Source organism: Numida meleagris, chromosome 1, assembly GCF_002078875.1.
Source record: "Numida meleagris isolate 19003 breed g44 Domestic line chromosome 1, NumMel1.0, whole genome shotgun sequence".
Taxonomy (NCBI): Eukaryota; Metazoa; Chordata; class Aves; order Galliformes; family Numididae; genus Numida; species Numida meleagris.
In genome coordinates, this window is record NC_034409.1 from 150,571,334 (window position 1) to 150,643,404 (window position 72,071).

Here is a 72,071-nt window from a genome sequence, read left to right on the forward strand (position 1 = left end):
GGGATCAAAACTAAACACGGTACTCAAGGTGAGGCCTCACCAGTGCTGAGTACAGAGGGATGATCACTTCTCTGCTCCTACTGGCAACGCTATTTCTGATACAAGCCAGGATGCCACTGGCCGTCTTGGCCACCTGGGCACACTGCCGGCTCATGTTTAGCCAAGCATCGACCAGTACCCCCAGGTCTGTATCTTCCACACATTCTTCCAGCCAGTCTGCCCCAAGCCTGTAGCATTGCATGGGGTTGTTGTGGCCAAAGTTCAGGACCTGGCACTTGGTCTTGTTGAACTTCATCCCATTGGCCTCAGCCCGTTGATTGAGACCCCTCTGTACAGCCTTCCTACCCTCAGGTACACCAACACTTCTCCCCAACTTGGTGTCATCTGCAATCTTACTGAGGGTGCTCTCAATGCCCTCACCCAGGTCATCAATAAAGATACTGAACTGGGCAGGTCCCAGCACCGACCGCTGGGGAACACCATTTGTGACCAGTCACCAGTTGGATTCAACTCCATTCACCACCACTCTCTGGGCCCAGACCTCCAGCCAGTTTTTCACCCATCAAAGAGAGTACCTGTCCAAGCCACGGGCTGCCAGCTTCTCCAGGGGAGTACTGTGGGAGATAGGCTTTGCTAAAATCTAAGTAACTACATCAACAGCCTTTCCCTTATCCACCAGGCAAGTCACTTGATCACAGAAGGAAATCATGTTGGTCAGGCAGGATCTGACTTTCATGAACCCATGCTAGCTGGGCTTGATCCTCGTGTTGTCCCACACATGCTGTGTGACTGCACTCAAGATGACCTGTTCCATAACCTTCCCTGGCACTGAAGTCAGGCTGGCAGTTTCCCGAATCCTCCTTATGACCTTTCTTATACATGGGCATCACATTAGCATGTGTCCAGTCATCTAGGTCCTCTCCAGTTGATCAGAAACACTGACAGATGGTGGAAAGCAGCTCAGCAACTTGGCAGTCATGTCCATGAGCTACCTCAGCAGCCTCAGGTGTACTCCACCTGGCCTCACGGGCTTGCAACAGTCCAGGTGGTGTAGTATGTCTCTAACTGTTTCCACCTGAATTGTGGGGAGTTTACTCTGCTCCACACCCCAGACTTCCAGGTCAGGAGGCTGAACACCCCAAGGATAACATGTCTGACTATTAAAGACAAACGTAAAGAAGGCACTGAGAACCTCAGCCTTTTTCTTATCCTCAGTGGCCGTTTTCCCCACCACATCCAATAAAGGATGAAGATTCTCCTTTGCCTTCCTCTTACTGTTAATATATTTGTAAATAAATATTTTGTTCTTTTACTATAGCGGCCAGGTTGAGCTCATGCTGGGCTCTTGCCTTTCTAATTTTCTCCCTGCACATCCTAATTACTTCTATTATCCCTTCTCCCACAGGAGGTAGCCTCTCTTTTTCTGCTGGAGTTTCAGCAAAAGTTCCCTGTTCAGCCACACCAGTCTTCTTCCCTGCCAGCTCATCCTATGGCACACAAGGACAGCCCGCTCCTGTGCCTTTAAGACTTCCTTCTTGAGGAGCATCCAGACTTCCTGGATCCCTTTGCCTTTCAGGACTGACTCCCAAGGGATGCTACCTACCAGTATTCTGAACAATTCGAAGTCTGCCTTACAGAATTCCAAAGTAGCAGTTTTGTTGAGCCCTTCCTGACTTAACTGAAGATTGAGAACTGTACCATTTTGTGATCACTCTGCCCAAGACAGCTCCCAGTCACCACATCTCCCACCCCTCCTTCTCTGTTTGTGAACAGCAGGTCTAGTGGGGGAACTCCCCTGGTAGGCTCTCTTACCAGCTGTGTCAGGAAGTTATCTTCTACGCACTTCAGCAACCTCCCAGACTGCTTCTTCTGTGCTGTATTATATTTCCAGCATATATCAGGGAAACTGAAGCCCCCATGAGAACAAGGGCTGGATATTACATATGTATATACATATATGCATGACCAGTCACAGATCACCAACAGACATAATCAGCACTCATGTGGAGAGAAACAGCAACAAGAGCCTCAATCTTCCCTCACTGAAGAGGTTGGAGATCTGCTAAAGGAAAATATGTGTATATATACGCATATATAAACACACAGAAATGCATATGTATACATATATTCACACACACTTACACAGGTATACAAATACCATGTGGCTCCCTCCAGCAGTTGAACTCTGACTCAGTCTGCCCATTAGCTGTCCCTGGATCTCTGTCTGTCCAGGTTATGGCACCTAGACACAGGAGCCACAAATTCAGAGACCTACATCAGTGGTTGGTACAGTCCCACACAAACACTTATTCACACACACCAGGCTTAGACTCTCCTTGTCCTGAGTATCCAACCCTGCCATGACCTTGCCCTTTGAGACACACACACATCCCAGCTCCCAGGCCACTTTACCTACTCCATGACCGGTCTGTCTTGATCTTTGCTAGTGTTCATCCTCACTCACACAACCACACTCGCTCCAGGTGCTGGCAGCATATAGACATGGGTCCCCTGTAACCCATGATCCCACCCTAGTTTCTCACATTTGGTTTCATTAACTCCAGTCTCTCCAGTCTCTGTATCATGGACACTTGGGAAAATCAACTTGTGGTCAGGACAAGAGCTAGAAAGGGATTTAATAAGAACACAGGACACACAGCTTTGATCAGGCATAGGGAATAGCCAGAAAACTGTACTGAACAACTATTTACATAAGTTGCTTTGAAGTAATGTCTCGTTTATTTCCATGTAAACTACAACAGATACAAAGAACACAATAATGCTATTTGATAGAACACATTCTCAGCAACAAAACATTGTTTTTCAACATAGTCACCACCATTAGCTATGCATTTTTGCCAGCGATGAACAAGTCTAGAAGTGTAGCCTGCATGCTACACTTGTGAAAATCTACACCAGCTGGGGTGATGCAGTTTCACAGCAGCTATGACGGTGTTGCTGCTAAAAAGCTCCACCCGCTCTCTCACTGTGCTGGCATCCACTGTTTGGTCTCCACAAACATTCAGAAAACACTGATGAATGTCAATGGCTGCATTTTTTTTTCCACATGGAGGAATTCAATTACACACCTTTGCTTCATATGCTTTTCCATGTCAGATGCCATTTTGCCAGGCTGCCCTTCTGCCATCACCTGTCATACAGCAAGAAACGTAACAGAATATTGGTAGGAAAGTTCAACTTCTACTGCCATACCACCAGCATCCTCCTCTGATGTTACAGGTCAATATCTGCTCCTCCTCAAGTCATCTAAAACTACCCCTTTCCCCACCCTTTGTTCTTTCCTTAACCATGCCGAAGAAAGACCTATGTAATCCCAAAATGCTCTTCCTCTGTATGTCATTACAAGTTCCATACCATCAAGAAGCACCCTACTCAGTTCAAAATGTGCTCCACCACATGTGCTCTGATTCTGAAAGATGTTTTTTGCCTGCTTCTGTGCAAGAGGGCATTGCTTCAGACTTTCCCTTTTCAGCTCTGTATATAGCTCAATTAGATGTACAACTAAAAATGTTTTACTAATGTTTAGCCTTAGCTTCACTTAATTCTGTTTTACACTGCTGCTGTTCACACTGGACATGGTAAATTATTTATTCCTATCTACTATTTTTGTCCCTTTTAGTCTGCTGTCATAGCTCCCTTCCATCTTAACTCTAGACTAAACAAGACTAATTCCTTCATTTTTTCTTCAAAGATTATGTTTTCTAAACCTGTAATCATTCCTACTACTTTCTTTTGGACCAAATCCAATAGTTTCGTATCCTTCTTGGGCAAACAGAATTTAAGAGCTACTTCATATATAACTTAAACAATGCATACTATGTTTATGTTTCATTATAGTGTTTGTCTTGCCCGTATGTAATCTATGCAATAAACAAATTTTGTCGATTATGTTCAGTTTGTAATCTTTCACAACAGACAGGTCCTGTCTAGCAGCATGTCTGTACTTCCTGTTAACCTCTATTTATGCAATGAAATTACAAAATATTTGATAAAACATTTCCAAAAGGTTTCAAAGAAGAAATCATAAATTGCAATTATTATTTGATGTTTCACCTCATTCCTGTCATTGTCTTTAAAAATCTTACAAAATACTGTATTTATAAATATTAGATACAAAACAGTTTTCAAAATTATTTTTCTAAATTGTTGAGCTTTCCCCCTCTCCCCTTCCTTTTTCCTCTCATTAAAATGTGGCTTTGAAAAAGAAGAATAAAATCTATTTAAAAACTGTACACTGTATTGGATCTTTCATCTCTTGCAAGCTTTTAAAGTTTTACTGTCCTTGAGGGAATATCTACAGATTCTAATTTTTTGCATCTAATTCACGTAAAGAGACATTCACTTTCTTCCACTGTAAAGGAACCAAGACAGCATATCCAAAACAATGACTTTCACATAGAGGATTAATTTTCCAAGACTATCTTTGTAATGACTGGAGAGGAAGGGACTTCTACCACAACTTGAAACATCTAGATTTAGGTTCCAAATCAGGTTGTGAGGTTTGCATTTCTTTTAACCAACCAAATATATTACTGACGAGGATAGAGATGATGATAAAAATCATAATAAAACTAACACTTTTGAATAATTCTCTTGGAACTGCTTCTAGACAGATTGCTGCAATTAGTGTTCCTTTGCAAGACTAAACTTCTCCATTGCTCAGGCACCATTGTTTTACTTTAAGAAATTCAACATTCAGGGTTTATTTCCAAATCAGTTTGCTATAAAGAGGACTGTCATCAAATGATGTTACTCTTCGTAAAAATCTGGAGACTAGTGTTATAAAGGATTTTCCCTTTCCTAAGTGTGTTTATTACCTAAAGGGTAGCTAAATGTTGGTGCCAGCACATGGGAAAAATAAAACTATGAGTCATTATCTTTAAATACCTTCTTCAACTAAGAAACAATTTTTCCATCATTTAAGAAACAAATTTAGAGGCCAAAGAAGAAATGTCACCTCTAATAAATGCCATATTAGATACATTTCCTTCAATCTCTCTATGCATTTTTGAGTGCCCCAGTACCCAGTTTAGTGATGCTAAAAGACAATATGGCACCTTAAAGCATAACAAAACAACTGCAGAGTTTCTCTGGGAGCTTAGCTAACTTCAGTCAAAAAAGCGATTCTAGCCGCACTGTATACCCTATAAACAAATGCAGTAACTTTGCCAAGACAAGTAAGTTGGCCTAGTATTTCTTACAAGTAGAATCTCCATCACACAGAGATAATTTACAAAATAATTTCATTTTGGGCAATGTGTTTTATGCAATGGTTCAAAGGAATATGTTAGCATAACAGATTCAGTTTATTCTGTCATCCTCAAGTGAAATTGCTACATGGAGGTATTTTGCGTCCACCTAAAGTCTAATTCTAAAATATTGGTTTAGTAAATCTGACCTTATACTTTTGACTTGTCTTTTCAACATTTGCAAAGTCCTTAGAAGAATTTGCCATTTTCATCTGATAAAATATCACCTGGGAGAGCAATATGTATTCTCCATGTTTTCTTAACTCAGGAAAAGATTTATTTAATCAAAAAAGCTCTTTCGTTATTATAGCATCCTATTTCAAATCAACAGGATGATCATTGAAGCGACTCGACTTTGAAGAGCATAGATGAAGAGCTGAGTACATTTTAATCCACCTTTCAACAGGATTTGCCTGTACCAGTCTGAAATTTTGAATCAATTTACAAAAAAAAATAAAAAATAAAAATAAACATTATGATTAGCTATGCAGATATCATTTAAGTTTAATTTATTTGTTTATCCTCTAGTTTTGAAGCATTTAAGGTATAGGTCGTCAAACTTGTGCAACTGTAAGAGATATGTTATGCATTATAAAGGAAGTAAGAGATAGAAACCACAAAAACAAGGTTATACGAAGGCAGGGAGGGAGGATGAGGCAGAAGGAAAGAGGGAGGTTAAGAGTTTACATGGAATTTTACTCTTGGAAGAAGATCTGTAGGTAAAAAAGAGTACATATCACAAGACCTATGAAAAAGTCAATGAATTCAGAAGTACTGTAGCTGGACGATGATTCTAAAGGAACTAGCCATTGGCTTTGAGCTGGTTTGTGTAGCAAAATAGGATTATTTTAGATATTATGAGGAAAATAAAATTAATTTCCTCCAGAAATAAACTTTCTCTCTGAAATTAATAAAATTACAATAAAGAGGTTAAATATAATGGATAGTAGGGCCTTTAGAACTTAAAAAAGTATATGTTTAAAAATAAGTAGTTCAGAAGATTAGCTGTTAATACTTCTATATACAAGGTATAAATTCTGTATTTGAAAATTTAAAGAGTTCTCCAACTTCCTGCAGTAAATATTCCATACACTATTTACCAAAACTCATAGTCTACCTTTACAAAAATAATCCTTTAAGCTCTTAAATTGATAGATCAATTTCTGCATCACTTTCTGAATTCAAATCACATCACGTCATGCAGAACTTCATACTTCATTTATTCTTATAACTTTGCTTAGTAAGAGCATTCCTTCATTTCTAACAATGTCAACCATACATAAAAAAATATAAAAAAAAATACAGACATCTCCTTTCTCCTTGTTTATGTGCTCTTCTTTCCTTCCAGGAAATACACCCCCAAAAACAATATGCATTCAGATTAATTCTAATTGTTTATGAAACAGAAAATGATCACCTACAGCTTTTGCAGGATAAAATCTCAAACACCACAGTTATTTTTTATCCTAAGTAATGAAAACTGTGGTATCACAAAGACACCATAATATTTAACTATTTCCAAGCACTAAATATCCTTTCAGAATGACAATACACCTGATAATCAGACTGTGTTAGAATATGGGGGAGATCAGAAATAGAAACTAAGCTTTCAAAAAAGCTATTTCTACACCTTCATAGTATCTATCTTCAGTTTTAACATAGGATTCCCTGATATTAAAATATTTTATAATGTTATTCTGATGGAATCACAGAAATGTTGGTTGAAAAAGATCCCTGAAAGTCATTGAGTACAACATACATTGAGTGAAATTAGATAATGCCAAAAATATATCAGGCTGGCCATAGATTTTATTTTTACTAAGGAACTGAAATTAATTATCAATTCAAACTTTTAAAAATTTCATCATATTTGATAGGAGCATAACTTGACACCTAATGTTTGCAAATATCACTGTATTTGCATATTTAAAATAATTTTCTCAAGTTTTCAGTGAAATTTTTTTTTCCTCCAATGACTCAGTGGATTTCTTTTAAAAAAACATGTTATTTCCAGTTAATCTAATTTTAAACTGAGGTTGTAATTTTCTTTATCACTATAACTTTACTTGCAGCTTCTCCTAACTGTATATATAAAGTGTTTGGTAGCTGGATTATATTACTTTTTAATTAAAATCCAGCAGACAAGTTTGTGTGGGAAATTTTGTGAATCTAAAGAGAATTAATTCTGCGCAAAAATGGAAATTTACACTGCACACTTCAAGACAGCGTAACAGAAACCTTATTCTAATGGCAAAATGTTTCAGCCTGTCTTTCATTGGAATAACTTTGCAATACTTTTTAGGTAATAACAGACAATATAAAATGCTTGTAACCAGGAAGATCTTTGAAACTCAAAGTTCATCTTTGCACTACAGCAATAGAGTAATTCTGCTGATGTGTTTCTTTAAGAACACACATCACGTTACAATGTAGAGAACTAAAGTGAATTTGAATGTTTGCTAAAATTGCTACAATATATATGAAATATACCATATAATAGAGTTTAGTTCCCAATTGAATCCCATTTCATTCTATCTCCAGAGCCAGCAGAGCATGGTTGCATTTCTTGGATCCTCCCTCCCAAAAACATCTTGTATTTGGCTTGATTTTCAGAATGATACAGACAGCAGTTGGGCTGTTCATATTCAAAAAGCTGAGAGTATTATTATGGAAGGAATGAATAATCTTTCCGGATGTTATAGTCATGAAAGATCAGAAAAGAGTGTTTCTTTAGAGAAGAATTCAAATGCCAAAGGAAAATAGATCTTAAAGTAAGACTGTGCCAACACTTCTAATTTATTATCTTGTGTTTAAAAACAGCAAGTAGTGTGATATGTTATAGCTATATTCCTAAGAATCCTCAAAAACACAAAGGGAAAAATAAAGAAGAATGGCTGTATAAATACCAAATTCATTATCTTTGTCTGCTTGTTAGATTAACATTAGTTTAACCTCACTTTTCCTTCTATGTAGGGTGATATAAGTGATGGTTTTTCATTTATAGAGTACATTTTCTTGTCATCAGTTTCTACTCGTAACAACAGAACACTCCCCTCTAGCATACAGATTAAATCATTTTAAGTTGCAGCATAAATAAATGCTTAGAAGTTGTCAGCTGAAAATCTTAGTTATTTCCTAAAGCTGCAGGTGCTAGAAGTGGTGTAATGAAGTAGAGACAGCTGCAGCCAGAGGCTCCAGCCAACTGGAATATGTCTTCAGAGTGACACCAAGCATAACAAAACCTCACTATGTTTACTTCCAAGAATGTTATCACTGTACTTTTAAAAACAGAATAAATCAAGAGACATGTTCACAAAAGATAGCCGAAGTCATATTACCGTTATTGTAACAATATATATTTTCCTCATTACAACCTGAAATATGTTGACATAACCATTCATATTCATCTATAATGTAACCAATAATTACACTGTCAGAAAGAAAAATGAGAAAAAAAGGTATTGGAAGGCTGGAATTAATCAAACAACTGACCCATCAAATTATGACCAAATAGAGTATTTAAAAGTCAAAGTGTTCAAGTACAGCTGAATCCTGAAGAAACAGCAAAGAATAACAGACGAGACACTCTCATCTAAAAACCTTTTCCTTAAAAAAAATGCATATTAAACTATGTTTAATATTGTAATATTAAACTTTTGTTTTATATTTATGACAGCATCCTTTGTTAAGGAGAAGGAAAATAAATAACTTCGAATTACAGGTATTGAGTACTCAAGGTTTTGTTCTCTCTACCAGAGGTTTCATGAGATATATGATTTTATTTTTATTATAATGAATTAAAACAACTGATGATATATGTGATCACTTCGGCAAATGACAATTAGCTGTAAGACAGCAACTGTTTTGAAGAGAACAAATCTTCACAAAAACTTGACTGTTTTTGTTTGTTTTTGTGTCCTTACCAATACCCATTAAGAAATAATTCTGCAGTCAAAATTTTCAATTCAGTCATCTCACAAAGGACCTGATCCTGTGAACTGCTGAGCATTCACCCTTTCACTGCTGGTCGATCTGAGTGATCATAGCCACAAATGATCAGTGAAGGACTTCTAAAGCATTTACTATTACTCTGGTATTCACTAAATCCTATCTATCAAGGAACAAATGGTGATTTATCCCTTAACTTTTTCTCAATTTGTAAAAGATAATACTTTCTGTTTCTTCTGCTAGATAAGAGATTCCAAAATTTATAAGATCCTTACTTTAGCTAGAAAAATGCAGTCAGTGTACCTAAACTCATCTTTACATCATTTCAGCCAATGGAAGCCACCACTTTTATTCTACACAGTTCCATCTTGATGCTTAAGTCTGTGTGATGGAGCAAGTGAACGAATGTGTGGCTATTTTATTCTCACCTGCTACAGACAATTTTTGTGGATTTTGTTCCTACGGAATATTCCACAGGAGGGGATTATATTCTGTGGTCCTGGCAATGCTGATGCATTCAGAATTTTGACCTCAGCATGGAATGGAGGGGAAAGGAAGGAAAGAGCTCCTATAAACTACATGCGGTTTCTAAATTAGAAAGGGAAATAGTGCAGAATCAAAGTAAAACTCTCAAAACTTCAGTTTCAGGGTAGAGCGCAGTGCTGTGTAAACATTCTTGAATCCAAACAGAAATCTCCTGTGATTTCGCACAAGAACAAATTCTTAAGAAATAGCATTTTTCAGCAAAGTTTGTAGAAACTTGTGCATAGTCAAAAATAAACTTCATTCAAGAATAAAAGAATGAAATGTGTAAAGACACATGAGGATTTTCTTCCTCTTACCAATACTAAGAGTTTAGGCACAGCCAATACTGACATTATATAAATACTAAAAGTAAATGACAAGTCTTGGGCAAACAACAGTGACTAACAATAAAAAATGGTTACATAAAGAGTTATAACTGTCATTTTGGCCAGATGGGAATTGGGAAGATAAGATATAAAAGGAAGACTTCATAATGATGGCCATCTAAAGTTTCACAGCTGTCCCTTTTCAGCCATTCAGAACATCACAAGGCACCATCCCAAATTTCACAGTACTAACAGGGATAAATATTTCCAACAAATACTTTGGTAAGATAAACAGTAATTAATGTTTCCATAGGTTTTTAGTTGCATAGTTCTGGTCTCATACATTAAGTAATAGAAGTTATTTTTGGAGCAACCTATGCATTTCCTACAATCACAGGCCTCAGCACTATGAGTAGAAGAAGCTCTACATGCTATTAGATATTTCAATTGAAGGTGTGTTGCCAAAACATGCACACATACATATAGACACACAGGTTACATACAAATCAGGAAAAATCTGTGTATTTGCCTATCCGAGCATCAGAATAGTATCAGTAGATTTGGGTTTTCTTCCTTGGAGGAACAAGAAATACATACTTCAATGCACATAGTGTGTCTTGAAATAATTATTACTCCAGACGTGGAGAGACAACATCTGGTTTTGGTAGTAGGTGCAGTAGCAGATGTTAATACTGAAATTTTTGTTAAGTCCCTGCATATCTAGATATTTTTGAATGCTCACTAGGCAGCGCTTGGTAGAAAGACTTGGTTGGCTGGTGGCAGTTTCTTTGAATTTTTTTTACTTTATATTTTACCAAGTATGAGAGAGGAATCCTGCCAGTTATAAAAAACACTCACAAGCACACTATTTAAGCATAAATCTGACTCATAAACCCTCCTGTGACTTGCTTCTAAGCCTACAGATGTCAGGGTCTCTGGGTCAAAAGACAGCAGTGACTGCCCCATGCAGTGGGTCATATGCTTCCTAAAGCCAACGGAGGACCGCCAAGGCCCATCCCAGCCATTCCACAGCCCCCTGCCAAGCCATCAGGCTGTTGATCCTATAGCTTGAAAAATAACTTGAGACATTTCTTGCAGTGGACACGTCCCAGGAAATCACAATTCCCTGCAGCTAAACACTCATCAGCCTGTCTCAGCTGGTCCCAGTGCCTCATTTTCATGGGAGAGGGGATGAGAAGTAATTTTTATATCAAGCTTTCTGGGGAAATAAAATGTTATTTTATGTCCAATAGCCCATAGATGTTTTATTGCGCATTTTAAGCAAACACATGAAAAACTGTCAAAATACTATCAACTGAGAATTGAGAATACTCAATTTTACAAATGAGTACATGCTTTTTTTTATTATTATTTTTTGTATCTGTAATGTCTGTAACCATACCTGTAGAATATACTACACTCAATCTATCTTTTAAACCTGATAAATACAGGACTTCAGATAAACAACCTCCATTTAAAAGTGTATATCTATTGCCTTGTTATTATGTTCACCTACACCGTGTCATTTCATACACTTCTTGCTATGCACTTGGCTAGTTTTACTCTGCTCTTCACTGAATTTCCATACGGAAACCCCCTTTTAGGAAACCAAAACTCGAAACAGTCCTGAAGGAAGCAGTGTGGGAGAGCAATCTGCCCTTGAGCTACACAGGGTTATAATATTACTGCTGCTTGGAAAAAACTCATTTCCTCTTCTGATTGCCACTTTATCCAGCTATTTTATTCATGTTCTTGTATGGTAGGCTCTGTTACATGTATTTGAATTGCTGTTAAAAATTAAAAGAGTTTTTAAAAAGCTATTATCATTCACAGTAGAAAAGCTGGTCAAATTTCTTTCTGTATGTATACACGTATTTTTATCAGAGCTCTTCCTTTGATGAGCACTTAAGTGTGTATGCATGACCACATGCATGTAACAACTGGAAGGTTTTTCATCATTAATTACACCTCTAAACAATTCAGAGATGCCTGGAGGATAACAGGAATTAGATGAAATAGATGAAAAGAGAAAAGAAAAACAGCAGCGAGAAAGAAACCTTTGTAATCCTCTCTCACTCATTTTTTATGTATTATAGCTCTAATTACTTCCCCTTATGATAAAAATTAGAAATGGGGGGGGGGGGGGAAATATGCACACAATAGGAGAGGATGGTCATGAGGTACATACAAACAGTCATAATGAGTGTATTTATGGAACAGTATAACAATCAGTCCTGTGATAGCTGGAGCAATGCAGGTGCCCATCTTTGAACAAGAGGGTACACATTAGGCTGATGGCTACGTCAGGTCCGCTAAGAACTGCCCCTTCCACATTGCGAGGCACAATCTGCCAGAGCTGGTCAGTTCAACCTGGGTGATGGATCATGGCTTAGAGGGGTTGTCTCTGATCCAGGGAAACTCAAAGATAGTAGAGCGCCCCACCAGGAGCCAGCAGCTTCTACAAGAGAGACTGACAAGTCTTAGTCAGCCAAATCCAACTGTACAAATGGCAACATTAGGCAGGGCTAATAATAAGAGTGCAAAAGCAGTAGTTTGTGTCAGGTTTGAATGAGAAGCACTACACACTCTGCTAATTGACCCTACAAGCTCTAGTAATAGTTGGCTAGACACACTGTCCAGATGGGCACTCAGAGTAAAAGCTGTCTCTCCATCTGGGGTGTATCTTTCACCTAACTCAGAGCTGTCTAACATTTCTAGCCAAACATAGCTGCTGAAGGGGGAAGCTGCACTGTAGACCTCAAATTGTCTATGAGACTATTAACCTAAGTAAGACACAGTGGGACAAACTGCATGCCTGGAATGTCATGGCAGATGGTTACACACATTCCAAGACAGGTAGACAGGGAAGGAGAGGAGGCAGGGTAGCCCTATGTATTAGGGAATGCCTTAAATGTATGGAACTGGACAACGTTGATGAAAGGGTTGAGAGTCTCTGAGTAAGACAGGGAAAGGATAACAAGGTTGATATTATGATAGGAATCTGTTATAGACCACCCAACAAGAAAGAAGAGAGAGATGAAATGTTCTGTAGACATCTAGAAGTCTCATAATTGCTAGCCCTTGTTCTCATGGAGGACTCCAATTTTCCATATATCTACTGGAAATACAAAGTGGCAGAGATGAAACATGCCAGGAAAAACCTGCATTACATGGAGGACAACTTTCTAACACAGGTGGTGAGGGAGCTAACAGGGGCCAGTGCCACACCTGTTGTTTGCAAACAAGAAGAACTTATGGGTGATGTGTTGGCTGGAGGTTGTCTCAGGCAGAGCAATCACAAAACGATACTTTTTGATCTTTGGTGAAGGAGTCAAGGAAGGCTGGAACTTCTTCAAGAGTGAAACCTTCAGTGTTCAGTAGCAGGCCATCCCAATGTGCCAAAAGTTGAGCTGGCAGGGTAGAAGACCTTGCTCTGCAACACGGTTATAGAATTCACAGTTCAAACTGTTGCTAGTCATAACAGACCTCCCTCCAACCCTGATGGAGTAGCAGTATTAAGCATCAGCAAGCCAGGCTGGTAGCAAAGTCTTACAGCATTTTTTTTTTAATTGGTTCGAAACAGAAAAATTGAGATAAAAACAGGCTGAATCCTGTTCTTAACCCTGACATCAGAATGGTTCCAAAGAATGTTTATCAATAAGGTGATGAGTGCCTTATATATAAAAATATAAATACAAATATATATAAAAAACTGTGTGCCACCTGTTGTTTACAAACAGGAAAGAATTTGTGGGTGATGTGATAGTTAGAGATAGCTTCTTAGGCAGAGCAATCAAAACATGACTTTTTTTTTTTTTTTTTTTTTAATCTTTGGCAAAGGAGTTAAAGAAGGCTGGAACTTCTTCAAGAAGTCTGATCAGCTTGGCTGACCAGAGAGCTTCACCTGGAATAGAGTTATTAGCTCAGGAAGAATGATGAGGCAACATATAAGAGCTATGGATATGTTGACAAACTGTGCCGGAAGAAAATTATAAAGGCTAAAGTCCAACTGGAACTCAGTTTGTCTAGTGCAGTAAAGGACAATAAATATGCTTTTATGAATACATCAAAAGAAAAAGGAGGATTAAAGAGAATCTGCACCTTTTATTGGATGTGAGGGAAAATGTAGTGATGGAAAAAGAGGATAAGGCTGAGTTACCTAATTCTTTTTATTCCTTCTGTCTTCATTAGTAAGGCCAGTTGTTTCCACGGTGCCTAGGCCCCTGAGTTGGAAGACAGTGTCAGAGAGCAAGATGAAGCACCTATAATGCAACAGGGAACTGTAGGTGACCTGCTACATCATCTGAATGTTCGTAAGTCTATGGGGCCAGACAGGATTCATCCAAAGGCTGCTATGAGTGCTCACCAAGCCACTCTGAACAATTTGCTACTGGCCCTGGCTAACAGTGGATGTCCCAGCTGACTGGCCACTAGTGAATGTGACTCCAATCCATAAATTGGAATGAGGATCCAGAGAATTATAAGCCTGTCCATCTGTCTTCAGTCCTGGGGAAAGTTACTGAATGTCATCACACAGCACACATGGGGCTACTAAGTAATCAGAAGAGGCATGGGTATACGAATATCAGAACCTACTCATAGCCTGGATAGTTGAGTAGTTTGCTGGGTAAAGAACTAGCTGGATGGCTTGCTTCAAAGGGTCATCACAAATGGAGTCTAACTACCTGCTGATCAATCACTGGGGAGGCCAGCTTTGTTTAACATTTATGTCAGTAAGCTAGGTGAAGGGCTCAAGTATATCCTCAGTAAGTTCAAAGACAAATCCATGTTAAGTGGGACTGTTGATCTGCCAAAGGTAGGAAGACTTTTCAGAGATATCTGAATGAGCCAGATCAATGGGCTGAGTCCAATCACATGACATACAACAAGACTAAGCGTACATGGGTCACAGCAGTCACAGAATCATAGAATCGCTCAGGTTGGAAAAGACCTTCAAGATCATCAAGTCCAACCACTACCCTAACAACCCACCGCTAAATCACGTCCCTGAGCACCGCATCCAAACGGCTTTTAAACACATTCAGAGATGGTGACAACCATGTCCCTGGGGAGCCTGTTCCAGTGCTTAACAACCCTTTCTGTAAAGAAGTTTTTCCTGATATCCAACCTAAACCTCCCCTGGCGCAACTTGAGGCCATTTACCCTTGTCCTGTCAACTGTCATCACTGAGACCAACCCCGCCCTCACTGCAATCACCTTTCAGGTATTTGAAGAGAGCAATAAGGTCTCCCCTCAGCCTCCTCTTCCCCAGACTAAACAGCCCCAGTTCTTTAGTTGCTCATCACAGGGCATATTCTTCAAGTCCTTCACCAGGCTTTGTTGCCCTTCTTTGGACCTGCTCCAGCACCTCAATGTCCTTTCTGTACTGGGGCACCCAAAACCGAACACAGCACTTGAGGTGGGGCCTCACCAATGCTGAGTACAGGGGCAGGATGACTTCCCTAGTCCTGCTCACCACACCATTCCTGATCCAAGCCAGGATGCCATTGGCCTTCTTGGCCACCTGGGCACACTGCTGGCTCATATTCAGCTGACAGTCCATCAGTACACCAAGGTCCCTTTCCATCAGGCAGCTTTCCATCCTCTCCTCCCCAAGCCTGTAGGGTTGCCTGGGGTTGCTGTGACCAAAATGCAGGACCTTGGCCTTATTAAAACTCATACGGTTTACCTTGGCCCACTGATGCAGTCTATCCAGGTCTCTCTGTAGTGCTTTCCTACCCTCCAGCAGATCAACACTCCCTCCCAACTTGGTGTCATCTGCAAACTTACTGAGGGTGCCACGTTACCAGCCTGTTAACAGGTGCCCCTATGCTTATCACTCGCTGAACAGTGAGGTAACAGCCTCCTCACTATGCAGTCACATGAATGGGTGGCAAACGGTTGCTCCGTATTTAAACAGCCCGCAGTAGCTCCAGAACACACACCCCCGCACGTGTGGGACAGACGCAGCCCGGTCCGCTGCCCCACGCACACTTACTGGGCCGACGCCTCCACGCGGTGTAGCCACGTGACCGGGTGGCTTACGGTTTCTCCGCATTGGAACGGCCCACGTGACACGCGCACACCGACTCCTCCTCTCCATGCCTGGTAATGCGTCGCCGCCCTCCCCGAGGCTTTGTGTAAAGCCCTGGGTGCAGTCACCGTTGCCTCGGCGACGCCCACACTACGTCAGCGTCTCTCGCAAGAGGTGGCGGCCGCTGCCGGGTCGCTCTCCTCTCCCGGGTTTCCCCAGGGAAAGGAAAACTGCCGAAACCCCCTGTTCTCGGGATTTGTTGCTGCGGCTCCGGCTGCGCCAGCTCCAAAGCAGCAGAGCTCGGCTACTGTCAAAGAATTTTAAAAGTGCTCATCAGCACCCAAAGCCAAATTTAAAATGAGACATAGTGTAAGTGACAAGTGCTGTGGTAAGAAACTCCCAAAGAAAGCAGTTGTTTCTGAATTAAACAATGTGAGTAAAAAAGAGCAGTCCTGAATATTACAACAGCAAAACAGAAATCTCATACAACAACAGCAACAAACATGAGCTATTTTAACATAATTTTTTTGCTTTTTAATCATATTTTTTTCAGAGAAATTTTGATAATAACTCAATTTCTGGTCATTGTGATCTTTTTTTCATGGGGTACAGCTGGAAGGGAAACTACGGAATGATAGATAATCATCATTTATCAGAGAATGCTACACGATCTTCCATTATCCTAACATTTCATATAATATTCATACTAGTTGTGGAACTTAGCAGAACCTTATGAAGCCTCCAACGTTTTTTCTGTTTTGTCCTTCAAAAGCTGTAGATGAGATTACAAAAGATGGTTGTTCCATTTGGAACTTGGCCTAGTAAAAGGCACAGAGTTTCATTAGAAGGCAATTTGTTTTTTGCAAAATCATTTAGTACAAATTCATTTTTCTGTGGTCTTAATGCAAGTATTTAATTTAATAATGTTCCTTTAAAATATAAGTTGTATGAACTTAAAAACAGAAAAAAAAAAAAAGAAAAAAAAAGACAAAAGCAACAGACTGGATTCCCTGTAGCTATCTGTAGCTATCCCCAGTTTCCACCAGCTATAAAAGATCATTCTTCCTAGTACATCCTTTATAATGCCTTCATATCACTTGGCTCGTATATGACTCTTAAAAATATTTTTGTATTGAGGTGATTAACTTTTCTTCAGATAATGAGGCATTACTGAATAAATGTCCCCCATTAGATTGCATTGTCATTATTATCTTTATTCTACTACCATGAGGAAAAAAAGCCTGACTAGCTCAGTCTTCTTCTGGGTTATGGAAAGTATTCTCAGTGGGGAATAGTACTAGAATATTTATCTGTACAATACCTCAGTACAATTAAAAGATGTTCATTTTTACCTCGTCCCTGACCTAACCGTCCAAAAAGTTAAATAAAACATTACTGGTCCTTTCTGTCACAAAGTTGGATTTTCCTTATTCATTTTTTAGTTATTCACTGCTTTGGATTGAGCCTTTACTTTGCTGAAAATATTTGCTTGCTGTCTTTGCTTTCATGTTTCCACAAACTTCTACTAGGGAGGAGCAGACCTTTTTCTTCTTCTGAGCAGTTTTGTCCTGATGCTTCACATCACAGCTGCTGTTTGCTGGTGGTCTCTGCTGCTGCTTTTCCCTCATTTGTTTTTGGTTTCTGGAGCTCTCCCAGCAAAGTGGGGAAAAGCTAAATGTCTATCCTTTCTTTTTCTGTTATTTTGGTTTTAGTCACATAATCATTGTTCAAACTGAGTACCTTACAGATGAGTGAGAATGAACAGTCGTGCATCTCATGCAGCATTCCAACATATGTTTTTTTGCAAGTATTTGCAATTAGATATAACCTAGTGCATTACAAAAAAAAAAAAAAAGTTATTTTTCAGGAACACATTTTTATGAACCATGGATTCAGGTAGAATAAGGAAATCAGACTCAAACCTGCATTAATTTGGGGTATGGTTTAGAGTTTGAGGCAAAATTAAGGTTGTATTTCAGGCCTGCCTTCATGCATAGCAGTGGCAAACTCACACACACTTTCTTCCTTCTTGGAGCACAATCTGATGAAAACATTTTGGTTGCATCCAAATTGGAGCTATAAAAGAGGCCCCTTCTAATTTTGGATTTGACCTGGGATCAAAGCTGCAGGGATGGGTTTAGAACTGAGTGTTTATGTCTGATCCTTTCTCCATGATATTTGAAAGATTTGGATACAAGGTTCTGGGTTTGGCCCATCTGCATCCAGGAATGATAGTGAACCTCGCCAGTGGCAAGGCAAGGCTCTGCTCAGCCCACTTCAATTCAAACAGAATATATCCAGAAAAGTAAAACCACTAAGAAACAGGAAATATTTTTAGTAAAGAAATAATAGACATAGAAACATCCTCTGCCGGATCTTCAGCTAGCACAAGGGAGCATGTTACTGTCTGCATCATCATTTACAGAAAATGACAGTAATCTTACCACCACCTGAGTCTGGAGCCATAGAACTTCAATGGAATCAAATTGTCAGACTCAAAGGCCATTAAAAATTGTGGCCTCTGACTGAGTTGTGAATGCAGAAGCTTTTTTCTTGGAAGTGAAGCGATCAAAAAATACGCAGGGACTCTCATTTTTAGATGAATACTAAAGAAATACAATATTCATGTTTAAATTCTTTAGTGAAACTTTCAAACTGCTCAACTATATAAAGTTCTTTCAATCATTGAGAAAATAATTTTTCTTTCTTTTTTTCTTATTGTTTTTCTTTAACTTATCTGTATCCATTATTACTATCCCAATATTTATTAATGAAGTTTCTTTTTAAAGCCAGGAGTTGCCTGCAGTTCAAGCATCTTCTTTGGCTTGGGTTTGGAAGAAGGTTGAAGTGGTTATATACAAAAGGACTTTGTTCCTCCGTGTGCTTCTGGATTCAGATCTCTCACCCAAACCACTTTTCCATGTCATCATCTAGCTCTTTCTGACCTCGCTGATTCTTAGGCAAGTATGCTTCGAGAGGACCAGTCTCCCTTCAGGTCCTCATTTCATTTTGTTTTATAGCTCATGGTTATGTTCTTTCAAGAACAATCTAATATTTTCTCCATTCTCCTTTTCACTCCTTCGTCTCAGGTTCTCTCTGTTTTGCACTGGCCACAGGATCCCATTATAATATTGAATTACTCTTGATTACATAAGAAGAAAGATTGTTGTTTTTTTCCTCTACACTGCACTGTCATAGGAGACAAAGCCATTGAGGAAGCAGGAGAGAAAAGCTTCTCCTCTTATTTCAGGCATATGTCATTGCACATTGGACATGAAAGTTCAGGAGACTCTTGCTCATCCCCAGGATGTACAGTAATTTTATTGTAAACTACTACAGTCACAGAGTGAAAACTAATAGAGATTTTAGGTTTAGGAAGTTAGTTCCCTGACAGTACTCATCATGAATTTCTAACGGTAGATTCTTGGTAACAATCAAAAGGATACAAGAACATTGCAAAGCAAAGATTATCAAAGTTAAGATATTATACTGAGGATCTTCCAACCCTAACCAGTGTTTCATGAAATACAATATAGATTAATTTTTTAATCTCCTTGAGTTTTCAGGAACTTGATCCTGCAGTCTCTATCACAAGATTGTGCTGCACTTATCTAACTGGGTAAAGATAGTACCTCTTGGTTAGATTAAAACTAAGGAAACACTTTAAAAATGATAAGATAAATATATTATTTTCAACTCCTACTTTTTGATTTGTTAAAAAAAAAAATCATTTATCAGTGTTTTTTTCATGTAGTATCCAGAGAGTTAAAACTCTTCAGATGACATCATCATTCTAGTCCTTCACAATTCACCATTTATATTAATTCACTTGCATTGTAAATAACATGTTTGAGAAGAGGAGAGAAAAAAACATCAACTTTTGGCTAATCTTGGGTGGTCTCTTTACCCATGTTATATTCACAACAGGTGACTTTTTAATTGTTTTCTGACGGCAAATCATTAATTCCAGAGGTTTTTGTTTGGCTCATGTTAGTTTTCTAAGTTAATGACTCTGTGACAACATGCTGAGTACAGGTGGCAAAAGGCAATGTTAAGAATGCATTATAGCCTGTGCAGAAAGCTACTGGTATAGATCAGATCATGCTTACTTTGATCCTATGGGTCCTCCCTGGGATCTGCGATTCAGAAAATGGAGAACCTTGACCTATATATAGAGCCTATATCTTCAGGGAAAACAAGAACACAATAGGCAATCTAAAGTTGGAGTTCACTGTGGTTCTTATGAAGATCACTTTTGTTTTCTTGAACACCATGAGATTTCCTTCAAGTGTACATTAACTACACCAAAGTGATCATCTGGATCAACCTAGTGGTTGCATTCATCTAGTGAGTTGACAGGAATTCTAGTGAAGAATTGTTAAATTCTTCCTTACCACACAAAAAGGATGCATATATATTCTGTCTTTCCTACCACCATCCTGGATTATCTGCCGTTTATACTCCAAATTGTCCATCCTAACAAAGACAACAACTGAAAATGATCTGCAAAATTCAGTGGAAAGTAAACTGTCCTATCAGACATAAATACCTGCATACCTTCTGGCAAACCACTTCTGGCAATAAATGAAACAGGGCAGAAGCAACAGGAAAATAATTAAAACCAGACAGCACTGACTGCACTAAACTGTGGGACAAAAGCTACCCACAGAGTATCAGCTGCAGAAGGAGCAATTAACTTGGCCAGTAGGTCTGATACTTGCATACCTCCTTTTCTGTCACAGAAAACATATGGTTGTAATTATCTGGTGTAGAGGAAATACCATCTGAAGCCCCTGTTTTCCGATTGGAATGACCTCTGCCCCAGTATGAAGACAGTTGGAAGTATTTGCTCAATGTTAGTTGGCTATGTCTGTAGTGGGTGGGAGGCAATTTGAACAAATACGAGAGGATTTGCCAAGTATGTTTAAGCTACAAAGCTATGCTGTACTACATGACAAACTGAGAGAGCATATAAGGCATGCTGGAACTAAAATAAAATCCATGCTACTGCCAAATCTACATTTACTTTTTTTTAAAAAAAAAAGTCCAAAATAAAGGTTTTTACTTTATTTTCATTTGGAAGTACTAGTGGCATAACATATTCCCAGTGATGGAAGTGTCACATGTAGGGTATGTACAGGGGGTTTAAGTTATCAATGTGTTCAGTACATTAATACTCTTACCGGAGTACACCTTAAAATGCAGAGATACTGAGCTACTGCAAGATTTAATCAGAACAATCTGTCATCTGCTCCATCTCCTGCCTCTTTCTCTGCTCTGTATCAGACAAATTGGATACATGAATTTAGAATATCTATTCTAGGCTTTTCAAGTGATTACAGTCTATTCAGCATCCCTTTCCTGAATCATCTTCTTCTGAGATTAAAAAAAAAATCCCTCGTACAAAAACATATTTTCTACAAAGAATTGCCACATTTTGTAGCATCTTTAAAATTATGACATGCAAGAAGAGGAATATATTTCTCTTTCAAATACTAGATGATATTTTAACATTTTTATGAATAGGTTAGCATTATATTTTAAGTTCTAAATCTGAGAAAATGAAAAGGGACTTCTATTTACATTTTTGAAAACAAATTGTCCTAATTCTGTTAAATTCAATAAAACTTTTCCAAGATATGTATTATTTGAAAATCTTACACATATGGAATGACTATGTCCAAATTAACTGAGAATATATGTTTAACAGATATGAAAATTAAACTCCACGGGAGTTTTGCAGTCTGCTCAGTTACTGATTATATGCAGATTAATAAAAAATAGAACGACCATGTAAATATGTATGTATTTACTATATTTCATATGCAAGAAAAAGGAACCCACGGGATCCATTATACTAATGAAACACAGTAAGGGAATTTCACTGTCTAAAAGCACTTTGATCCTAGGCACACCTTTTTGACCAGGCTGTACAAATAGGAGATTGCTGATTTGGTATTTTTTTGCCAACAGAATTTTTTTTCCATCTTCTCATTTAACAACAAATAAGAACTAACACGTAGCTCAATCTTTTTCGTACTGGAGTAAAAGTCCATGGTTCCTTACTCAACAACTCCACAGCTTCAGTGTTCTCATTCATAGAAATGCATTAGAGATATACTAAAAGAATGACTTGTGGAACATGTTTTAGCATTTTTACCAATGAGGAGGAGGCCATTAAGTCTGGAAGAATGCCAGACACTGATAATCATCGGTCCTTCTGGGGTTGTTTCATAACTTTGCAGCTGTATTGTTGGCTATGATTTGCAGTCCCAGAGATACTGCTTAGTGTGTTTTTCTGTTGGATGAGATAGGATGGACTTTTCTCAAAAAAAAAAAAAAAAAAAAAAACAAAAAAAAAAACCTGTCAGGGGAGTGAGGGAGAGGGTTGCATCTTTCAGTCACTGCAATGTCAACACTACTCAGGACAAATTTCAGGCATTCACCATTCTGAGACTTTTCCAGCTGCCTGAACTGTGAGTTGTTAAAAGACCAGAGCATGAGCCATAAAATGTGTCTGTGGGTGTTAGCTAACAATTTGCAGGTGCATATCATCCCAGTAAAGCTTTCAAATTATATGCAATTTATAAAGTATGTTTGAAACTCATAATGGTTATGTCTGAGCAAATTAGTATCTTTTTTTGGCTTCAGTTTTTAAGAGGCTCATCAAGTTGATGGAGGAGAAGACAAGAAGGCAGGGGTATTGTTTCAAACATGCAAAAGTCAGACAAAAAGTTTTTTCCACTCAGTTTTTCATAATTGAATTAGGAAAGGAAGAAATATTGTACCAGATACTTTAATTTTACATGTTCAGTAGTGCATCTGGAGAAGCGAGGCTAGTAATACTTCTCTGAATAAAAGCTGAAATTAGGAATGAGTAATGATTTGAGCAAAATGAAGAACAATCTATAAATGTTCACCAATAATGAACCTTCCCTTTAGTGAGATTGGAGCCTGTATTATTTTTCTTACATTTCTCTATTTCAATCCTTAAAATTGGTTCAAGTACATAAATGAGGACAAGCAGTTCTAATTGTTAAACTTGTCATGCATTTGCAGTTCTGCTTTAAAAAAAAAACAAAACAGTTTAACTTGCTCCTTCCTCTTTATGAAATACCCATATCATGGAGGTGCTTTTACCAATTGTTATAAATTGCACAGCTGATAGAATTCTATAGTAGAGGAAGCTTGAAACTCCAGAATCTTGCCATTTAATTCCAAAATAGTTCAGTGGCCAAGTCTATAGGGATAATGTTTAGAACGATCTTTATATTACTGATGGTAAGTGCTCTTCTAAGCATATTGGGTAGGATTCATTCTACCTATAGAACGGACAGATTCACTGCAAGTGTCTACATCCAGGCTAGTCACTGCCTGGATGTATGCCTTGTGAACTAAAGGTATAAAGGTAGAAAAAGTATTGACTACAGTGATAAATAAATAAATACACTTTTTAATAACTAATGACAGAGGTTGAACACTTTCTAGGCTTTAGAAAGGAATCAAATGGTAATGATGGTACAGAACATATGTAAAGATAAGATGAATTTGGGATTCTTGCAGAGCAAACATGACAGACTAGGCATGCTGGCAACTTGGACTAGAGAAAACGATTTTCTTAAATTAGTGAAAACTTTTTTTTTTTAATCTGGATTTATATTTACATATAGTCATGTAACTGACAGCATCTGGACACTGATCAGTATTAAATGACAATTATATCCATTTTAATATCATTTATATCTTATCATGACTTGAAGTATGATAATGAATTCTAATTTAATTACTAACTGTTAGCTAGTTATGCAAGTACAATGGGTTGTCACCCTTCCTTTCAATGTAGTATTTAAGCAACATAAAAAGGCTTGAATAGGAAAAAGTAAGTATGCATGTGTTGATATGGAACCAGAGCTTACAGGAGAATGACGATGAACTTTAAGAGCAGATCCATAAAAGAATGCCATGCAATGCTTATGGATGATTCAAGCATATTTGGTGATGACAGTTAAATTCCAATTATCTCCACGGATCACAAAAAGATCACTCCTGAGATAAATGCTGTCAAAGACAGCAATCAACTTTTAGAAAAGTCTGTATTTACCCAAAGGAGCAATGTGGAATTTGAGGTGTGGGATAAACAAATCGAAAAGAGTATTTAGGAAAAAAAAATGCATTTATCTTTGAAATGGTGACGAAAAATACATTTTCACAGAGTAATTGAAAAAGCCACTTTTCTTTTTTTGCAATATGGAATAATGGAATAACAAATAAAGCACAAGATCAAGGTTTGTTAACCTTGAGACTTTCTCTCGAAGTTTCTATGTCATCAGAAATTCTGCCATAAGAAAATTTGAACATGAAACAACTTACATATTCCAAACTGCACTTTATCATTTTCAGACATATTTATGCTACACTGGCAACGTTATTAATGTTAGGAAAAAAAAGTAGTAAAAAAATTGCAACAAGTGAAAACATCAAATATTTCCCAAGTAGCCTATTTATACTGTTCACTATGAAACATAAATAGCACACATTTAAAAGTTGAAGATAGCCCTAAAAATAGAAATAAAAAGAATAGGAAAATGTCAACTTTTTTTCTCAAACACTATGTAGTTTTCCCTCTGACTGGCTATTTTCCTTTTACTTTATTTCTATTTTATTAAAACAGTTAACCTCAGAACTCCGCTGAGAAACAGCCTTTGCATTTCTGACGGGGGCCTGGGGACATGGAATGGAAAAGCAGTGGGTCATTTTTATTACAAACAATCTAGCAACACAATGAAAATGCAAATAACACACACAGGAAACAGCTATACACAGATTTTTAGCTCATTCCACAAGAAGACTGAGATGTAGGACAGTTAACCTCACTGCACTTCTTACAGAGCGCAGCCACTCAGGATTATCCATGTCTGTAAAGTACCTGAGACCTATGCATAAAAAGAGAAATGCAGTGCAAACCACTGTTTTTACATTACTGCAGAAATCCAGAAGTAAGTTACAGGATTGTTTATTAATAGAAAGAAAAAATGAAAGAAAAAAAAAAGAAGAAAAATAGAATGAAAGAAGAACTTGCAAAAGAAGAATTAAAAACAACAGAAAAACCAATAAGAAAAGGAAAAAAAAAACCCACTTGAAAACTATGCACGCTAAGGACTCTTAAGGTTTTTCTCATGCTGGTGGTAGTGGAGTTTGTTTTTGGTTTTGTTTTTTGTTTTTTAAATGGCTTCTAATTTTATGTGTTTCCCTGAGAGAGTTAGATATTCGAAGTTTATGGTCTAGAACAGTTTGTCAGTTTTGTCAGATCTGAAGAGGATTTTTACTAGTCTTGTTTCTCTGAAATTTGTTGGAGCTTTAGTAAATCTATTACCTAAGTTACTGATCATTCTTCTCCAAGTAACGCTCCTTCCGCTGCACTGAATATGCAGTCATTTGAGGTTTTATGTAGGTGATATTCTCTAAAACCTTTGCACATAATGCTTTCCCTCCAGGAAAAAAAAATGCAATATTGTTTTCAGATACTGTTTCTCCTATTTAGAAACAGTGCTGTAGTAAAATTTTATGCATTTGGGGTTCTTGCTATTCCTTGCATCTTCATGGTAGCTATAACATTTTAAGTACAATATAATTATTTTATTTCTTTTGTAGAGAACCTGTCATTTTGTCATTATTCTTGCTGTTTGCTTTGTTTGTTTCCTTCTGGATTAAAATCACCATCTACTGCAGTATTTCTTCCCTACTTCAGCAGTAAAACATAACTGGGATTTAAATGGTTTATCTGCTTATAGCTACTGGTTATACATAAAGTAAACTAATATTTTTGATTCCCAAAGTATAAAACAACATCATTTTTTCAACATATTATGTTCAGAAATAGATGATTATGTTTTTCTCTACTGTCATCATCAAGGTTACATTTTTTTAAGTGAAGAAAAATTGCGAAGTCCCTGACTTTGATTAGATTATTAGAAAGCTACTTTCTTGTCTGTTACTTTCGACAAAAAATAATTATATTTTCAGATTTTGCCTTCTTTACAGGAAAAAAAAACTCCAAAAATATCTGAAAAATAAGTTATTCACTTTTCAGACAATTAACACAATGTTTTTTAAAACAGAAAAAAAGCCTGTTGTGATTCAAAATAGTGCTACAGTGCACTGAAGGTGTTACTTGTTCTTGTTCCATTTTCTACGCTGTTTCCTGTTTAGATTTATACCACTGATAACCAAGACACATGTACTGGTAGAGAGACAACAAAACAGCGAAAGGTATTTATAACAGGAAATATAGTGAGTTGTGCAACAAACGGATGAAGAGCCCTAACTTTATATTTCATTACATGAATCATCTCAGTGTTATTTTAAGTGCAAGTTTTCTACTTATTGTCTCTAGTATTTTGTAAACAAACCAAATGTATCTTCAGAAAGCTTCAGATAACTCCCCCAACCCTAGTCATACCAATTCTCAATCAAAAGTTTGCTTTCTAGTTAAGATTTAACAGGTTTCCTTTTTTAAATATATACCAGGGAGAAAGAATAATGCTACAACCTCCTTTCCATTAAATGGCAATGACTCAGCTTTTCACACCTTTGTCCTTAAGTCTCATCCCTCTTATCAAAAACTTAACATCTGAATAAAGGGACGTAAACACTTTAAGCAAAATAAAATGTTAAATGCAGATTTGACAAATAAAAATAGCGTAGGTTTCCTATCTGCTGGTAGGAAATGGTAGGAGTGTTGGATTATTTATAATCGTAATCATAAGAATGGCCTGTGTTGAAAAGGATCTCAAAGATCATCTAGTTTTAACCCCCTGCTGTGGGCAGGGTTGCCAACCACTAGACAAGGCTGCCCAGAGCCACATCCAGCCTGGCCTTGAATGCCTCCAGGGACGGGGAATCCACAGCCTCCTTGGGCAACCTGTTCCAGCACGCCACCACCTTCTCAGTGTCCTCCTAATATCTAACCTAAATCTCCCCTGTCTTAGTTTAAAACTATTCCCCCTTGTCCTATCACTATCAACCCATGCAAACAGTCGTTCCTCCTGTTTATGTGCTCCCTTCAAGGCCACGATGAGGTCTCCCCGGAGCCTTCTCTTTTCCAAACTAAACAAGCCCAGTTCCCTCAACCTTTCTTCATAGGAGAGGTGCTCCAGCCCTCTGATCATCTCAGTGGCTCTCCTCTGGACCCATATAGAATCATAATCTTAGAAGGCCCTGGGTTGAAAAGGACCTCAAAAAAAAAGACCACAAAGATCAAAGATTTATGTGTGTGGCAAGTCATGTTATGGAAGGGAGAAATGGTAGCATTTTATGAACCCTGTTTAAGGGTTCTTCTTTAATTTTCAAAAATATTCTTTTGCATCATTTAAACCATTATTTTTCATATAAGACATAATTACTAAAATCCGCTTTTTTGTTTGTTTGTTTAACATTATGGGGGATTTAGGCAAGCCACCAATAAAGACTTTTTTTTGGACATAATTCTTGCTTTATACCTAAGACTACTGCAGGATATGTTCTGTACTTTCATAGAGAATACCAAATACCTTAACATTTGTCAGACATAAATTAAACTACAACCTCAGGAAGTTCTGAATTCTGTTGTAGCTTATAACACAAATTCTTAATTTTCTCACATTAAACTGCTATATATATGTGAAAGGAAGATGAGCAAATAATTGCTGTCTAAATAGGAAATGAGGGGTTGGGTCCCTTTGGATCACAGGGTTCAGATAGGAAGGAAGATCCAATTCTTATTTTAGAATAAATAGGATTACCCCTGACTATAGGCACATTCGTAGAAATTGATAAAACAGTGCTTTATTTGTATATGTACTACAATGTTAAGTAGGAAACAACAGTGAGAAAGGAAAGCTGTAACTGAAAAGCAAGCAAGTAAAGCAACTCATTTAAAAGAAGAACAAGGAAAAGAAAAGAAGAAGAAGAAACAGCTGTCATTCACTTTTTAAAGTACAATTTCCACTGTAAAAAATGACAGTTGAAGTTCCTAGATACAATCTGGTTGATATTCATTCCACTGAAGTCAACGCAATGTTCTTCAGTAGCTTTAGTTATAGAAGGTAAAGCCTGAATAGAAGAGACAATAGTAATTATTTATATTATGGGACGGTTAACCTGATGTACAGTATCAAGAACTTCTAAGTGGAAGTAAATGCAATTTTTGTCATTCTTCTAAATATTTAGCCTTTCGTTTATCTGCATATATCCAAAATAAGTGTCTCAAGGCCTGCCCAGTTCATTAACCAAGGGACTGTGAGACTGATTATTGCTGAGTAACCAGATGAATGTTGTTTTTTACAAATGTCTGATATTTATACAGACAGCAAAGTCAGAAGGCAAGTACTTTCAAGTTCACCCGGCTGTTGTATTTTCATTGCAGCTTTCTACAATTCTATTGTACCAGAAGGTGATTCAGCAGAGCAGGAATTATTCTGTGGCCAGTAGCTGAGAAATAAGGGAACTCAGCCTTAAGGAGAGTCACGTCCCAGATCCGTCTTGGAAAAATCTGCTATTTATTTGTATAATCCTTCAGATTTTGTCTCTTTTTTTAATCCCCTGCTATTCATTTCCTGTAGTCATCACATTGGCACTAAGTGAGCATAAATGCCTGCATTCACTCTGTTTATCTTAAAAATTTAATTACCACACCAAAATTAATCCAGGCTTTAGCACCTAAGAAATAAACTGCCTGCTGGAGGTGGCAGTCTTGACTTTGTTAAGAGGCTTGAACTCAGCTGTGTCACTTTTGCCCTGCAACCCAACAGAAAGTATATTGCCAGATCTCAGGACTGCAACTTGTCAGGCTTGCTTTATCCAAAATTTCCTGTCCTGACTGGAGCTCTGTTTGCACTTGGCTTAGCTGTTACAGCAGTTTTTCTAATGATGAGTTGGCTATGCCTAATTTGTACATTTTGCTTTTCATATGGTATAACCAAAATTTTATATAAATAAAAATAACTAGGAGTTTTTCTTTATAGGAAAAGTTATTTATGACTTTAACAGACATATAGTGAAACAGATAGAAATACAGGCATAGTATGAAAGCAGACACTTGAGAAATGGGGACATAAGATGTAGGGTAAAGGATAGAGGAGCACAGACGTGGGGTGATTAGAGTCAGGGCACAGGCTGACTCTGGAAACCCTTTGCCTCTGGTTAATCAGCAATGCAGGTGCATAAATAAATAAATAAATAAATAAAATGGAGGGGAAAAAAAAAGTTGTTGTTAAATGCTACTGCATCCATAAAAGGCTTCTTTGGACAAAATACAGTGGAGAATCTGAATGGCAAGTCTTTAATTTTTTCAAAGCCCTTAAGAAAAAGAATTTATCTTTTTAAAGCTATTTGATCCCATTTAAATCCTCTCTTCTTGGTACAAGGTGTTACCTTTGTGTTATGAATTTAGGAAGTACATTTTAATATCTCAATATGAAGTTCACAGGAGGATCAAATGCCTTCTTTTCCACCTGGACAACCACAGGTCCTTGGGGCTGGATGAGATCCATCTGAGAGTGCTAAGGGAACTGGTGGAGGTGATAGCCAAGCCACTTTCCATCATCCATCAGCATTCCTGGTCAACTGGAGAGGTCCTAGAAGACTGGAGACTTGCCAGTGTGACTCCCATCTACAAGAAGGGTCGTAAGGAGGATCCGGGGAACTACAGGCCTGTCAGCCTGACCTCAGTGCCAGGGAAGGTTATGGAGCAGATTGTCTTGAGGGAGATCACAAGGCATGTTTGGGACAACTAGGGGATCAGGCCCAGCCAGCATGGGTTCGTGAAGGGCAGGTCCTGCTTGACCAACCTGATCTCCTTCTGTGATCGAGTGACCCACCTGGTGGATGAGGGAAAGGCTGCTGATGTAGTCCACCTAGACTTCAGCAAAGCCTTTGACACTGTCTCCCACAGCACTCTCCTCGAGAAGCTGGCAGCCCGTGGCTTGGACAGGTACACACTTTGCTGGGTAAGGAGCTGGCTGGAAGGCCAGGCCCAGAGAATGATAGTGAATGGAGTTAAATCCAGCTGGGGTCTGGAGCACAGGCCTTATGAGGAATGGCTGAGGGAGCTGGGATTGGTCAGTCTGGAGAAGAGAAGGCTCAGGGGAGAGCTTATCACTCTCTATAACTACCTGAAGGGAGGTTGTAGAGATTTTGACCTGTTAAACCATGTCCAGAGGAGGGCCACAAAAAATTATCTAAGGGATGGAACATCTCTCCTATGAGGACAGGCTGAGAGATCTGGGGCTGTTCAGCCTGGAAAAGAGAAAGCTCCAGGGAGACCTGATAGCAGCCTTTCAATATCTAAACTGGAGGCTTTAAGAAAGAAGGGAACAGACTCTTGAGCAGGGTCTGTGTTGACAGAACAAAGGGAACTGGTTTCAAATGAAAAGAGGGGAGACTTAGATTGGATATAAAGTTTTTTTACAGTGAGGTGAAACAGGTTGCCCAGAAATGGAGTGGATACCTCACCCCTGGAGACATTTAAGGTCAGGCTGGATGGGGCTCTGAGCAACCTGATCTAGCAGTAGATGTCCCTGTTTATTGCAGGGGAGTTGGACTAGGTGACCTTTAAAGAGTCCCTTACAACTCTCAAGGTTCTGTGATTCTATGATTCTGTGATTCTATGATCTGTTCAAGTTTCCATAACTTGTCATCATTTTCTGTCATGCTACTCAGCAAATCTTTCAGGAGCTACAGAATAATTTATCATGTTTGAGTATCTGTCTAATGAACTATTTTATATAATTTCTTAGACTATCTTGCCTCATTGACTGGAAATAAAAATAAAAAATCCTTTTTCCTCAAAACATCCAATACTTAAAAAACTGATTATAACTTTAGACTTTTACTTGGATTTATCTTTTTGGACATTATAATTTGATTTTCTTAGTTGAAGCAAACCAAGTGAACGTGGAAAGTCAAATATGACACTGAAGATTTTTTCATGTAGCACTAGTGAATGTTTAAATACCAAGCAGTTATTGTAGCTGAAAGATTAATCAAATATCAGGACATCTGACAGCCCACAATCAGGATGAATTGATAATGTCAGTCTGTATATCATCCGTCAAAGAAAAGCATCCTCTGGATTCATGTGAATTTGCAATATTCTTCATTTAGCTTCATTCTTCATTCCAGTGAAATGTAATAGACTTTTACATGTAATTTGTTTGTTTGAGGTTTTGTTTATTTGTTTTGTATTTTTTTTAATTTGGTTTCTTTTTTAATTTGACATTTTAGACTTATTTGTCTGGACACTCAGTTGTCAGTCTTCATTACTCTAGGAATACTCCAGGAGCTGCATATCTGCCAGCTATGTAAATGACCTGTTTCGTGGAATCTGATCAACTTCAAATTGATTAAACTGTTGTAAAAAAATGTAAGGAAATGTCCATTTAATTTATGTACAGCATCACATATGCATTTATCAAATGTATCTGACATAAACAAAATAAACGATACCACCTGTGCATTTTCAGTGCAACAAGACTGATGTTTTTCCTTTCAGAAATCCTGATTCAGAAGTTATCATGAGACAGTTTAGAGTAAGAATTTGTATTTAAGAAGTTCATAAAGAAGGGCCAGTCCTATCCCAGAGTACCCTAAGCACAACATAACTAGGTGGTAAATGGAAGTGACTGTCCTACTAAGCCCTGCTGCAGCCTCACACTGAATACAGTTTTGGGCATCACATCATAAGGCAGGCATAAAACTATTAGTGTCCAAAGGAGGGCAACAAAGATGGTAAAAGGTCTAGGGGGGAAAACGTATGAGGATCAGCCTGAGATCACTTGGTTCGTTCAGCCCAGAGCAGAGGAGGCTGAGGGGAGCCCTCATGGCAGCCTACAGCTCCTCACAGAGAGCGGAGGGGCAGAGCTGAGCTCTGCTCTCTGGGGACAGTGACAGGACCTGAGGAAATGGCATGAAGCTTCATCAGGTACTAGGAAACAGTTCTCCACTGAGAGGGTGGTCTGGCACAGGAACAGGCTCCCCAGGGAAGTGGTCATGGCACCACGCCTGCTGGAGCTCAAGAAGCATTTGGCCACCACTCTCAGACATTTGGTTTAACTTTTAGGTAGTCTTGTGTGGAGCCAGGAATTGGATGTTGTGATCCTTGTGGGTCCCTTCCAGCTTGGGATTTTCTGTGATTCACAAACTGCAGTCAGTGCTTTCAGGTTAACGAGGAGGGTAGAAAAGGGGAATAAAGTAAGAATTCTAAGGAGAAATGCAGTGAAAATACCAAGTAGGCAAAGTCCAATCTCAGTAGCATAAGCATAGAAATCAGCTGAGGAATAACAATTATTTGGAGCTCCTTTATAGCCTGTAACATTTAGGATCAAAACTCTCTTTACTTTCCTGGGGTGGAGAGTGAGTAAACAATTGTACCTAGAAAGTCATATAACTTACCTCTGTGGTTTACTTCCAGTTTACTCCAGCTCAGATCCTTGTTCCCAGATCATCTTCATTATACTGACCACCTAACTCCTGGTCTCTCTTGGAAAGAAAAAAAAAAATTTCTCTAAGACAAAATAAAGAGTTATCTTGTTCTGGAAAAGACTAATCCCCAGACTACCTATGGGAAGGGAAAGGGAGTTTTTCACCTCTGCTAGAGCACTCATCTTCCTTAGTAGGTGTTTCACACTCCAGCACCCCAGCTGTCCTCATATCATTCTGTAAAACACACAACATATGATCCAGTTAATTACAGAACATTATTCTGGTGAACTCTCACATTATTTCAGACACTATTAAAAAATCAATATCTAATCCTAATTCAAATAAGATATTATGTCTTTGAGTCCCAGGCTGCTAGGTGGGCTCAAGAGAAGGCCAATGCAGTGTAGTGCAGCCAGTCAGTTCTACAAGATCATCTCTGAGCAGCATGTATGTTGTTTTGCAGTTTCTGGCAAGATAAACAGAGATGGTTCTTTGAGTGGCTCTCTTTCATATCTTAGATGTAGCCAAAATACTCGTAAAGCTAGGAACATGCAATAGGTTTTCATCTTTAGACTGACAAAAGAATTCACCTTTTTGCATTTTTTATAATTTCTTATGGATTTTTAGATTAACTAGTTGCAGGAAAAAAATATGTATATCTATATGATAAAAAGTTTTAAGAATTGAGTCCACTGGATCATCTGCATTCAAATAATCAAGGATGTACTCTATATATAGGGTTTGTATGTCTTCAGCAAAATCTTTTCTACAAAAAGCTAAAGAATTAGAGGAAACTTTCTTAGATATGTCCATATTGTTTTCTTCCTGACTTCTGTAGGAAAAAAAAAAACGCAAAAGCAAATTCTACCCGTATTTGGCTAGTCTAATCATTTATCTACAAATAGCTCAACAAATCAATGGTACATAGAATTGTTTTTTATGGAAGTTAATTTGCCTAGAAGTTCATGCAAATTTTATTAATATGCACTTTCCTAGCCTCAAAAGCAAAGCAGGATCTTTAGTAAATGTCAACTTTCTTCTATTAAACTTGATTTTTTTAAAAATGTAATCTGTAGAAATATTCTTTATTAATTATAATAAAGTTATGTATAAGTAGAATTTAGATTATTCTTTTATGTCCTGTAATTATGAGAGCCTTTTTTTTTTTAATAGTACCATTGGAAAGAAAAAGTTTTTGCGTAATGGGAGAATACAAGTCAGCATATAAAAAAGAGTATGATAAAGGAGGGAAATGATAACATCAATATTAATATATATATTAGTAGAATATATACAACTTACTGATTCTCTGTGATATATTATATTCAGTTAGGAACTGAACTGTTAGTCTTGTTCTTGTTAAGACTGGTACAAATTCCTCTTCCTCTCCTATGGATAAAATGTGCTAAGTAAGGAACAATGAGGAGCAAACAGACAAGTCTCATTACATAAAACATTTCCTCTTGCAAAAGAACCTCATAGTTGATTCAACTAAATGCTGGCCATTCAATCACTTTTCTGTTCAGTAAAGTGCAAGTGATAACAATATAAGAACCTATAATTAGCACACCAAAAAATTAGAAATGTAAGTCTAATTCAGTATGTTCCCTGTAATGGGCAACTCCAAAGGCAGTTCAATTCATCCTAACAGAGAGTTTTAAAGATATAAGAACAACCCTTACTTATTTCTTTCCAGTCTCTACACAGGAAACCTAGGCAGATGAGCTGTGTTCAACGCTTAGACATCTAAAATGGAAGATAAAGAAAACACTATAGATTAAAACCCACTATGGAAACGTAAACTTTTGTGTATAGGCTAATTTAAGAATGACTTTTTAATACCCGCAAGTATGTGTAAGATTTCTCTTACACAGAACTCTTGGAGTTCCATACACACATCCACTGTTTCTATAAATTACAAAACATGAGTGACGAAGGACTAGAAAGTAAAGTTGAAACTCATAGTTATATGGCAGATGCTGCTTGTAGTTCCTGCAATGAAAAGCAGTCAAAAACTTCACTTTATGTGTTATTTAAGACAGTTTTATCGGTACTTTGTATTGCTGAAGTGGCACGAAGTATTAAGAAGTTACCACCGAAACCATTAAACTGGCAGTAGATATACAAGCTGCAATACTGGTAGTGGTAATTCATCCAATCCCTTATCCAGCTTCCCTCTATAGTGCTGGCAGGTGACTAAAAAGTTGTTGCCATTCTTATTTATAATTGATTCAAAATGTTTGAACATGATTAAAGTTTTGGGTTTTTTTTTTTGTTGTTGTTGTTTTTTAGCTAAGGTGCACTTCACTGGAGAGCTAGAAGTGTCATGTTTCTGAGCAAGAAAGATATCAAGCCTATCCTAGTATTGGATGGGGTAGTATTGTTACCTACATACTGCCAAATCAATTTTATAAGGAAGTCCATTCCTTAGTATCCAATATTGTAATAAAACCTACAGATAAACTATTTCAAAACCATGAAGACTACATTTAGAATTAAGGCTGAAGTATTTATCAGAAACACAGAATTGTGTCAGTTTTAACATCTATTTACTAGAAAAAGTTGGAACGCCTTGAGCAATGAACCTGTGAAACTTTTCTTGGCCTCTTACTTGGCAAAGTCAATGATCTGTTTCATCAATGAACATGACTAAGATACTGCTTGCAGACTGATATACCATTCTTGAAGTAATATTAAAAAATATGTATTAGCTTTCAGGCTGTGAAAATGAAGTAGTCCAGTAATGAAAAAATGGCTTACTGACAAATCTCTTTTATAAAAGAAAGTCTTTGAATTAGCAACCTTCAGGGAAATATCATGATAAATTATTCAACCATGTAACTGAACTTATGTCGAACCAGTTTTCTTTTTCTTTCCTTTTAAGGGTTTTGCAGAAGCTCAAGAAACAGTCAAAACTTCGTTGCTCCTGAATAATGAATGTAGACTGTTTCTCAGTCCAGTAAACACTGCATTTTTGTAAAGAAAACAGCTGGTGCATGAAATCAAGCTTACTCATACATTTCAAGAAAACTTCTCTCAGGATACATCTTTAGATAAACATTGAACTACAATCCTTTTTTTTTTTTTTTTTTCCCCATGAATATGAGACCTTTTAAGCAGTAAAGGCAGGAATATTTGTTTTGTGTGAGTGAAGTAGTGTGTTTGGCCTAGCAGAAAGACTTCTTATTCCTCTGGACTCCCATAGGCTTGTGAAATAAAAGTGAGTTGTGCATCAGTGGTTTTCTGTGGGCTCCCAGACCATATCAAACATCCTATGACATGCTCTGCATTCAGTATTTGGGAAATACAGCTATGCAACCCAGTGCCAGGAAGGGAGTGTAACTGGGAGAAGAGAATACGGGGGCTTAAAGATGCACACAGTAAATTTACATTCCAGAGAGTCGTTAACGGTCAAGAAAATCAGGAGTTCACTGAGGCAAAAGAGAGGAATGTCCAACTTCTTTTGATTGATGGTGAGCAGAATGCCAAGGATCAAGAGAAAATAAGCACAAAAAGACATTTCAGGAGCGAAAACAAGGCATTAATAGTGAATATCATGCCTAACATTGATGATGATTTATAGTCTGGCTCACAGACAAAACCACCAACCTGGTACTGCTAATAACATGAGGCATGGAAAACTCCAAGGCCTTTTTCAAAAATGATAGAGTACACAAGAGACGCAAAGTTTCTCTTGGAGGTTTGTTTCCTTTTCAGGATCTCCTGTAATCATTCAATTTGCAAGGCTATTAATCCTGAAGAAGTTCTAATATGCCAGTTTGAGACCGAAACTGAAAATATTTCTGGTCAAGCAATACAGTTCTAGCTTCTTTCGTGAGGCAGAGTAAATCTAACTTCATGATGTGAGGTAATTGGTTATGAGGCACTTACACCTATAGGAAAACATTTATATGACAGGTTTATGTTCTGACAGTAAATATATGACAAAATTTGTTTTTTTCAGGGAGCATATGGTTTACAAATGATAATTTATTATCCTAATAAAGAATTGATTTCAAAAGAACTTTAATATCTATGTTTTTTCTTCTCTGCGATAAAATGTATACTATAAAATGTTCTGCTCAGCATCTCAGTTCTACCTTAGCCCAAGGAGATTTGAATAAATGTCTCTCAGTTTACCACATATTTCAACTATCAGATAACAGAGTCATTCCAATATATCTCAACTTACATGTAAGTAATTTATAGAAAAGTTACTCCAGAAAGAGACATTAAAGAAGACATTTCAAAATACTGATGATGATGATTAGGTAATTTACCTGAGAGGTTACTTTTGATGTTTTAGTACCCATTCCATATTAGACAAAGATATGAACAATTAGACTGCAGGACATTCTTAGGACGCTTATAGATTCAACCATTCCTGTTGGCACTGTTCGACTTTAGATAAAATTCTCAAAATGTTATTGAGATGCAGAACTAGAGTGCCTCTCCAGCTTTCTAGCTAGGACACTCTCCCAGGAGATGGGAACACATGGACCATTGCTCTCCAGTAAATATTTAATTGTTTATACATAGTGGAACAGCGTCAATGTGAGACACTGAGAAAGCCCTGTTATGTTTAAAGTTTAAAGTTCAGGGCCAGCATTTAGAAGAGTGAGATGTGGGTTTGAAACCATTCATGCAGAATGAACTGAATCTAGAATTTTCACATCCTGTATCCTGTTGCTCAAGTACCTGAGCATATGAGAGCTTCCTCTTCTTTTAGTTGTTTGAGTTTTTGACTGGATTTTTTCCTTTTTCTTTTTAATGATGAAAACAGCCACAATTTCTTTTGCAGGTCTAGGCCTGTTGAGACTAGGGAAGTCAAAGGTCAGGATATGACTTACTCTGTTCTAAATACAAAATCCTGGTCTCCTTTTTTCACTTTTTTTTTTTAAATACTTACCTTAAAGAATTTTGAATATATATATATATATCTATTTAAACTGAGTTATAAGTGTATGTGTGCTTAAGAGTGGTATGAATTTGTTATCTATTACCAGTTGACTGAAATGCACAGTTCTCAGTTCATGGTGCAGTAGCTTTGTTTCACTTCCACTCAGACATGAATACAAAAATATATTCTCCCTACTTTCAGATGCACAGAAATAGATATGTGTATGCATATATGTTCCAATACATAAGGACATGAACACATAAACACATTGGCAATACTTCTTTGCATGCATTGAGCTACATATACTGCTTCTGAAATTGAGAGGCCCATTTAAAAAGGACACACCGGAAAAGATTTTAGGATTTTATCTTGTTCCATATTTGTAATATATCACAGAAGCCTCATTCCATCATTTTTCTTTTTTTTTTCTTTTTTTTTTTTTGTAACTGTACCTTCTCTCCTCTCCTGGAGAATAAGCAATAGCATTTCAAGTACATGATTACATTTACTGTGTCCCCTCTGATTTGTTTTCTTCAGACTAACGCAGATCTTTCAGTCTTGGAACATGGACCAACGGCCATTCTTACAGTTCCAAGAATTACCTATCCTGCTAATACACAGTTTTATCGACATTCACTCCAGATCTGTTTCTGAATTTACATTTCTCTGAATCTTGTTGTATTTGTATTGATTAATTATGTTGTTTCAGCTCACTAAAGGGAGCCACCAGTGAGAGGAATTCTGGATCTAGAACTGAATACATAGTGAAACTGAAAGAGGGAAGGAGGGTTTCATTATTGATATAGCCTTCGGAAACTACATTTGTATGAGAAGGGAAACAATAGTATAATAGATTATGCACACTTTGTCTCAGCAAGTGTGTATTTTTGTATTTCACATAAAGTTTTCTTAAAATTCTACCACATGCAATACTTTGTATAATTTACCTTGCTACAAGAATTTCCACAAGTTTAGAGCCTAAGAATGTGAAGTATCTATAGGCTTAGATCCATGGCCCATCCAGGCCATTATTCTCCCTCTAACACAGGCAGTAGGAGACACAATATGGGGAAAGCAAGCAAATATTGCTGCTACCTGAAAATTAGGGAAGGAAGAAGAAAGGGAGGAAGAGGCTAAACTAAAATGTGAACCACAAGATTTCCAAACATCTGAGTTCAAATGGTCACTCTAACTGTAACACATGTATCCCAACATTATATTTGAGAGTTCAGAGAACATATCATATCTTCTCTTTGCTGTTTCAATAAAAAGAAGACCAAAACAAGCATGCTGAGAGGTAGGTGTAGCATGTTCTGAGCACATCTGCAGCATGAACAACCAGGAAATCAAGGACTTTGTAGCAATCAATACTTTATTATTATGGCTGGCCATCTCAGATGCAGCACATGAATTTCCAGGATAGGGTGGAATGGGAAGGTTGGAAGGGATTTGCAAAGACCACGGAATTCAACTGTCTGACCACATCAAGACTAACCAAAAGTTAAAGCATATTAATGAGGGCATTATCCAAATGCCTCTTGAACATTAACAAGCATTGGATATCAAGCACCTCACTAGGAAACCTATTTGAGTGTTTGAGCAATCTCATGATAAAGAAATTTCTCCTAATGTTCAGTCTGAACCTCTCTGAAACAGCTTTGTGCTGTTGCTGCATGTCCTGCTACTTGTTATCAGGGAGAAGAGATTGGAACATCCTTCTCCACTTTACCTCCTTAGGGAGTTGTAGAAAGCAGTACGTCATCCCTTCGCTCTCTTTTCTCCAGACTATGCAACCCAAGTGTCCCCAACCATTCCTCCTAGGACATGACTTTGAAGTCCTTTTAGCAGCTTTATTGCTCAGTTTTTTCATAGTATATTTAATTATATTTCATCTCTTTTACGCACACACACACGTAGACGCAAAAAGCATTCAGGAACATGCTTTCAACTTACTCTCTAGAGTCCTGTGAATATACATTTTTTCTTTTAGAAATCTGTAGCTAAAAAGAATATTTAGGTGCATTACAACCAACAAGCAGATTACAGAGTAAAACTAATACAAATGGTCAAATATTCTTACCATAGTAGTTCTCATCCTTCTTTCCTTGGTAACTGGTTCCCTAACATTACCAGCTTTTGATTCCTGCTGCTTTCCAGACCTTTGGTCTTTATCAAGGTCTTTATTGATAATGCTGACAAGTGACAGTTGCAAAAAGTGACATTACCATGAAAAAATATTTGTGGTATTTTTGTGACTAAACCAATTTCATTTACATTGTTACATGTAAATGAGATTCAACAAATGAGGTTCAGTAGAGCAAAGTGCAAGGTTTTGTACTTGGGTTGAGGTAATCCCATATGTGCATACAAACTGAGAGAAGAACTCCTTGTGAGTAGCCCTCCTGAGAAGGACTTAAGGGTTCTGGTTGATGAAAAACTTAACATGAGCCAGCAGTGTGTGCTTGAAGCTGGGAAGGCCAATGGTGTCCTGGGTTCCATCAGAAGAGCACTGGCCAGCAGGGAGAGGGAAGTGATTGTCCCCCTCTACACTGCTCTTGTGAGGCCCCACCTGGAGTACTGTGTCCAAGTCTGGAGCCCTCAACACAGGAAAGATGTGGAACTTTTGGAGAGAGTCCAGTGCAGGGCCACAAAACTCTCCTATGAAGATAGGCTGAAGGAACCGGGCTTGTTCACCCTGGAAAGAGGAGGCTGCAGGGAGACATCACTGTCGCCTTCCAACATTTAAAGGGAGCTTATAAACATGAGGAAAATCAACTAAAAGAGGGGAGATTTAGAATATATGTCAGGGGAAAGTTTTTTGAAGAGAGAATGGTGAGATGCTGGAATGGATTGCCCAGAGAGGTTGTGAATGACCAGTGCCTGGAGGTGTTTAAGGTCAGGCTGGATGGGGCCCTAGGCACTCTGATCTAGTACTTGATCAAGCAGCTGGCAACCCTGACTGTGGCAGAGGGGTTGGAACTCGATGAACCTTGAGGTCCCTTCTAACCCAAGCTATTCTATCCTTCTATGTAGCATAGGCACAAACATGGATGTATGTTATGTGAATAAACTTATTAAGAACATTCAAATTATTTATTTGTTGCAGAGTTAACTGAAGTCAATAAACTGCTCACAATCATCAACATTTCTAATGCCATATTTTTGTTATTTTGTAGATTATGACTTGATTTACTTGATTTTAGGAGAGGAGAAAAGAACAGAAAGGGACAGACACAGACAGAAAAGACAAAACAACCTCTCCTTAGGAAATCACATTTCCTTAGGAAATTCTACCAAAAATTTTCAAAACTAGAAGAGAGGTCCTCCATAGCCATAACCAGTTCTGGTCTCACATCACCTTTTTCCTATACAAATATATAATGCTGTCCAATCTTCTCCCCCTTGACTACAGTAATGTCCACTAGAAGAGAACAAGTAAAAAAAGTTTACTTTTATATTTAGGAAGCATTTTTAAAGTAAGAGCCATCTAGCTGTGGTGACCCCGTTCATTGCAGGGGAGTTGGACTAGATGGCCTTCAGAGGTCCCTTCTAACTCTAAGAATTCTATGATTCTATGACTATTGTTTCTGGAGATATAAACCAGCATGGCTTCTTGGAGAAGATAATTCCAGAAGAATTTCATGCACTATGAAGACAAAAATCAGAAACTAAAGTAGTTATTTTCTACCTTGTGTAACTGCCAAAGAGTAGAAAGAAAGGACTGGCATAGATAACCCAAGATGCCAGAGTCCCTGTAATAGCACCTATGGCATTATTTGAAGGAATAAGGCTAACTCTTAAGGAATGATTCATTGCCACAGTACTGAAATGCATAAGGATCAACACTTGTACAAACAGTTGTCTATACAGTTCATTGATTCTCAAGTGCATTTACAGTATTCTCCTGGGCCTACCTTCATATGCTGTCACTATGTCAAAATATATTCTTTCAAATAATCACAGTTTCACCTTGACTGTCAAAATTATGACCACTGAGAAGAAGCCTGAATACAATGTGGACCAAACAAGGACTAATTTGAAAAACATTGCAAGAGCTCTGCAGACTATGATATACTGAAATTCCCATAATTTTTTTTTACCAATTTCCATTGCCACACAAAGCAGAAATGGCATTAATTAGACTTTTACTCAGAAAGAATATAAATAATCCAAATACACATACAGGAACTTACACAATTATCATCTTCCTTGATAATGGTATCTAAACAACCTACCTGCCTACTTCTAACCCCTTTTCAACAGGGTTTTGTTTTACAATTACCAACATATTTTAAGATGTATTTTCCAAAATCCAGGATAATCCAAGAGCATGTGTGTGTACAGAGAGCATGCACGTGCTACTTATGCTAATTGACCCTGATCTCTCACAATAAAGACACTGAATGAAGTTTTATTTCTTATGAATACTCTAACTTGCATGGCTTATTTGCTAACCATGGGAGGTGAGCATTTAATCTGTCAAACATTTGTAAAACACCAAAAGCAATGCAACCTTTGACCTGGGTCACCGAAACTGCACCCACTTGTGATTTTTTCTGTTCACCCAGCCTGTTTCATATATTTGTCCTTATGTCCATGCCTTATGAAGCATGCAGACAGAGTATGATCTTTGACATTCAGACACCTGTGTCCCATACTTTTTGTGTGAAAGAAATAAATGACAGGCCTGGAGATTAAGACCAGATCCTTTTTTCTCTCTCTCCATCTCTGTTTCTTTTTTTTTTTTATCTTAATTCAGGTGTTTTGTCAGATAAGCTGCAAGAACTGTAGTTGTTTTTAAGTTAAAAAGGCTTCTTTCTATTTTTACTAAACTTTCCTTCTGTGTAATTTCAAATGGCCAACTATATTTCATCCAAATCATTCAATAAATTTATGGTAGAATCATCATTGATTTAACTAGGAACCCAGTATGAGACATGCCATTGCTTTTTCACAGTACCTTAAAGAGAGGAGAAAAGGTTTTTTCATCTGAAATGTATTCTACTTTTCTCCTGCCTGTAATGTTACAGCATGATCTCCTAATTCAATATAAGGATATTGTTAATTTGAGCCATTCTTTTGCTCAAAACATATTTCTAAACAAAAATAAAAAAATAAAAGTGCAAAATATATCATTTTATCTCTGCAGTATTCACTTGTGCTTGTCACTATTAAGTTATCTCAACTAATTTAAGAATGATAATCTTTTTTAATTTCAGTGTTTCAGACTTGGACATCTTATCCACCATATCCCTCTTGGTTCCCCTATAGGCAGTGCAGGGAGAAAGGATCTTTAGCTTGAATGAATCATTCACTGAAAATGAGAATGTCTTCATTAGAGAGAGGGATTTTAATTTGGAAAACTTCAGGCTTAAGTATGTAGAGTCATCAAGACACTTTCAGATGTTGTCTCTGGCATCCACCTGCTTTTTTGGAAGTACACAGGTGTCTGTCATAGGTCATATCTGTTGGCTAAATGTTGATGTCTAGGTGACAACAGTGTTGTGTCTCAAGTGATACAACATACCTACATGTTAGAAAATGAAGTATATATCTATACTGGACAGCTCACTTACTTCCATGAAATGAACCCTTCCTATGCTCTGCAAATACCACAGTTAATTTCAGTAGAAACACTTTTAGGTCAGGCAGAGTGTTTCATTGTATGACTGGGTGAATGCAGTAGAGTAGAGAAGCTACTATTAGTTTAGACTAACAGTAAGTCAGTGCAACTCTGTTGACACTAATATTTTACTGGTTTAATGAAAACAAAAACTAAGTCTTGTCTCTTCAACTTAGTAGCTGAATATCACATTACTTGTTCTACTTTTACTGTCAGTTGAAGTTGTATTAAGTAGATGAATGCTGTCTAGTTAATTTAGAAGTAAACATTAGGAATAAAATTTGTCCATGAATTATAGAAGACATATTTTAATTACGCAATTTACAGATCATCCTCTTCAAGTAATCAGTACTATGTTCAGCTTATTCAGGTGTATTGTTTATATTTTAATAGATATCTAACATTAAGATGTAAACCATGCCCAATAAAAAGCTAAAAGCATACACAAAAAAATACTCCAATTCCCTGCATATAAATCAATGTCATGTGATACGAAATGATTTTATGTTCTCCTAATCAAGTCTAGAGAAGAGAGGGGATGTATAGGCCAGATATACAGTGGCAGGTTTAAAGAAAAAATAAGTGAAAATGAAAGTCTATGAAGTATCCAAAAAGTTCACAAGAAGTAGAAAAGGCTTTAGTCATAGGAAGCATATGGGAAAAAAAAAAACAGATCCTTCAACAGAAGACTTGCCAGGAAAAAAGTAATGCATAGGCATGAGCTGGCAACAGAAGGGAATAACCATAGCTATTTCCACAGAAGTAGAAATGCACAGGCTACCATCTTAACAAAAATGCTGATGTTAATTTCCATAGTGAGACCAAAGATAAAGCAAGAGTGAACCTGGACTTCCAAAATGCAATGTATCTCAATGAACAGTTTGGCATGCAGAGCTAGCTTTCCATTACCCCCAAATACTGGTGTACTTGAATAATGTAAATTCCCAACAATCCAGGTGCTATAAGATTCCCTGGGCAATATGGGTCAGAAATAACTCAGCTTGCATCCAGCCAGATTTACAGACTCCAGTGAATTGCTGATTATGCCAAATCCAAGCTGTTTTCTGAAGTTAGGTCTGTATGGGGACCATTACTATGAGCCCTAGCACTCCAGGATATAGGAGGCTACTTGAACACAGGCAAAAATCAGCGTGAATTCAAGGCTGATGCAGCAGAACTAGCCTGAGGCCAAAACTAAACAAATAATTATTCTAAGGCTCTGGAGCGTACTACATCGTTTGTTCACAGAGCAGAGAATTTCCAGGCCAGTTCATACTACATCAGTTTCTACCTCAGACAGCTTGTTAATTTTTGGCACAAAGCTAGATGGATTGGTTTAAAAGTTGACCAGTGGGAAGTACAAAGATATCCAGAACTGCTGACCTAATAGTCATCAGGAATGTCTTCTAGAGAAAGAGCAAAAAACAGATTATTCTAAGTTTTGAAAAAGAAGGGTACCCAGAGTGGTCATGGAGTGCCCATTGTAGGATACACTCAAAACCCAAATGAACGTGGCCCTGGGCAACCCAGCCTAGCTGACTTTGCTTGGGCAGGAAAGTAGGACTAGATGATCTCCAGATATTCCTTCTGAAGTCAACTGTTCTAAGATTTTGAAAAAGAGGAACAATGTTGCCCATCTCTGTTTCCAAAAAAGGTAGTCTTATCATTGGTAAGCCAACTCTTTTAATTTTTGCGACCCCCAACCTGCTTACCTGCCAATCATCATCTACTCTTCCCTCTGAAAAATCTTTCACAAATTACCACATTCCACACACACTCCGCTCATGTAGGACAGATGCAGCCAAGCCTGCTGCCCCACACTTACCAGGCCGACGCCTCCTCGCAGTGTAGCCATATGACCGGGCAGCTTATGGTTTCCCTGCGTTGGAACGGCCCACGTGACACGCGCACACCGACTCCTCCTCTCCATGCCTGGTGACGCGTCGCCGCCTTCCCTGAGGCTTTGTGTAAAGCCCTGGGTGCAGTCACCGTTGCCTCGGCAACGCCCACACCACGTCAGCCTCTCTCGCGAGAGCTGGTGGCTACTGCCGGGTCGCTCTCCTCTCCTGGGTTTCCCCAGGGAAAGGAAATCTGCCAAAACCCCCCTGTACCTCAGGATTCATTGCCGCGGCTCCAGCTGCGCCAGCTCCAAAGCAGCAGACGTTGACTATGGGCTCCATGCACTGCTCAATCACATTATGCAATCTTTTAAAATTTATGGAGAGTAAAAGGTAGTCAACAATATTTTTCTCTTCTTGGTTCCCCTGGAAAATGCCCAAGCCAAACTCATATTCATTCTCACAGAAAGGGATCTGGAGGTGCTGGTTATCAGCAAGCTCAGTATAAATCAGCAGTGTGCCCTAGCTGTCAAGAGGGCAAACCACATTTTGGTATGCATTAAATACAGCACAGAAAACAAGTTAAAAGAGGTGATTCTGCCACTATATTTAGAGTTGGTGCAGTTTCATTTTGAATATTGCATGCAGTACTGGGTTCCACAATGTAAAAAGGATGTTAAGATACTTAAAAGCGCCCAGCGGTGGGCAACAAACCTAGTAAAAGGACTGGAAAGTACACCCTATGGGGAGAGGCCGAGGATACTTAATTTGTGTAGTCCGGAGAAAAGGAGGCCAAGGGGCAACCTCACTGATCTCTACAACTTCCTGAGGAGGGGAAGTAGAGACTGAGGTACCTCTCTCTTCTCCATATAAACCAAAGATAGGATATGCAAGAATTACAAAAACAGCATCCTTTGAGATTCAGACTGGACCTAGGGAAAATTTCCTTATTTTGAGGGTTGTTAAACATTAGAACAGGCTTCCTAGTGAGGTGGTTGATGCCTCCATGACTGTTAGTGTTCAAAAGACATTTGGAGAAGGCCTTTAATAATACGCTTTAACTTTTGATTAGCCCTGAAGTTGTCAGGCAGTTGGACTTGATGATCTTTGTAAGTACCTTCCAACTGAACTCTTTCTAAAGTAGATATGATGGTTGTGGATTGGTGCTAGAGTTTTTAAAAGAGTTTATCAAATTTGAAGACACTTCATTATTTCATAACTTAAGTCTAAATCACCACCAGACTTTTAAGCAATTATTATTTCTTTAAATCAAATACAGTATTTGAATCTCCGACATGAAATCAAAATTAGATGTTGCTCTATCTGACTGAGATCATAGATTGTTTAATTCTTTATGCTGATGAAAAAATCAATAAATTCTATTTATTTTTATAGATTTTATTATTAGTATTTTAAGTGTAGTTATACTTTTTTTCAAGTATGATTGTTTTAAATCACTTTGAGTAGACTGCAAATTTGATGAAATATAAAAAAAACAATCCTCTTTGCATGACTCACTATACTTTCAAGTAGGTCACAGAATATAATTTTGGGCTAATAGATGGAATTATTTAATGTTATGTTTCCAATTGCTTTATTCATCTATATAATCAATTTAAAACAATAATAAAATGTACATTGATAGGCAAATTCTTTTAAAGGTGTGCTTTCAAGAATGTAATGGAAATGACAATGCACTAATTATTCTTAATAATTATTCTGTATTTACCTTAATGATTAAAGATTACTGAAAGATCAGCTCTGATTTTGACTCTATTACATATAGTGTAAATCAGAATAGTCTGCAAATTTGACCACAGTGTTTCATTCAATTATTTGATTCCAAACAACTTCAATTTAAAACATCTAATAATTTCCTTATAAAAAAATCCTTATATTAAAATATGTAGATATCTGAGAATACAAAAGTTATTATATTTATTTCTAAACCATTAAAAAATACAAAACTGTAGATGTATTCTTAAAATAAACCAGATTTCATGTGCAGTCTAAAGGTCACTCAGCTTTGCAGGAGTCATGAAATTATTTTATATAGATTCTTGTACTACTAGCGTCACCAAAGTATCAAAAGTTCTTTTTCACTCTGTTTTTTTGTGGTATGTCCTGAAGAATATGTGTTTACGTTATAAAAGGCTGGTCACGGTGAGCACAATTGTAGTGCTTTGTTTTGCAGGAATTCATCCCAACATCTGGAATAGACACTGAGAAAATATTTTTTACTCCACAACTTATCTCTTTTGTAGACTGTTTTTGTGTGTGTGTGTGTGTGTGTCCTCCTAAAACCATTGCCCAGAGACATTAAATTATTTTAAGAGAAAATAGACCCTGTATTCAGTTTATCATGGAGTAGAATGTTAAGCTGTACCTTAGAAAGCAGGTTCTATATGATCATGAAAATACAACCTGGTGACAAGATGCCCCATTACAAGCTGGAGATGTAGCCAGTGTTCCAGTACACTCATCAGTTTTGCGATAACATAATGTATTTCTGCTTTGTTGAATAAAATGGTCATTTATTTTAATGATAAATGCTTCAGAAATAAGTTACCAGTATTTCAAACAGAATTAATGCAGTTGTGAAAGACATAATTTGCAACCAGTTGGCAGCTGCTTTTCATCAGAATGTTTTTAATCTCTTAACGTAGAAATGTGCTTCCTATAGTTAACAGTTATATTATTGGCAAAGGATGATGAAATAAAATCCAGATTCAATTCATCCTCCACACTGATGTTCCTTAACATAAAAATCAATTACTTCACTTGTCTCATTGTAGTCTTGATAAAAATCCAGGCCTCATTTCACCCCATGCTACAGGCAAGTACAGTGTTTTCCTCCAATGGAAATGATTTCTTATTTTCTACCTTTGATCTCTGTAGTCAACCAAACATATGAGGCCACAAACTCAGAGGTTACTTAAATCATGTCTTGTGATTTTTGCTTCATAATAATGTCCACAGGCAAAGTTGGGTGTTTTTTTTTTCAGTTGTTTGTCTACTCAGTTTTCTTTATTGCCAACTTTTATGAGTTTGAGTGAAAGTTGTACAGCAGTTTTATGACATAACCCTGCTGAACAGAGAGAGATTCTTATCATGAAAAATTTGGCATGATTCAACAAGGCTAACTAAGCTGCACTCATTAAGATGGGCAAATAACAATGATAATCCTCGATTTAGAAGATAGCAGGGGAATAGGGTGCACAAACAGGGTGTGGCACATCAGTGGCACTAGTTTCTTCAGCGGTCAACAGAGCAGAAGAGTGCGCAAGGAAGGCAGGAGGCAGCCTGCTTTCATTGTTCTGGGAGCAGCAGGGTGCAGCTTTCTATTGAAACAATCATGGTGACCACACACCAGTGGCTGGACTCAGGTGGAAACCCAGACTGGCAGGCCTCAACTTTTCCAGGCACGTGCATGCACTCAGATCTCCCTAGGAGAGAAAGAGCAGTCCAGACCTTCAGTGGTGGGGGATCTCCAGAATCTGGAAGTCCCCAAGGGTTCTGAGGGCTGAGGAGGGTGTCATGGATGCAAGTGTGCTCAGATGGATGAGCTTTTCAAGAAAGGGTCCAATTCTGTGAGGAAATTAGCATGCAGCACAGTATCCAGGAATCTGAGAGAGATGTTGATGCATGGTATTGCGCTGTCACATGGGCAGACTGACAGTCCTGTCTTAGGTCCCTGCAAGGTGAAGAAGCTAAGCTTGCTTCCAGCCTTGAGCAGATGGACGGCAACAACATGCAAAGTGAGGAAGACTGAGGCTTTGTCTCCGCCGGGAACAGAAGAAGTCTCCTTCTTGCCCCTTCAGTTTCCCTAAACAACAGATATAAAGCTTTGGGAATGGAAAGACGAGAGAGTGTGGATAATGATTCAGACCCAGAAAGGGACAACCATATTAAGATAGTCCAAACAAGGACCCAGCTCAGAACCAGTGCAGCCAAAAAAAAGATGAAGGATTTTACTAGCTGGGGACTCTGTGCTGAGGGACATTGAGGCACCCATTTGCCACCCAGGTAATCTCTCCAGAGAGGTTTGCTGCCTGCATTTGTGACACCAGGAAGAAGTTATGAGATATTATAAAGCCAGAGGACTACTATCCACTCCTGCTCTTTCAAATTGGGTCACAGAAAGCTGTAACTAGAAATTTACAAAATGTTAAGAGACTTTTTGTCCTTTGAGAGGATCTTGAATGGATTGGAACTACAAGTATTGTTATCATCTGTCCTTCTGGGTGGAGACTGACCCAGAAAGAAGGAGAACAAATTAGGTGAGGGATTGGCTGCATAAGCAGTGCCACTTTCGGGGTTTTAGGTTCTATGATCTTGGACACATCTTTTAGAGACCAAGTATGTTGACATTAGATGGAGCTTTCCCTGTTCTGGGCAGCAAAATGACTGGACCAATTAGCAGAGCTCTAAGGAGTGTACTTCTGAATGAGAGAGAAGAGACAGAGAACATTGTCACTCTAGGAAGAAGGGAAAAACCTCTGATTTCTCCCAGAGGAATCTGGGAGGGCTCTTTTAAGAAGATAACATGGCCAGTAGCCCAGCTGAAGTGCCTCTACACCAATGCATGCAATATAAGAAATAAGCAGGAGGAGTTGGAAGTTGTAGTGCAATTAGAGAATTATTTACTAATTGCTATCACAGAAATGTTGTGGGATGAATTGTACAACTGGAATAGTACAGTCAAGGATTACAAGACTTTTTAAGAGATAGATAGGAAAGGATGGGCAAGTAAATTGCCCTCTATGCTAAGAAATTGAGAGATCATGAAGAGCTGCTTCTGAGAAAGAGCCAGGCTGAGAGCTTTTGGTCTGAATTCAGGGATCAGACCAATAAAGGACATCTGGTAGTTGAGGCCTACTACAGATCACCTGATCAAGATAATCCTGTGGTTGAGGCCTTCTTGCTTCAGCTACAAGAAGCATTGTGCTCACAGGCTCTCACACTGATGGAGGCTTTCAACCACCTGAATGTCTGCTAGGAAAGCAACATGGCAGGCTGCAAGCAATCCCAGAGACTCCTGAAGCACACTGAGGATAATATTCTCATCCTGGTATTAGACAAACAAACCAACCAGAGGTGAGTGCTACTGGACCTGGTACTCACCAATGCAGATAAGGTCATTAGAGAGGTTAAGACTGGGTGCAGTTCGGGATGTAGTGACCATGCTCTGGTTGAGTTTACGATCTCAAAGAATATAGAGCTGACAAAAAGCAGTCAGAACTTCACAAGAGTGAACTTACAGCTGTTTAATAAATTATTGGATGAGAATGCCTGATAAACTGTCCTTAGGGACAAAGGAATAGAGCAGAGCTGGCAATTCCTTAACGACACCTTTCTGAGAGTACAAGATCTCTCCCTCTTCCAATATTAGAAATCAAGCAGAAGAGGTAGAAAATCAGCATGGCTGAGCAAGGTTGAAATGCTGGTCAAACTGAGGGAAAAGAAGGGAAAGTACAGGCAGGGGAAGCACGGATGGGTGGTCTGGGGTACAATACAAAGACACCATCTGGATATGCAGAGATGAGATCAGCAAAGCCAAGGCACGGATGGAAATGAACTTGGCAAGGGATGTGAAAAATAACAAGAAGGGATTCTACAGGTACAGTGGTTGGAAAATCAAGGCCAAGGAAAGTGTATTTTCTGATAAATGAGAAGTAATAAATGATAACAACAGACCTGGAGAAGGCTGAGGTAGTCAATGAGTTTATTGCCTCAGTCTTCCCACATCTCTTAAATCCCCTATGTGAGGACTGGAACAGCAAAATCTCTCCCACTGTAAGCAAAAAAAAGCAATGTGTACAAGTCTATTGGGCCAGACAACATGCATTCCAGGGTCATGAAGGAACTAGCAGATGTAGTCGCCAAGCCACACACACATTTGAAAAGTCATGGCTGCCAGGTGAAGTCCCCGGTGACTAGATAAAGGGAAATATCACTCTCATTTTTGGGAAAGGTAGAAAGGAAGATCTGAGGAATTACATGTCATTGCGCCTCATGTTTATGTCTGGGAAGACAATGGAACAAATCATCCTGGAAGGTATGTTAAGGCATAGCAGGGCAAGAGAGGTGATTATCCTCCTCCACTCTGCTCTCATGAGGACCCTCCTGGAGTACTTCATCTAAGTCTGGATCCCCCAGCACAAGAAAGATATGAAGCTGTTGGAGCACATTCTGAGGAGGGCCACCAAGATGATCAGAGGGCTGGAGCACCTGTCCTATGAAGAATGTTTGAGGGAGCTGGGCTTGTTCAACTTGGAGAAGAGAAAGCTCCTGAGAGACTCATACTTAAAGGGAGGTTATAAACGGGGAGGACTGACATTTTACATGGGCGCAGAACAAGAGGAAATGGGTTTAAACTAAAAGAGGGGAGATTTAGATTAGATATTAGCAGAAAATTCTTTACTTGGATGGTGCTAAAGCAATGGAACAGGCTGCTGAGATGTTGTAGATGCTCCATCCCTGGAGGCATTCAAGTTCAGGTTGAATAGGGCGTGGGCAGTCTGATCTATTGGTTGGCACTTTAAGGCCCCTTACAATCTAAGCCATTCTATGATTCTGTGTTTTCATATTCAAGATATTAAAATACTTGCAGAAGATGGGATTTTAAATAGAGAAATTAAGAGTGTGATTTAAAAAACTTTTGGCTAGTTTTGGCTAGTAAGAAGGAAACAAAACTTTTAGGTAAAACCTTCAATCATTTTCTCTCTGAATGTCAGGAAATTCTAAACTTAACCGTAGAAGTATGTGAAATATTTGCCACCATGAAATGAATAAAAAATAGGTTTTAACTATATCCTCATTACATTAATATCTTACAACTCTATCTTATCCATTAGAAATAATTATAAGTAGCCATATTTCTTAAATATTGCATACATATCACAAACAACAAGCATAACACCTATGCAATGACTCTCAGTTCCTGCAGTCTGGAAATAAGCACTGAATCTAGGTGAAAATAAGATTCTGTCTAGACTCAGTTGAACTTAAGTTCAACCCCAGTGAAAATGGTGTTCAAAAATACTTTTCTTTAGCATTTTCTGCTGTTTTGCTTAGACCTCTCTCCCCTCAGCAGGCTAGCTGTCCCAAATCCCATTCCGATGTTCTGATGTGTCAGATTCTTTCTTTTCCTTTATGTAACATTTAGGTGAGTAAGTCAGCACTGTAAACCCTTAGAAACAATAGCCCAACTTTTAAATGTTTCAAACTTCTGTTTGAGGTCCTTGCTAGACCTTGCAAGAGAAAAATACCTGAAAACTAAAAAGTCACACACCTTTTTTTGGGTGAGTTCTACTCAAAAACATGACTAAGAAAAAGTGATTCATTATGAGACGGAAACACATCCATCTGTGCATCAGCCTCTTTCTGCTCCAGTTTATTTCATGCAAACATTGTGCACTGATCATTGAGGACTGCAAGAGTTCTTTGTTCTCCTTTGGAGTTCTACTGAAAGTATTCAAGAAGGCACTTAATAGATTATGTGAAGAAATTATTCTAAAACTAATTTCCATTTTTCTTTCAAAGCTAAATACTTCTCCTACCAAAGGCAAGAGTTTGAGGGTAACAAGAAAACATTCCTAGTACATAAATTCCACTTAATTCTTTCCCTTCCATAAGTATAAAAAAAAGAAGAAAAAATACCCTCCTTCAGGGAATTGAAGCAATTTGATTCCTATTATTTGTATGTTTTATTCTTTATACATGCTTTTCTGAAGCTGTCATGACCTCTTAAGTAACAGTGCTTAAGAGCACTCACAGATCCTGCACCAGCTCCTTGCTACCAGACGTAAACACAATCTCATGGAGCTGCAACCACTTTCATGCAGTCAAACAGATGTTATAAAAACAGGTTTTCTCTCATTTTCTTCTTTAATCAGTGTATTTTAGGTAATTCAAGGTTTTTTAGGATGAATAGCAAATAGCAAATAGATATACTATAGACTTCAACAAACTTTTCCATCCTGAAATGCTGAATGGTATGGAAGGAGTCCAAAGAACCAAACATGGAAAATATATTTTTAACATCAGAGATATATCAAGCCTTAGCTGAACAGTTCCACAGCATGTGTTATTTTACCTTTTTACATAAGTATTAAAGAAAAGGAAAGACAACTTCCCATATTTACATGCATTTGTTTAGGTTCCATATGGTTTTTATACAAACTTCAAAATAATCTAAACTATAATGTGACATGTAAACATGGGAGATAGGAAGATTTTTAAATTTTTCTATCAGTCAATGCTCTACATTTTTTAAAAAATGTAGAAGAAAGAAGCACGATAGCATAATTCTACCACAAAAATGTTTCTGTCCCTCTAAATACAGTGCATCTTAGCCTCAAGTTGGTGCTACCTGCCCAAATGTCATTTATGGCCTTATTGAAGGCAGTATGGAATTTGTAGGGACAGCATCATAATGCCAATCAGCATTTCATATAGATAGCGGTCAAATGCAGAAATGGTTTCACTTATCTGATGTATATCAGAAAAACACTTGCTTTTTGTGCAATGGTTGTTCCTCAAAGTCCAGTCCCTAGGCATACTCTGAGGAATGGCAACTAGATATTCACGTTAAAAGCTGTTCAGGAGTGGGAGAGACAAGGGAAGAAGTTGGAAAGAAAGTGAAAGAGTTGATGCGGTGACTGTCTAACAAGAAAAAAATCATCATCATCAAAGATCATGATGGGCAGACTACTGACAATCACAGAATAAATGACTGTATAAACATGAACTCAGGTTTTTCTCTTGGCCACAAAAAAAATATTTAATTTATTCTTTGAAGAGTTCATTGGTCCATACAAACATACTCTTTGGATTTATATATATATATTTTTAAACTATGGCCTCTCTTACCCAGGTCTAGCATAGGCATTGGCAAACCAAGTCTCCAGTCTAACACCACCCCCAACACACAATCATTTATTCACAATTTATATACCTTGTGAAGTAATCTGATCCAACCCCATCCTCGTCACAAAGCAAAGCTGGCTTTGATTCAGTTTCTTGCAGATAAACTTCTCAGCACAATTTGGATAGCGTTCATCTCACTTAACTCAAGAAGCGTTCATTTGTTCCCATATCAGCACTTAATGCCATTGAAGATACACGAAGCATCTAAGAAATCTACATGGTCTAAGAGATACAACACAATACTTACAGGCAACTACTTATTCCTGCAGTGGTAGCTGGAGTCCAGGCAAGACATTTGATCTCAAGGGGCATTTACAGGCATTGAGTGAACAAATGAATCACTACCTTTTTTTTTCCTAAGAGTTACACACCTAAAACTACTGGTTTTCTAAAGAACAGTGTAAATGCTACGTAAGTTTAAATCCCTAGCTGTTTAAATGTATGTCTCTACACTGTGCATTCCTGAATTGTGTCTGAACTGGAACCTGAATTCCACCTCTTTGAGATGGCTAAAATAAACACTATTGGATAAACATTCATTTTCTCACCCCTAACAACATAAGATAACAAGCACTGAAAAATAGAGCCATGTAATTATATCATGTGTGAAATGAAAGCAGGCCAAGATCAAAAAGTTGAATCAAAAACCATATCAATTTTTTATGATTGAGAACCTTTTATTCTAACATTTCTTTAATGTCTAACTGCTTTCTGAGTACCTGAGTGCTTCCATTTTCCACTACTTATTCAGCTGACAGGGAAACCATAGAAAGTTGTTGAATATGAAAATCATCAGAATACTTTTTCTTGTTTCATAATGTCATTGCAATACAATAACTTTCATATTTTAATTTGTTGTTATTTTAGTACTGGTAGTGTGGTAGTACACACTACAATTTCACCTCTAGATTCTATTCAAGCAGGACTTTGGTTGGCCCATGTGAGTAATTTTTGGGTAGTTTTAGTCATGTTTCTGTTACTGGCAACATGACAAAAGCAACCCAGGAAATGGTACAATTCAGAAACATTGTCCATCCTTCACGTCCAGCAGAAAAAAAGACTTGCTCAGCACAGCAAAGATATTTAAATTAATGTCTAGGATAGCATTGTCAGAATTACATAAGAAAGATTTACCAAAGTATTTTAATTTTCCTTAGCTGTTGAGTCAGGCAATCTTGGGAAAATCTTTTCTCTTACAACCAGATAAAATTTAAATCTTTATTAATTTATTTGGTCTTCACAAAGTATGAAGCTATGTCTTCATTTTTCCTATGTGCAGACAATGGAGAATGAAAACTCAGGCCTGTTCCTTACTCCATAGAACTTTGAATTTCTGAAGTGATGTTCAGCTCTAGTACTTGATCACTAGCCTTCTGGAAGTTGCCTTGAGAAAATGTTTCTCTACAGTGTTATGCTGACATTCATTTCATTTAAGTAATTTCAGGCATGATCTCAAATGACTATCCATGAAAAAGACTTTCAGTCTACTAATTTGAAGATTAACCTAATGAAGATCATAGCCCAAAACTTTTGTCCATGCCACAATTTTCATTACAAAGTCTTTTGCATGACTTCTAATTTTAAAATGGATGATATTTTAGGAGATAAATACTTCAAGATTAGTAAAGAGCTAAATTTAGTGCTCTGATCCTATAAGCAGAAATTTTACGACAAGGTTAAATTTCCTCTGGCTACAGGAAGTTTTGCATACAAAGAAGTGAAAAACAATGTCAGTCTCGAGGAAAATACACTGTTGCAGGAATATAATATATTCTGCATACCCAGCTGGTCTCAGAGGCTGCTAGCACCTTTCCTTTCCTGTTGGAGCAAGCAACATCTGTTTCTTAAAGTGAAAGAGCATGAAGAAAATGAGCACACATAGTCATGCAAAGAGACATGCAATGCAGGTGAAGGAAGTGATTTACTATATTTCAAGTAGATTGTTTCTGCTGCAAAAACAAAAGCAGAGCCTAAATTTGCTTCTGTAAAACTATTTGTGTTTCACACTTTTTTCTTTTTCCCTTTTTTAGTTCTAGTGGGATAGAGGAGACTTATAATTTTATTAAAATAAATGCAAAAATAAAAAGTAGAGAAGAATCTAATTAACTCAGTGAATGAAAACAGATCCCATAAAAGTTAAGATTTTTATTTTTATTTTTTGCAAAAGGAATTCTACCTTTTCTAAAGGATCTGCTATTAGACTCCTCAGGGATATGAGGGGCTGAGAATTTGGGACTGTTCAATGGAAAAAAAATGTTAAATAATGGGAAAACAATCAGGAACAAGCCAGCTGCAGTGGAATTTATTGTAAGTTGGTATGTCCAAGGCACTACTTCTCAAACTCAAGACAAAGAGTAACAAAGTAAAATATTAAATTTCTAATGTACAAAATATTTGAAAGTTAACAGTTTCAAGAACCAGGCAGAATGGAATTTGAATAACTAAAGACAGGTAATAGTATCAATAATTAAGAAGTCACACTTAACATATTTGATATTTTGAGTATGTAAAAATAAAAACTGCTAAAGTAGCAGATGTAACTAACATTTATATTTCAAGAAGGCGTGTGACACAGTACTAATTGGTGTGTTTTAGATAATGTGATATCAATGTACAAATCCGCAACTGGTTTAAAAAATTGATTAGAAACTTGATGCCATATGATAAATTATGATAGATTAGCATCAAAAAACTGACAAACGAAGTATTAAAAAAACTGCTATCTACTGTTAAATAAATGAGTAACCTGGTGGGGAATGTGTAACAAGGTGTTAAAATATGCATATGACATGCCTGTCAGAAAAAAAAAAAAAGGTAAAGCAAATTGTCTTAAACCTTCAATGATTAGGCTCCAAGCCTGTCTATCTACTTCACAAACAAAAATAAAGAGACCCAAACAGGGAGAGCTGGTGCTCTAGTTCTGAGCTAACTTCTCAAACCTTTAAAAAACACAGATTTGATGTCTCTACATCAAACAAGCCATCACAGGGATCAGCTGAAGAGTACTTATATGCTTCAGGCCCTGGTGTAGGACACCAATGTGGCATGACACTGTCTCAGTTTCACATTCCATTTGTAGATCTGAAGGCCTCCCAAAAGAAAATTTAATTGAAATGCCACCAAGTTTCTGATGAGTCAACATTTTCTGAGGATAAATGTTTTACTAAAAACTTCAAAGTTGTTCTATTAGCCCCTACTTGTCTGCCTACTGAGGACAGAAGGACTACATATATGGTTAAAGCCAAATTACCACTTGAATCTTCAGTATCAATGGAATACCAGTTGGTTCACACATTATTGTGTTTAGCCAAAGAACAAAATTGGTCCTTCATAATCATTTCTTTGATCATTTGGCTTGAAAATAGTTATATCTTTTTTCTTGATATTCTGAGTATTCTTTAATTCTTTATTCTTTTTTTACTGTTTACTTCAGCATGTCCTTTTAATTTTATTTATTTATTTATTGCCTGTTTCAAAGAGCTCATTGCTGTCTTTGGTTAATCTCACACACAGATGCAAATTGAATAGCAGACTATCAGAACATCTCATTAATCTTTTCAGTTTTGTTCAGACTGAAATGTTAATACTACTTTCTAATACAATTTTCTCTTGTGGATAAAAAGTAGCTCTTAATTTATTTCCTAGCAAACTTCTCTATTATCTTCTTTCTCAGTAACAACAGGCAGCATAATTGTGTGTTTTCCAAGCCCATAGCATCTTCAACATCTTCTTCACAGACTTTTTTGCAAATTCTATACCCAGCATATGGCTGTACTTGGAAATGCTCTTCAGAAAGACTCTCAGCATCACTACTACTATAGAAGCTTCTTCGTCCCTACAAAGTGCTCCAACATTTATGGTCCAGTAAAAAGGATTTTTTTTGCCATGACTGCTAAGACACTAATTTTTGTACTGACAAATAATTAAGGGTCTCAAAACTTGCTCTGGTTTGTCTTGATAAAAATTTGCTTTCATTTGTTTTAGCTATAGTAAGTATTAATTAAATAAGTGGTTAAGTGACTACTGCCTACCCTGTTTTAGCACAGTTCTAGAAATACAAAGGTAATGGGCTAACAAAGCTAAGAAATCACTTAAAAAAATAAACAGCAGCCTTTAATATTAAATGAAGATGAGGTGACTTCTGTACAACATTTAAACTTCAGTTGGGATCAATGGATAAAAACAACCTGTTAAGAAGTATATAGAAATAGTGTCAGAGAGACCCAGTACTACAGTGGAAGAGATTTCCAACAACAGCATCCTTTTGTGAAAAAGACAGGATGTAGGTGTCTCACCATCCTGCTTGAGGATTACTGATGCTGTCATCCCTAAAATCCAGAGGCTTTGGGAAGAATACGGCAATAAATGGAAGGAGTAGGTACTACGAGGTTCTGATATAACAAAAATGAATTTTAATTTGATGAGGCTTTTATGTATTAATTCAGACTATAAGTGTTAGTGTAGCTGCTACTAATAATGTCTATTTTCTGTAACAGTGTTAAAACTTATTTGGACTAACACTGAATGTATAGGTCTGAATAAATAGTGAGTACCCTTTTACGCATAACTAGCCCTTTTCAGTGTAACATAATACCCATCTGGAATGCTAATGCTAAACTGAAAATCGTTCACCTCTCTTAAAGTATAGCTTGAATAACATCACCACTCTGTGTGTTCCATGACTCGTTCTTCACTCTCTCTGGCATCAAGAGTGATGATCTTGTCTTTGCTTCTCAAAGCCCTTCCTGTCCAAAACTTACACTGCCTAATTCAGTATCAGGAAATAAAGGTTTATTCTCTACCGAATTCTAAGGTTTTTCATCTTCTCCTTAGCTGTGGGAAAAAATATTTTTGTACTAATCATTCTTCATAATTTTTCATCAGACACAGCAAGAATATTGTCTAGCAATACATAAATCTTCTTAATCTCTCTTTAAAACACTTTTTTTTTTTTTTGTCTGAAGCATACTAAAATTATCTAGTGCTACACATCTGGTGTTTATAAATAGCAATACCTGTCTGAATATTTTGTCTTGTTCCTCAGTCTGTATCAACAGATTAACTTATATCTATATTGTAAATTGCCTTAATAAGGATCTTCTATTGTTAAACGTTTGTACAAGATCTGCAGAGCCCTGGTTTGTACATATATTTTACATCCACTCTTCCCATGTATTTCCCACTAGATAAAAGGGAATAGGAGTTAACTACTGGTTCTCAGGCCAAATGACCCCAACTGGCTTATGCACACACAGCTTAAAGCTACTCTAAACTTGAACAGAGCAAGGGAGAGTTCTATTAGTCCAAAGGAGAGCAGGGAATTAATAATTTAAGTAGTGCGAAGAATCAGATGACTCTTTTTTTCTTAACAATACAGATGTATCCTCAATATGTTAGAACTAATAACTATAGCAACATGAAAGGTGGACTTATGGGGACCATTTTCTTCCCTTCTCGAGAAATGGTGAACTGAGCCTGTTTTGAACTTTGCAGAACGGCAGTTTGGAAATAGCCTGTGAAATGACTTCTGCTATCTCTTAGGTTCTTGGCAACATTTTCCATGTTTTTTCATCTCCATATTGCTGCGATGTCTGAGTTTGAAAATACAGACGTGATACTTTGTGCTATCATTTGTGTGTTTGCTCCAAATTTATCTATTAGCAGAGGTATAGATATACTAAGAATTCTTTTTTTTTTTTAAGTGCTCAATAGGATGGCTGCTTCATACAGAAAGAAATAATTTTTAACATAATTCACAATATTCTGGAGAAATGCACAGTCAACAGAGGTTAATAGCTTAAACATTTAAATGCTCATTCAGAGAAAACTTTTTATTTTTAGATGATTTTGGCCTTTGTTGTCATTTACTTTTTTAGACACCATTATGAGTTTGTTCTGGTTTAAAATGTCTTTTCATTAAATAGATAAGAATGAGCGAAAACTAAGACTGGAACACTGAACAAATACATTTTTTCAGATACTACTCTATCAATTACAATTGAAGAACAATAGCAATTTAACAGATACAAATAAAATATCCATGGAATTCAATGACCTCTTCTTGCAAATATTCCTGTAAAAACTCTGAACCATTAACATGAAAAGGTGACTCAAGTGAAAGATGTTAAGTGTGCATTATGCAAAAATTGGATCAAGGCAAAAATGCTGTTCTGAGTCCATCCTTAATTCACTTGTTTTGCAAAATACAGAACAATAAAGTAAGAAGGGCATGTTCTAATTATTTCTTCAGCAGGCTACAGATCTCTATAAAACAATATATGTTAAGCATTTTGATTTCTGGAAAACTCCACTCTTCCTAGGTATTTTAATCTTAATGGAACTGTTTGTTTCATCTGAATTTGAAAATAACTTCTGAAAAGCTCTACATGTGGTACTGCATAGCATTCCTAAATTCCTTCAAGGGGGTAATGGAAATTTCTCAGCAAGAGGAATTAGACAGGAGTCATACAGAGCCACACAGGTTCTTCTCACTATTAGACCAGCCTGCAATACAGATGACTGTAAATAATCAGCAAACAGTCCAAAATTACAACAGGAAGAAATTAACCCAATTTCTGGGTACCTTCCCCTTATGAAAGCAATAATCACTTCATTATTTTGATATTTTATATTTCTTATTTGAGAGTTCCATGTAAATGCAAATTTAGGGAATTTAAAAAATTTAACTATTTTACCCATATTTACCTATGCACCCAGTTGTATGGACTATAAATGGATTGATCAGATGTGGGTTATATTGGCCAGATACCTGATTTAGTTCTCATAGCTTGTTCTCTCAGACTATGTGATTAACTTACACATAAGTAATTTGATCCATTTTTACCCTCAGAAGGTATTCAGAATTGTTATAATCACTATATACCTGACGTAAGCAGTCCTAGTTTTACTCTTATCAATACTGACTTTGAATCGCTGACATAAACTGAATATCTGTATGAACATCTACTCACAGATTGTTTTATCTAATAGGGTATATAATAACTCATGTCCGTGAAAGACTGTACCATTGCTTCAAGAAGTTGAAAAGAACATTTAAGGAAGAAAACTTGATTTTGACATAGTTCAGCTGAATTTAGAAGAGCAAAATTTGAGACATAAGGGAGCAAATTACAGTTTCCCAGTCAGGATGCTCTGACAGCAGGATCTTCATTTTGATGGTCAACTCATAACTATTCATCGATAACAACTCTTCATTGCACAGAAGCCAGAAGTGAGCAAAAACTTCGGCATTTCCTTAGTTGAAACATCATCTTACATCAAGTATTTAAAGTAAGGACCACAATAAACATATGAAAAAGCATATGTGAGACAGCTCATGTAGTTTAAGTAATATTAAATGCCTTGGTGAATGAGGATATAAACCGTTTCTTTTTATACATATATATTCGAGAAGAGCGAGAGTAGTAACTGAGAGCATTGACTGATGTGCAAGGTAGGCTTCTCTTACCTCATTTTTTCCTGCTCTGCACGCCATCTCCCAGGCCAACTATGAGAAAGCATGGGCTCTATAGCTTTGCAAGTGATTCTAACTGGTGCTCTGTGATTACATGGTTGCCCTATGCACTATAAAAAGGTAGAAGCACTTAAAGCTCTGAATATGCAAAAAATACACTCTCCCACTTCAAATGTACTAAAAGAAGCTTGAAATATTGTGTTTTCTTTGACCATCCGAAGTTCAGAATGTTTTTCCTACAGTGAACAGGAATAAGCTACAATCCATCTTTGGTAATATGCTCTCTAGACCTTAATCATATATTTATAAAGACGTTTCCTCTTTACAAATAAATGTAGAGTGAAACAGAATAAATATTCATTTAAAAACCAAATGTTTATGTTTAGGAAAATGCCTGTTTACCAAGAATTCCTTAAACAGAATGATGTCTTCCAGCTGCAGGAAAGGTTTCCATTAAAGTGCTTTTATATTCTTTGCTTTCAGTATTGTAGCAGAGTGACCCTCTGCTGGGTAGTGACTGAGTTAGGGTTTCAAGTTACGTAAAATCCTTCCTTCTATCTCTAACAGGAAGACTCTGGTAGTGTAAATTAGCTGGTTAGGTGATGAAAGGGCATGATAACAACACAAGGAATGCAAAACCTGTTGATCTCTATATGAAATGTAGTGACTGATGTTTCCTTTAGAAAAAGGTTTCTTTAAAAATATATATATATGCGATGGATAAAAGTACAGCAGCACAAGAGACAAGAAGCATGCCTCCTAACTCTTTTGCACCCATTTTCCTGACAGTAGTCTAAAAATATGTTCAGAACACTGCTTAGATGACAGTAATACCCTAGGCTGATCCTTTATATTGCATCATTTTCACATGGCTGCTTTCTAAAGAGGCTGCCTCACCACACAGTTGAATCACTCCCTACTGAGATCACTCTGAAGGAGGCTAATGTGCAAAAAGCAGTCTGTCACTTCACTGTTGCTCAGCAAATTTGGAGAAGGAAACTAAAACACAGTCACAGATATGGAATATGTTTGCCACCTCTCCTGCATAAGTTCACATTAGGATCCAATTCTGTATCCTCCGGTTCCTTGATCTTTCTCCCTTAAACCTACCTCAAAATTAATCTCTTCATTTCTGACCCATCATTAACACTCTAATCTCTTCTCAAAGACAGTTTCTTCTTGACCAAGTGGTCTCCATGGCCCTCTAATAACTTACCTCCTTATCTGAGGACCTATCCACAATCTGTTGTGAAATACACCACTCACATGAGATCCATCATGACACCAACAGCTGGAATTCATTTGATGATTTAAATTATTTCTTGCTGATAAAATAGTGAATGGAAACTTACTTTTGGCATATTTCCTTGAAACACAATGGCTCCATTCTTAAAACGTGAATTATTGATATTTTATAAAGCACTGACTAGTGAGACCTTTGTGCCACTCAGTGCACACACAAGTCAGTTTCTCCAGTTCAAACCAGGATTAATAACATGCAGAAACCAATAATAAATACAGCTCTTCTATCTCTGGCACTGCAGCAAAGTGAAGACAAGCACATTACAGTTTCCAAACCAAAGTATGAGGAATTTAGCTATTTACTTTCATAGCTGAACCAAACTGAGGTACATTTTGGGTACTAATAAATTGATTTTTTAAGCTATGGTTTGAGTGGACAGGAAAATCATACAATAATCGAAGTTGTACAGATGAAAATACCTTTGTGAAATGCTGCTGAGTACTTGTTTTCTAAGAAGAAGTAAAATGTCAAGCTCCAAAATAAATGAGTAATGTGTGACTGTCTAAGAAACTCGCTTTTCCTACTTAGATTTGGTTAAGCAGTGCTTTAATCTTTGTGAAAACTGTAAGGACAATACTTACAGAAGTCATCCAGAATGGGCACTTCTAGCTTTAAAATCTCTGAGTTTTTCATTAACCATGACAATTACAAAATAAATCCCTCAGCCCATGAACTAAGATATTATTTTTTCTACTTACTCTCTAGTCATTTAAGCTCAAGGTTATTTAGATTTGTCCATCTCCTTCACATTACAAGTAATTAATTGCCTAAAATCCAGCATTTTTCAGACTATCCTTAGGGCCATTCAAATCTTATGATCAGAACTGTGAAGTGTTCAATTTTATATATGTTCATTCTATTCTTGTATCTACAATATAATTGTAGTAGTCATTGTTGCAAGTCAAGACACAATAATGTACTTTTATTTCTATTATCAGAATTTCTCACTCTCGTTTAATATTTGTAATCAAACACATTTTGATTCAATATATTTATGTCAAGGATTCTGTTTATATAAAAAATTTTGTAATTGCCCTTGAAAGAATGAAGGTAGTCACATATTCAGCTCATGCCAGGGTTGACAGTTTAGACCTAATTCAGATGGTAAGGGAATAGAGAAGAATCAGTAATGCTCATTGCCTGAACACAATTTTGGTTATTCTTTCCTCTCTCCTATACCTCCATGAAATTAACATCAGTCAGCATCATCTCTTTCATAAAGCAAGAGTTTTCAGAACAGTCTGTCAGAAACCACAAAAAACTAGTTGTTAGGATGACCAAGCTGGAGGTACTAATTTTTCTAGCCATCCTCCTCACAGTGAGCTCTCTGTTCTATAGGCTGGGCCTTCCTTCTTTAGATGGTCCCTTCTCTGCCCAAAGAGGCCTAGCTCCAAGGACTCCATAAACTAACAAATCTGAATAGAGCAGGGTCAGGGCAAGGTGGGCATGATGGGGGGTGGGGGGGAGGCTTCAGGTTTCATCTTTTCAAAACAATCAGTGTAGACAGTTCCTGAAAGGGGAAGAAACTGTCACATGGAGTAGTATCGGGTGTTGCTGCTCACAGAGCTGCAGAGAAAATATGTTGTTGAGGTTTAACCAGCTGTAGCTCAAGTGGGTTTGTTTTCTTTGCTTGGTTTGTTTGTTTTTCTACAGTCCCCTCTGTCTTGACCTCCTCACTATGCAGCTACGTGGTCTGTCTTTATGGTAGTTTTGGTCATATACAGAAACCTATTTTAAGTGACCACCCAAGAGACTAGCAGAACCAATTCACCTCTAAGAGCTAGACTTTATGAAAAGATGAAAATAAAGCGGCTGTGGAACCATCACAATCCATTTGAAAATAATTGCCTAATAATAATCTCATTCAATATTACAGTTAAATTTTAAATGAATTGTGCATGACCATATAGCAAAAAGCTGGAAAGAGGTTTTCAAAAGGGAGTAGTAGAACTGACTTTCCAGAAAGCACTGTTTCCTAAGAACAAAATCTTTTGTTATGCTACGATGAATCAGGTACCCTGAAACAGAGGCATACAAAATTGCTGGTTATTTTAATTTGACCAACAAAACTGAAGCCTGTACATGATAGAAAATTAAGACAACATCAACTATAAAAATAAATTCTTAAATAGGCAAAGATTATTCTGAGGTTTCTGTTCAGTACTTAAAATTTTCCATCTTAGATCCATGCTGAGTTCTTCAGTGGCAGCAGCACAGGCTTGTTTCCTCTTAAGCAAATATGAAAAATGAATATAAAACCTCCCTATCTTTAACTCTTGGTTCTGAAAGATTAATAATTTGACATTAATTTAAAAAAAAGAGCACACAACACTGCCTTTTATTTTATGTTAAGGGTTAAATATTGATTATAGATACTATATGGTAGGAATTAATACTACCAGTTTATAATTTCCTTAAGGAAATACTTTTTAAAAAACTTTTTTAAAAAACATTTGTGTCACATTTTCATCTCAGTCCTCAATCAGTATTTATATTTTTATAGATATTTTCTAGTAATTTACTCAAAGAAAAGCAAAACATTCCCTGAATAGTCAGAGTTCATTACATCTAAACTTTTCTACTCATCAGAGTTGTTTTTACGTGATTTTTTTTTTTATTTTTAGAGAGCACCAGAAGATCTACATCTTTGTTCATTTACTTTAGCCCTTTTCTCTCTCCTAATCCACAGAGCCAGTATTTGCTGGAAAAAATCTGACAAGCATCCTTTACTGTATCCCTTTCATTCTTCTTTTACATACTGCAAGCTGACATTCCAAGTGGACTTCTCCTTGCTCTGCATTTCATGGGGGGAGCAGAAACTGTAGTCAAATCAGGGCAAATTTCTTCAGATGCCTGGTCACTAGAGTATGAGGTTGTCAGACTTGAAAGATAATTGCAATAGGTGAAATGCACTCAATGTCTTGTACTACCAATTCTTGTAATGAAAAGGTAGTGATTGGAGCTGTGCCTGGCAACATTAAGCAAATTATCTGTGACTATATCTCCAATCTTAAATGTAAAGACCCAGTACAATCTGTAAATCTCTGGTGCCTCCATGTTCCTGGGTAATCTGTGCTGGAAAATAAATAAATAAATAAAAAGCTATAAGATCAGCTGCTGCTTCTTTTCACCACTAAGTGCTTAATGCACTCTCTTCTAATGTTCTCTTAAGTCATGTTTGTCTTCTTGCTGTTAGACTGAATCACAAATTAAGAGCTCTAGTTCCTTTTAGATAGGTTTTGTAAGAGTTAGATCAGTTACTGGCTTTGCATACTGCGTGTTTACTGTAAATGCTTCACAGCCTAGACCCCAGAGAAAGCCAGCTCAGTTACTGTGGAGACCTAAATGCATGCAGGAAAGGGATTAGGTGCTGATTGATACAGACAGTCAATTAGTACTTCAAAGGGAAGCTGACTCCTTGTTTTATACACACAGAACATGGGATAAAAGGTTGTAGTTTGATGTCTTGTAATCTCTGTTGCTTCAGTGTTGACCAGGACAGCATGATATTGTAGGGTTTCTCGGAAGTTAAAAGAGTCCTGCATTGGTTCCTAATGGAATGGAAGCACCAAGAGAAACAATGACACTGTGTGATCTGTACACACTAGCTTTTCTAAAGTTTTTCAGGCTGCAGTGACTCTCTGGGACTCTGTCTGTTCAAGTTAAAAGTTTTCTTAATCTCTGTGATGTGCTGATCAAAACTTGAACTGTCTGGTCAAATTATTTCCACAAAACCTGTTCTATTTATGATTAATTAAAATTTCTTCTTGATTGCATACAGTTTTTTTTAATGTATAATCCCTTCATTGTGTAGTGATTGGGAGTATGGGTCCAATCCCTAAAATATAAAACAAATTATTTCAGCGCATGTTATGCTTATGTTGAGATGTATTGAATCCACTCATTTGATAAAGGAAACAAAAAGTGGAAATATAGGCTGATAAAAAGTAAAGCACCATACTGTAAAGGAAAAGTTTTGTTCATGGTGCCTATTGGTACATTGGAATGTAATACATCATACACTGGAGTAACAATTTTGCCCTTAAAAGGACTGAATGTATATCAGCTTTGTAACACTCCAATATTTGTGGATATGTTTTCATTTTCTGGTTTTTGTAGTTCTGAGAGCAGCAAAACATCAGGCTAGTACATAACTGTAAATAGTTCAAGAAAAACATAAGTATTTTACATATAATTCATTTGATTTTGTTCAAATAAAAATATAAATGATGGATTGAAGTATTTATGGACTCAACTCTAAAGAATATGGGAAATTATTAATGTAATATTATTATTCGTAATTCATTCCAATGTTTATTTTGTTTTTCTCTTCTCTTCCTCCGCTTCCTACTTCTCTTCTTCTTCATCCTCATCCCTCTCCTTTGGATAGAAATCTTTAATTTCTTTCTTTACATGTTAATTATATATTAAACATATCTGTTTCTCTTCAGAAATAACTATAAAGGGATTTCTGTCCAAATGACAATAAGTATGAAAAAAAAGAAAATGTAGGCTGGAGCTTTAGAGCCATGTAATTTTAAATGTTCAGTTGCAGCATCTAACTGGGGAGGGAGTGATAGACTGAACTCACCTAACTTCAGACAGTTAAAGTTTAGATGCTTACACATGAGTCAGTCATATTTTATGAAAAATTTTACAGGCACTGGAAGAAATTAGCACTTTTAGAGAATTATTGCACTGATACATCTTAAATCTCTGCATTAGAATGGGCAGAAATTATATTTGAAGAGCTAAGACATTTTATCAGATGAAATCTACGATAATCTGACTACCATTAACTTCATATGTAGTAAATGAAGGAAGCAGATGCTACCCCAAAGTGTAATTTACCCAAGTTAATTTTTTAACTGCCTTCCACACAGAGTAGTCTCTCTCTGAATTGCTTTTCAGACAAGCCTGTAATGGATAAGCTTTTTCATTTGCATTCATTTCATATTTTTATACTGGACACAGGACATTTTATTGCAATGAAAGACGTAGTAACAATCACATATAAGAACCACTTGCAGATTGTTCACAGGATGCTACAAAAGTGTGATTAAACAAATAAACATACAAAAAATGAAATGCAAGATTTTTGTTCACTGTGTATCCATTAGACTAGAACAATTAAAGAAATAATATTTTTTCATCAAATTTACAAGTTAGATCTTAAAATTTCACAGGCTTGATATTGTTTTGCTCTGAGCATATTAAGCAGTATTGATACTGTTCTGCTACTATGTATGAATACTTCTATCAGCTCTACCCACTAACAATATTATATCACTTTACATGTTTTCTTCCTGTGAAACTCAGTGAAAAGCTTCTTCATTTTTGGTTCATAGTTAACCAGTGTGACATCTTAGCAGTTTCCATTCCACATCTTTGTATGCATATTTTCAAGTCTAGCCCTATTCCACAGTGTAACCGGCAGAGTGATACTACAGCATAGATAATGTTGTAAGATCTATACCCTAGAACTCCCAGCAATTGAAATAGAGGTTTTGATGCTTTCTGGTTTTCAGTTGCTGTGTCACTTTGTGAGTGCACTGTGTTACTGCGTTATGTTTCTGTCAATATATAACTGTATAACTTGGAATTTTAATTGCGTCCAAATCCTTCTGTTACCTATACCCTGTGCCAGTGCTGTGATAGCACTGTGATAACATGTTCTAAAGAGTAGAAACAAATAAGCACCTTTTCACTGATGAAAAGCTAAACTGTACATCAACACTCCTCTTGTGATGCTAAGATCAACTGACGTAGAATTCTACCTAGAAGATAAAACTCACTACAAAATATAGAAACAATTCCTTAGGTAAATAGTGCAACCAGCTCTTAGAATAACTATGGAAGCTAAAGAGCTATTTCACATGCAGTATATTTAAATCCATCTGTGACCAATGTAATTTTCTTTCTCAGATTAATGTCTGCTGAAGAAAGAGAACAATAAGGTGTGTTTAAACTAGTAATGCTAGTCATCTGTGGTTCTAAAAGGAGAGAGCAACTTGAAATCATTCAAGAAGCATTTCCTGAGATATTAACCAATAACAAATTTATTGGAAAAAAAGTTGGAAAGCTTTACTGCATTTAAACTGAGTCCCATTTATAGAAATTATTTCTAGAATTAGAGTATTATTTATAGATACAGAGTATTTCAAAGACGTAATAGGAACATAAAGAGAGGAAATCATATCTGACACATGAACAAGAATGAACATTTTTTGTGGCAACTTTTAGTTTAAGAAATGGTTGAAAAAGCAAAATACTAAAAAGAAATCAACAGAATGATGGGACTGTTTACACTTTATCACTTAATACAGCAATATTAATTTTGGTTAGAGACAAAGTCTGCTAGGGCTTTTGTCTGAGTTTGCTCTTATGGTATTTGCACCACATGCCAATATGACAGCAGTGCCGCAAGGCCTAAACTGGACAATACTACACAGACACTTGTGCCCTAGTGTCACTTCAGTACCAGTCTTTCATCCTGCCTTGACGTACAGAGACCGAACAGTTCCTCTTCTGTGCTTCCAACCCCTGCAAACAATGTCTACACTGCTAAAATACTTCAGAATAGGGAAAAAAAATACCTGACTACTCACACTATCAAACTAGACTGTTCACTCCAAGGAACACGTCCAAAAGGCAATCTGGACAGCACTAAAGAGGTTTGTGTCCTGTGAATAAGAAGCCCAAAGGATTTACATTGCAACATAGCATAAACACAGTCAGTGTATTCCTGAAGGATTCCAAGATGATATCAAAGCTGAGAATCAGACCTGGCTTGCTGCTATTTAGCAGCACAGACCTATCTGTGGCATCTTCACCACTATTCTCCCTCTCAGCCCCTCTCTCCCTTCCTCAGCCCAAGGCATGCATTCTAATTGGATCATCTTCCTGTTTGCAGGCCACGTTCTTTCCCCATTTCTGGCTACGGTTCTTTCACCTAAAAGTAGTGTAGCAAAATTGCTGTGAACATTTGAGATCACAAGGGTTTCCTCTCCTGAGAGGAGGGTAAGAATGCATAGAAATTGTGTTGGAGTGAGGAGGCTCATATTGAAAGAAAATCAGAAAGGAGAAATGAAAACGTCATTTGTGCCTTGAACAGGACAGTCTGCAGGGCTACTATGGGGTTAGATGAGTTCTGGAATAAGAAATTATTAAGGGAAGGGAAACTCCATCTCTCATATGCTGTCCACTAAGATTTTGATGATTACATGAACACAGAGCTTGAGTTTATACCTAAACTATTACACAAATGGTTTGGCCTGCCTAGCAAACTGGTCTCCTTAAACATGTCTAGACTTAAGCTATGCTTACATTTTTCTATTTCTAGCTCTGGCTCTCCTTTTCTGGACTAGCAGGGCACTAAGATAGTGGGGTTCTGATAGTTTCTAGGAAAATTAATAGTATTACATTAATCAAGTATCTGATTAAATAAAATTACACTTCTGTTTTCTCCCAAAAAAGAAAAAAAGTCATGAAAATAAATTTCAACAAAAGTAATTTCTATCAGCTAGAAAACTTAATCATTAGTACTGTCAGTTGTGTGTTACTTTGAAGTAGTTTACTGTAGTCAACCATGCTTTCAGCTTTTAGCCACCACAGTTTTACTGTAAAATATAAAGTTTAACATGCAAAACATGTTTTAATCTAGTTAGCATGAAAAATGGGTTTGTATTTCAAGCACAGACAGGTAAACTGTGTCATTCAGTTTACTTCCTAAGTGTGCTGTGAATTTAGAGTGTGTTCTTACTACTGCAGTACAGATACCAGCACTGGCTCCACACAGGCTAACAATGGAAATTAAGGAAAGACACACTGCAGCGACAACTCTTCTGGCTCTGCTTCAGACAGTTTGGGCTTTAAAGGGCTTGTGGTTGCATTTATGCACTGTTAACTGGCTGAGTCAGAATTAATTCTGTGGTCTTAAAACTGTGCTACATCTGATGGTAGATATGACCTTACACCTCCCCGTTTTGGTCGTTTTTAAGTTTAACATACAGTTGTCTTGGTATTCATGATATTCCTAGCTAGACCACTGAGCACTGGAATTTCCTTATTTTTTTTTAATTTCCTTTTCTCTCTCTCTCTTTTTTTTTTTTTTTTTTTTTTTTTTGCTAGTTGTCAGATCTATACCAGCCTGGACTGCTGAACGCTCAGAATCATTCCCACAAGCAAGCCCCAGCAGGATTAAGAAACCATGTATTTCTCTGAGTTACTCAATTTTAGAAATGAATCAGTGAGCACTTTCATGTCCTATACAACAAAACTACAGGATCAGAATGCTTAAGAAACGTATCATCAGATTTTAGTCCCCAGGCCACATGAAGAATGAGTCTCTTCCTCTCAGAGCTGGGACTAGAAACATTAGCATTTGTTTGAAGTACTTGTCTGATGATATTTGCTGACTTACCATAAGCAAAAAATTTACTAGAAGGTGACTGTGGATGGGACCCCATAACACACAGGCAAGAGTCCAACCTATATTGCAGTTGCACTCCTTTCTTTACATGTCTAGTTGTTCCCACTGTGCTGGCACCTATCTCTGTAATCTTAAATCTTTGCGCATGTTGCGTCAGAGTTAGGGATCCCACTGCGCTGTGTTTTGGGGCTTATTCTCTTGTTCTGTCCACAGTGGATGAGGTTCTTCATGCTGCACAGAAACTAGCAGGAGCTTGTGAGATGTGTGGGTCACAGAGTCACAGAATGATTGATAGAACCTCATAATCAGCCTACTCTGTTATACAAAAATCAACCAATCATCATTGTTACACAGTGGTGTGAACTTTCCTGGCTCCAAAAGGTGAAAAGACTGAGTTTGTTCCAAAGTCTTTTTTTTTCTCTCTGGCTGGTCTTGGCCACTATTTCCCCTGGGATGTGTATGTGATTATAACGAGGATTGCTGCCTCACTCTACAGTGAGAGTTTTTATTTTCTTTAATCTCAATATAGTCCAGGCTCCCTGTCTTCAGATGAGTGTTCCAACCTCTGCACCTAATGCAAAACATCAGGCACAACATGCACTTTTCCATATATCACTGGCCCTTGGATGAACACTCTGAACTGCCCTTGAGTGAATATACTCTCCCAGCATTTCAATTTGTTTTCCAGCACTGAATATAAGAGATAGGCACCTAAATCAGATGGGATACATGCTGTAATACAGCCTTTGGGTCTTTGTCAGACACAGAAAAGTCAGTCAGATTGTGATGTGTTGTAATTCAGGAAAGCTTTTAGTCTCAAACATTTTTAGTGTCTTGTGGGTTCATTTTACCACAAAAAACTGAAAACTAGTCAACACCTCAACACTGAGCTTTATAGTCTGTGAGCATTCTTTACCACTGCATCATTACTGTTGTAATTTGTTGTTCTTATGTGAGAAAATGGTAATACATTTGAAGCTATATGATGGTTTTTCATTTCTCTTCTCTTC

General features: G+C 37.3%; 1 long non-coding RNA gene across 1 annotated transcript; it reads right to left on the bottom strand.

The window, feature by feature from the left end:
- LOC110386952 lies at positions 27,931-45,021 on the bottom strand. The gene is made up of 6 exons (XR_002435117.1): positions 44,910-45,021; positions 34,244-34,307; positions 33,864-33,950; positions 32,726-32,795; positions 32,532-32,618; positions 27,931-28,193 (listed from the first exon to the last, which is right to left on the bottom strand). It is a non-coding gene; the product is annotated as an uncharacterized LOC110386952 (long non-coding RNA).